General features: G+C 41.5%; 1 protein-coding gene and 1 long non-coding RNA gene across 5 annotated transcripts; both read left to right on the forward strand.

Moving 5' to 3' along the window:
* Window positions 1–9,573: 9,573 nt before the first annotated feature.
* On the forward strand, window positions 9,574–11,547 carry LOC147904882 (linamarin synthase 2-like). Its single transcript, XM_087396040.1, has 2 exons — window positions 9,574–10,069; window positions 10,387–11,547. Exons 1-2 carry the CDS (start codon window positions 9,583–9,585, stop codon window positions 11,046–11,048), a joined length of 1,149 nt encoding a protein of 382 aa, XP_087252166.1. The 5' UTR covers window positions 9,574–9,582; the 3' UTR covers window positions 11,049–11,547.
* Window positions 11,548–20,804: 9,257 nt separating this feature from the next.
* LOC147904883 (uncharacterized) lies at window positions 20,805–27,129 on the forward strand. 4 transcript variants are annotated; one of them, XR_015543625.1, is made up of 5 exons: window positions 20,805–20,944; window positions 21,036–21,115; window positions 21,213–21,299; window positions 22,500–22,674; window positions 26,530–27,129. It is a non-coding gene; the product is annotated as an uncharacterized LOC147904883 (long non-coding RNA). The 4 variants fall into 4 exon arrangements; XR_015543627.1 differs by lacking the exon at window positions 26,530–27,129 and adding an exon at window positions 22,771–22,886; XR_015543628.1 differs by having other exon boundaries at window positions 20,805–21,115.
* Window positions 27,130–72,089: the final 44,960 nt, after the last annotated feature.

Consider the following 72,089-nt stretch of genomic DNA (forward strand, 5'->3'; position numbering starts at 1 on the left):
GCATGACGAGTGGCATGGGTGCAAAACTCAAGACTAAACTTTTCAATTCAATATTGCAACATCCTTAGGTGCAATGCCTTTGTGACCTTTCATCAAGAGAAAAAGATGACATTCAAGCATGCCTCATTGAAAATGTTTGTAGTACGCTTGCCATTGTAAAGCAACCAGCTTCCAAAGATGAGTTGTTTTTTAAGAAAAGTGCATTGACTATGTTGATGAACACCAATCAATGCATCCCCTAGAAAATGTCTCAAGGGCACTTCAAGTCCCTAGGTGTAGCTTGCATGAGGAAATATCTACAGTCTATGCATGGGCGGATGATGGTAATGGGCTATTCTCATTGACTGCATGTTGGAAACAACACCACACTAGCCCAATCATTGATGAACCAAAGGATCTTGTACAATCATTTTGGGAGTCCAAGATGAGTATTTCCCCCAACAAGAAGGGTATGTGCCAAGAAAGAGTTGGCAAAAATATTTACATCAAGCATCCAGTGCACATTCTTGAGGAGCCTCAGGTACAACCTACAAAAGTGCATGATTGATAGCGCCTACTTTACAACTTACCACTGACATGATATTTGCAGTATGATATGTTGATTTCCATTGTCATGTGCTATTAACCAAAATCATGGGATGGTTTTCACTTACCTTTGGCGGCCATTGCCGTATGCTAGTTATAATTGTCATATTCTCATCAGCACTCTCTTCCACCAATGTTAGAGGCTACTTGGCACATACAATGCTTGCTAGCACCTGCAAAGCTTGTTGAGAACTATCAATCTTGGCTAGCACTTGCAATTAGCACTCTCATCTAGCATGACCATATGGTAGTTAGCACATGCAATTCTTTCTAGAAAGACTTGCAGTTGATAGCACTTGCAATCATTATTAGAAATGCTTATTAGCACTCTCATCTACCACTTCTAGATGCATGTTAGCACATACAATGCCTATAATTGTAGGTGCTTGTTAGCACATGCAATAACAGGCATGTGCTAACAAGAATTTCACGTGCTTGTTAGCATGTGCTGGTAAGAAATTCTTGTGCATGTTAGCACATGCCATTCTTGATAGCACCACCTGTAGTGGCTAGCACCTACAATGCTTGTTAGCACCTACAATCCTTGTTAGCACTTGCAATGCTTATTAGCACTCTCATCTACCACTTCTAGCATTAGGAAAAAAGGAAGCTCATTTTGGGGCCTTTTGGCCAAAATGAAAAATAGCTCTCAACCAATGGCCATAGAGCCAACGTAATGTGGGGAAATTATAAAAATTTTGAACTGTATCTGAATTATCAGAGCAAGAAAGAATATTTTATTCATGTACAACTATCAATAACAAATTAAAAATTTGGTCGAGCTACTAACAAGATTCTACTATCTGACAATGTCTCATTCAAAATACATCACCAACTGAAATGTGCTTTCCCCCCAAAACTACTCTCCCCTCCCAAATTACTCTTCCCACTCTCTCTCCCTCTCCCTTTCCCTCTCCCTCTCCCTCTCCCTCTCGCTCTCTCTCTCTCTCAGTTGCCTCCTTGTATACATTCCTTCAACCTATAGATTGGGTTTCTTTCTGTGAGTTTTGGGTGGCGATGGCAAACTAGAACTCAAAGTACCTCTAGGAGCAAGGTACAAGAGCGAGCTCTTTTCTTTGTCAATCTCTCTCTTTGAATCTAATCTATGCTTATGCAAAAGTGTGTGTCTATCAAAATGTTGCAGACTAGAATATAACTTTTGCAAGTTTTTCGTGGGTACAGTAAACCATTGACAGGACCTCACTCTTTGAGAAGCCTTCTTTATCAAAATATCGAGGAGCAAGGTACAACAGCGAGCTCTTTGTTTTTTCAATCTCTCTTTTTGAGATTTAAGATGTCAAAGTGTTAAGTTGGATAATATTCTTTGAGTTTTTGGTAAACATGAGTGTATTTATAAAGATACTGTAGGATGGAATATAACTTTTGAAATTTTTTCATGGGGACAACACAATGACTAGTCTTAGTTTTTCAGGAAGTTTTGTTGATCATAATATTGAAGTACAAGGTAGGACAACGATGTCATTGCTTTATCAATCTCTCTCTTTGATAATATTCTTAAAGTTTTGAATAAGAAGATCATGCTTATGCAAGACTAGAGTATAATGTGTGCTCTTTGATATGTCCATTGAGTTTTCAGGTGTTCGATTAAAAGTTTGGATACTAGTCTCAATGGCATGCATTGATAATCAGAACCGTTCTTGTGCCAAATGTCATGTTGATCAAACTGTTGAGAACGAAGCTATAGACATGAGCTCCCTCTCTCGTCGACCTCTTTCCTCTATATCTTCCATCGATGTTGCCAACAAGGTTACTGTGGATGGCTCCTAGCAAAAACTGACTGTATCAAAAGGAAGTTGGGTGCTCATGTAACCAAACAGAAGGAAGAAGCCAAGTTTAAGTTTGGCATCTTAGAAGGGTAGGGTGAAAGGTTTTAGAACCAAGGAGGGGATGAAATCAATAAAGGAAATATTTGTTCAACATGTGTACATGCATGATGAGCTTGTGTTGTGAGAAAATTATCCAACTTATCTTCTGCAACACAAGCCAAATTGTAAGTGACGTCATTGAAATTTTATATTTCATAATCAAAGAATTTCCTGAACCTCAATGTCTTTATTTTTATTTTCAAATATATATCCTTCATCTTATGAGCAGTGGTAGCCTACCAAATGCATTTTAGGATTCATGGATGTGTTACATGGGTCCATAGGAGAGTTGCAATATCAAGGTAGATTGGTAGTACAGTTAGCTCAGTAAGGAGTCTTTTTCTATGATCATTTTTACCAACTATTGGATAAAGCCAACCATGTGTTGAAGAAACTAGCTCTTCCAACATAAAATACCATTGATTGGCCAATTCCTCATGGTTCTGTAATAGAGTCATATAGAGCCAGGTTGTTTTTAAAAGTACAATGATCCTTATGGCCAGGTATTTCTAGTAGAATCAACAAAATAACTATTTGCATGCCAATAACAATCTTTGTAGATCTATTCAATAAAATTTCTATCAAGATTTGCAAGACGATGCTCACTTATAATGCAAATGGTACTGAAAGAATTCCTGACTTCTTGGATTATGGTTGGGACATGATAACATCCCAACCAAGTATACTGTGAGAAGGGAGCTTGGATGCATCAGCCCAGACATGCTAGAGTCTGTACCCTTTGTGACATGCAGACAGTTGAGATGGAGGCACATGTGGCTCTACAGTGCCCCCGATATGCATATATCAGGGAGGACTACCAGCAAATACTGGAGGACTCTGCTCAGCTGACATCAGTTCTCTACTGCCTCTTCGGTAGCATTGGGATCTTTTGTCACTCGTCTTTTTACCTGGCATCAAGAACTCATAGACTCTTGACCCCTCTCCTTGAGGAGACTCTATTTTACATTGTATTGAGACGAGTCCCATGGCTCCCCGAGGACATTACTAGACTCTACTTCTACTTCTACTTCTCTCTTTGGGTCAAATTTTTAGTGGGGAACCACTCACTAGAACATGCTAACACATATGATGTAAACATTGCACTTCATGGATGTTGTTGATCTCTCTCTCTCTCTCTCTCTCTCTCTCTCTCTCTCTCACACACACACACACACACACACACACACACACACACACATTCTAAGATACAAAAATGGACCTTAGTATGTGCATGCCCACAAACCTGAAGGTGGTGTCACTTGCTCAAGTACAACCTTTGGTATATGTGTGCTATTGCCTGAGGTTGCCTCTGATAAGGGTTGCATGGCATTCGAGTGCCAACACGCAATACTACCAAGCTCCTCTTTGACATGGGATGCACCCATGTTAGGGTGCGAAAGCTGTACATCAAAAGTTGTACAACAGACATCAACAGAAACTGATATCACCCCATTCCCTAACGATTGAAAGTGGCAAGAACCATTTGGATCAACTGAAATAATTTTCCCTTCTACCACCTTCAATCCATCCTTTCATAGAGCAACTTTGCAATTTGGTTCATATTGTGCCATGCCTATAAACGACAATACCCAAATCCATAGAATGGTTATTTTTAAAAAATCTCTCTCAACCTGCAAATCAGCATGTGTTGTTGGCTGATCATTGCTTGTTGGAGGTCCTACGGAGGCTCATGATGTTGGTCAAAGTCCCCCCCTGAGGGAAGAAGAGGTAACCAAGAGTCAAAGGCATCAAACATGTCAACTTCTAGCTTAGCTTTGCAGTCCACAAGAGGAGAAGCTGAATGTTCAGCAAAGATTACATCTCTACTGACAATAATCTTCCTAGTATTTGGTTGGTATAACTAATATCCTCTGCTCTCCTGGCTGTAACCAATAAATATGCATTTGATTGCCTTATCATCAAGCTTATGTCTCAGCTGAGATGTTACATGGACACATGCAAGGACCCAAAAACTCTCATGTGTGAAAGTGAAGGCTTGCTGGCTTTCCATGCTTCATAAGGTGTAACATTCCTCAATGCCCTTGTAGGTGATCTATTCAGCACATAGTTGGCACACATCACTGCATCATGCCAGAATTTATTGGGCAAGGACTTGGCCTTAAGCATGCATCTGGCCATGTCCATAGAGGACCTGTTCTTTCTTTCAGGAACAAGATTATGCTGAGGAGTGTAAGGAGTAGTGCATAAGTGAACAATGCCCCGTGAAGACAAAAATGCATCAAACTCCTTTGACATATACTCTCCCGCCCTATCTGTGTTGAGGGTGACAAGCTTGCATCCTAATCCATTCTCAACATATTCAGCCACCTCCGAAAGCATGAGAACACTTCAGATTTGGCTTTTAAAGCATATACCCAGCAATATCTTGTGAAGTCATCAATTAGAGTCATGAAATATTTGTACCCTCCAATGGCATTTGTCCTCATTGAGCCACAGACATCACTGTGCACTAGCTGCAATTTCCTTTGTGAGAGTTTTGGACAATCTTTTTGAAAAGGAAACCGATCCATCTTACCCAAAAGACAACCCTCACACACATGTTTGGAAACTGTGTGAGTTTGAGGTACATCATTTGCCATGCCCTATGAATGTAACTTGGCAAGAGCTCTATAATTTAGATGACCCATTCTCTCATGCCAAAGATGAGTTTCAGCAAGCTGTCAATCTAAAATAGCAAATGCTTCAATAGAAGGTGCAGCTGAGTGATAATCAAGGTGATAAAGCCCCTTTTGCAAAGTGCCAGTGAGAACTATGACATTGTCATCACGAAGATCATATACTAGGCATTTGTATCCATAAAAAATCACTCTGAAACCTGAAGTGGCAATTGCTGAAATTGAAATCAAGTTGACTTCAATTCCAGGTGCAAAAAGAACATTTGTCAAAGTGATGGGATGGCTTGAAATGGATGTGAGCTGCACATCTCCAATTCCTTTTATAGCATAGGAAGCATTATTAGCACATGTGATAGTCCCCCCTCAAGGTGCATTAGCCAAGGAATGAAACAACTATCTACAAGAGGTTACGTGCTTGGAAGCACCACTATCAAAATACCAATACTGAGCATCATTAGCAAAAGAGAATGCATCAACTTTGGAGGGATCAAAAGAGCAAAGGACAGCCCATGCCCAATCATCCTAGACAGCATGTGCATGTGAGGCATCTGCTAGCTCATGGGATTCAATTGCATGTGAGGCATTTACTGTCAATCCTGCTTTCTTCTTCTCCAAAGCAATGCACTTCCTGCATCTGAAATTTCATGCCCTGGCTTGTGACAATAGTTGCATCTTTTCTTCTTTGACTTATCTATTGTATTTTGAGATACATTGGAGGAATTGCCACCGTTAGGCACATATTTAGGCTTGCCCATAGGCTTAGAAGCCTTGCCTTTTCCTTTCTGCTGTGAAGCAAATGCATGATTAGGAATAGCTTGCCTATTAGCATGACTTTGCTCTTCCTACAAAAGCAAAGTGACTAGTTGATCAAATGAGTAGTGATCAGGATTCCCATTGGCTACAAGTCTAAGGGTTGTAGCAAACCCTTGATATGTGTTTGGCAGTCCATTCAATGTAGTGCTAACAAGCTGAGAATTAGGCACCACTTCATCAATATTTGCAAGTTGCTCCATGAGATCCTTGACCTTTGTTAAATATGTATCCATTGAGTCACTTTCCTGCATGCTGAGTTCCCGCAATTGTCTTCTCAAATATGCAACCCATGCCTCATTGTTGCGAACCTGATAAAGAGAAGCTAGCTTATCCCAAGCATCCTTTGTTGTCTTGCATAACCGGATGTGTGGAATAATGATTCTCTTGCATGATAAGGCAATACATGAATGTGCATTTGCATCTCTGGAGTCCCATCTGATCTGATCCTAAGTAGGAGGAGTAGTGACAAGAGTACTAGAGGAAGAAGAGTAAGGAAGTTTTTTTCATGGAGGAGTGCCAGTAGTAGGGGCAGCCACTTGAGCATTAGCTGGCCTTAAATCAATACCTGAAACAATATTCCAAAAGTTTCTTGCAACTAGAATATGCTTCATAAGGTAGGACCACATAGGATAGTTGGTGCCATCCAACTTATCATCTTCACGGAGAACACCAAACAAATCATTATTGTTGCCAGCCATTGTAGATAGCACAAGTAAAAGTGCACTAACCAAGTGATGCAAAAATAGCCTCAAGGCTTTCAACTACAAATGTGACCAAATGAGAGCTGAATCAAAGGAAGATCACTGCAAATAGAAGCTAAGGCAAAAGCCCCATAATCTGAAAGGGCAAAATGGTCAAAAAGAGGGCAAATGTGGAAAAGCCCCAAATTAAGCTGCAACTCTACAAATGTGACCAAATGTCCTGCAAATCTGCCAAAGGCCTTGTCCTTTGCAAAATTGAAGCCCAATATGAAAAGCTCCAATTTCTTAAAGGCAAATTACAACAAAAGAGGGCAAAATCATGGAAAGCCCCAAATTAAGTTGCAATTTGCAAATGTGACCAAATCTATGCAATTCCTTGCCAATGTCACCGAGAAACCCTCAAATTTCAAATCAAAGCACCCAAATGTCACTGTTATCAAGGCAAATGTGACAAAATAACTTGCAAATCTGAAAGTAGCCTACAATCTACCTGCAATAGATCCAAAGCCCCAATTTCAGAGATCCAAAAGAGCAAGTGTTGCAAATCTGAGCCAATGGGATGAACCAAGGTCAACCAAAGGCCCCAATTGTGTGACAAATGCAGCAATTTTGAATTATTCTGATGATTTGCAGCTAAAATGATCAATTGTATGATAGATTTGGGCAGAGTGTACAGACAACTTTTGAAAGTTGTACGGCAGGAAGTGTGAGCTTGACGATTCTGCTAGTGTGACAACTTGACAATTCTTGCTATTGTACGGCTAACGTAGCTAAGTGAAATAGGGACAGAAGGTACAGCAAATGATGTGCAATACGAATGATGCACCAACACTGATGCAATACATTGAGAAAGAAACCATACAATTGTACGACAATGTATTAGCAGGCATGAAGCAATATGTTGAGCAGTACATTTGAGCAAGCGCTGACTTTACATGTTGAATGAAAGATGAAGCTAGAAGGAAATTGAAGCAAATGCTCATAGAAATAGGATACAAAGTGCTCTGATACCACTGTAGGCTCAAGGAAGTGGAAGGAGATACAAACGTGGAGCAGAACGCTAAAAGCCATCACATCAACAACTATGAAATGAAAGTACAAAGTACAAAATAAAGGGGAACCCTAGGAGAGTGTCCTAGTGGTACCACTAGTACTAGGTGTCATAAGACACTAAAAGTACTAGGTGACCTATGTGCCAATAACTAAAGCTACATGGCACATACCAGGGCCCAGAGAGCATCAATACGATCGGGAGATGATGGCCTACACCAGTAAGTATGTTGCTCATGCACTTGACAAGGTTTACATTTGTAGCATGGCATGCATATATCTTTAAAACCCTACACTACCACATAGACACTTGTAAAACAATAGGGCACCCACAAGGAAATAGTGGAGGTTTAGTAATTGCAAACTATTTAATAATTATGAAATGGAAAAAATCAAAAGAGACGCAAGCAACCTGTGAAAGACCTCCAAGGAGGCTTTAGGAATGCCCTTACTCAATGAGTCAAGTACAAAATGGAAGGGAATCTTGGCAAGCTCCCTATCTAGTCCTTTCCAATCTTGGGATTATGTAAGATGACCAAACTCTAGTGTGTACAATAGTTTGAAGCAATTAACATTTGGAAAGATGAACAATTTATTTCATTTTTCACAAAACATTAAATTCTGAAAATCTAAATCTTTTACCTAATATCACTCAAACGTGTACAATTACTTATTACAGAGGGGGGGAAATGACATCCTGTACATAGACAAATCTTGCGGTTGCAAGTGTCTAGCTAGTTTTTTATCCGAGAATAAATACTCTCCATTTCTAGTTCTCTTGCTTGCGGCTGAATACCATAGAGGATTCTCAAAAAAGTATTCCTTGAAGACATTTAGAGGAAGCATGTACTCCAAAAACTTGGATTGAAGTAAGTATGACACATTAGTATAATACAAAAAGATAATAAAGCAAATCATGTATTTCCATAAGCTCAAAGAACGCGCAAATCTTACAAGAAGAACAGGTCCATATGTACTATTGTCATCTCCTCGCACATGACGTCATTTGCAACTACCTCATTGTAATCAAATGTTCTTTCTAGGCATGCTAATGAGTGTAAACAAACACTTCAGTAGTTGAAAAGCTATGTCATCACATGGTGGGGAGGACTGTCAAGGTCCTGGACCAGGACCTGAATATGACGAGCCCAACAGATGGCTGAGGGAGGATGGGGAGCCTAACCGAAAAGGCAGATTCAAGCATGTATGGAAAGCCTCACCCTATAGTAGAGTCAACTTCTTCCTCTGGAGGATAGTAGGGGGCCACTTCCCGATGGGAAGCCATGTTTCATGGTTGAATGTGGATGACAGGTGCAAATTCTGCAAGTTCGCTGCTGAAACTCTCACGCATTTGTTCTAGGGGTGTCCGTGGGTTCTAAATCTGTGGGGTATAGTCCATGCCTGGTGTGCTAAGACCCTGGGGTTTGACTTTATCTCCAAGGGAACTGCCATCTTTGGGGAAGACCTTGGTCTAGACAAATCCATACTATGGGATGTTATTAGGTATGCAACGCTTCATAGGATTTGGCTAGCCCGCTACGAGGCCTGGTGTTCTCGTTACTGTGTAAGAAGGCTATTTTGGACATTGCCTCCCAAACTAGATGGTTGGTTGTCAGCTGGCCCAATGAGGCTATTAAAGCTCGACTTGAGAGCATTTTGTATGAGCTGTCGTTTGCTAATTTCTGAGTAATTAATTTTTTTAAAAAAAAGTAGACCTCTTTCAAATTTAAAAAAAAAACAGCATAATTTATCGTGCCATACAGACACTAGATCCATAGGTAACGTTGACGTAAGACGATTTCAGTGAGGTCACAGGTGCGTCATACTACGATCACTAAGCTTGCAGGCTCCAGAGTACAAAACCCTCTCGGATTTCCCACTTTCGCTGTGCAGTCATCTTGATTCTCCACCATGGACACCCTATCTGCTCGCTTGCTCGCTTTTCCTTTGCCTACCATCGGCCATATCTCGCCCATGCTCCAACTCTGCAAGCTTATCGCCCACCAGGGCTTTGCCATCACCTTCGTCACTACCCAGCGAAACCTCTCTTCGGTGGTGCTTGATGACACTTGGACTGGCCTCCATATTCGTATTGTCTCCCTCCCTGACGAGCTTCCCCTCGACTTTCAACTCACCAGCGATAAGAATACGCATAGAAGGCTGCTTCGTGCCTTCGAAAATCTCAAGATTCCCTTCCAGCAGTTAATGGAGGAGCTCACTGCTGCTGTGAATCCTGCTTTCTCTGCCATCCTCTCGGACGTTCACCTAGCCTGGACACAAGATGTTGCGGATCATTTTGGACTTCCGAGACTGGCGTTATGGACCTCCAATATGGCTGAGCTTTGCACATACTTTCAAGTACCGGAGCTCTTGTCCCGGGGATACCTCCCATTGCAGTGTAAATATGCCAAATGCACCGAGAAGGCGTAGTCTAATTTGTATTGAGGTGGATTGTCACCGTTCTAGCCAGCAAATGCATGAATCGAAACGTATTGCAAGGAAATCGGATGAATACATTTTGCTATTCGTTTTTTTTCTCTCCTTCCTCTACATATTGTCATTTGTAGAGCCAATCATCGTAGTAACGCAAGAGCACTACCATTCTATTGACCTTCGTAGCTTTTTCCTGGGCCTCCCTTCCTGAGAGATTTCTGCTTGAAAATTTCAGCTTCTTGGCTCGTTTAGCCTTCTTCTCATCATGCTTAATGTTTGCAGCCAACCATCTAACAGATGGCTCCGACGGTGACTCAGCTTGCAATATAGAGATTCCAGGACTTCCCCCTTTACGAGCAACAGATCTGCCTGGCCTTCTCAGGTTCGAACCATCAGACACGTTGTTCCGCTACTTCGTGGACCAGTCGAGTCGTATTGCTGAGCCTAAGCGCGTCCTTGTCAATTCTTTCTACGAACTGGAAGCAGCAGCTTTCGATGCGATGCCCAAGTTAGGCGTTTCCAACATCCTACCTGTTGGGCCATTGGTGCTGCTTGAGGAAACCGATGTGCACAGTACAGGCGTGCGTGAGGAGGAGACGAAGTGCTTGCAGTGGTTGGATGAGCAAAGGACAGCATCGGTTGTATATGCCGCGTTTGGAACGCTACTCAGCATACCGAAGGACCAAATCTTGGAGATTGCGAGTGGGCTGGAGGCCTGCGGGCATCCCTTCTTATGGGCGATACGAACGGGTGCAGCGGGAGGAGAGGATGATGGGAATGCTGTCTCGGAAGCTTACTTGGAACGAATTGGAGGCCAATCGATGGTAGTATCATGGGCGCCACAGAGAAGGGTGTTGGAGCATAGAGCAGTGGGTTGTTTCCTGACTCACTGCGGATGGAATTCCACACTGGAAAGCATCAGTGCAGGGGTTCCGATGGCATAGGAGGAGATCAATTTTTGACGTGCAAGCTCATTGAAGATGAATGGAAGGTGGGACTGAGGACTAGGAAGAAGGCGGAAGAAGTGAAGAGGGTGGTGAATATGGTCATGAGGGATGGGGACGCTCTTAGAAGCAGATCATTGGAGTTGCAAGATGCTGCCAGGAGAGCCAAAGTCTCCTCGTTACAGAGTCTCCACTCTCTTTTACAAAGCCTAAACCGCAACATAAATGCTCCCTAAGGTTGTAGCTATCTGCATCTTCGACACGGCCTCTAGTCCCTCTTTCCTTTATCAGAGCTTTAGCTCTCTGACTCTCTTTTGTACAAATCCATGGGCAGCACTCTCGCCTGCATTCGCCTCAGTTTCTCCACTATTGCGTCTAGTCTTGAGCTTCTCTTTCCTACAATCCCCTCCCTTTACGTGCTCAATCTTCAGGCTTTCGTGTGCTGTGTATTTGTGGGCGTTGCTTTTGTAAACTCAGCTAAGTTTGGCAACCTTAATTCTACGATTGTTATTCTATTACAACGCAGCCACACAGTGCAACGTGCTTTCAAATTTTGTGGACGGCAGCATTTTCGAGTTTTTGGAGAGGTACATGTGATAGCTTGAGACACCATTTTCAACATGATCTTTGACGACGTCGTATTTCAAGTCATCATGTTTGCGCGATCACTCTGAACTGTGCTATTAGCCATTGCAATACATGACTGATTGTCGCAACAATGACGAACAAATGGAGACGTTTTGCGATAGCCCAACTCTGCTAAGAGACCAGAGAACCATATACAGCTAAGACCAGAGAACCATATGCCGTGACATGCTACGAGACCAGAGAACCATGGAGATACACAGTGGAGAAAGGCTACAATTACTTCCTTCTTGCTAGGGTTTCGAGATAGGGCTGCGAGGTAAGGGGATCGTTGATGCCAACCGTTGGGTGGAGAGTAAATAGCAGAACAACCTTTTTATTGCATTGCAATGAGCAATGCCTGGGTTTTGCATATGATGGGAAACTTGAGAAGCAGCATATGCTACGTCGGGTCGCTTGCAGGTGATCAAGTTCCGAACAGAACCCATACCTTGACGATAGAGGATTCCTTGCATTTCATGCTGAGCTGCAAGCATAGATTGACACATTGATTTGGTCAATTCCAGGTTTACCTTCAGCTAGTGGAATCGGTGAAGAATGTCTATCACGTAGGACGATGACACGTCATGTGTCTAGATGCTCCTCTTATAATATGTTTGAACAATGGTGGATAGATTACTTAATAGGTGCCCCTATTTGTCCCTAACATTCAAAAAATCATATTTACTAATTACTTGGGAGGGGGGGAGAGGGGAGTGGTATATGATCTATTTGTTAGTATGTCCTCTCACACATTGTAAACTAGGAATTCCCATTAATTAGTTGTTGGGAAGAGAAGAGGGGTGAAAAAGGAAGAGGGAAAGGGCATGATTAAACTAAGGGATAAAGGGAGGAGGGATAAGAGGGACCACTTAAAAAGGGGGCATTAAAGAAGAAGGCACTTGCTAAAGGGGGAGGGGGAATAGGGGACCATGTCATGGAACTATTTAAAAGCCTAGAATGTATTAGGCTAGGTTGATTGAAATGTATTAATTAGAAGGTAGGCTAGGTAGGTTTAAATGGCTAAATGTCATATTGATAATGTATTGGATATGTTAATTGATTACTCACACATGTAGAGGAATGGGTAGGAATGCATTGGGGTATGCATTAATAAATGGTAGGCATAAAGTGTCATAGGCTAAGGGTAGAATAATGGGGTATGTCCAAGGGATGGATCCCAAGAGGCATGAGAGGTTGTGACCTCTCGTATGCATGGAGTGTGTGCATGAGACATTAGGCATTCATATGTGGTATGTGGAATGGTTGGAGCATCTTAGTTGTCAATAGCAAAAGTACACACATGTGGGCACTCCTTCCACCCCATTTAGAGGGCCAATGCTTCTCAATTTATGCATCATTCTTCCACACATGCGCATCCTCCAACTGGTACATGACAAGTGGTATCAGAGCAGTGATCCTCTGACGGTGTGGACATGTCATGTGGAAGCTACCAAATATACTGACATCAGCGCGATATCAATGTACAAAGAAACTTACCAGGGGGCTCTTTAATCTCCCATTGTCTCTCCGTGGATTTTGTGATAAGAGAAGTATTAATGAAAGGAAGAAACAACGGCCAGTCTGTCCTCCCCCCTCGCGGCCAGTTGTTGATTCCCTCCCTCGAAAATCATGCCTCTTTCCCAAAATTTATGCCGTCCCCAAAAATTGTTGCCTACAATGCTTGCCCGCCTCGAAATTCGTGCTACCTCGGTATGAAGGTATTTGTGCTGGTCGATGCCGCCTTCGGAATCTACACAGACCTGTAGCCCATTGTCTCTGCGTCCCTGTCTGTCGTGTGGCGCCATGATCCGCGTTGCAAACTCTACGTGGTGCATTGTGATCCATGTCGCTATCGTGTAGACGCTTGCAACCACGACAACCCCATGCCATGTAGACGATCTGCCTCACTGCCTATGACCTCGCCAGTCCACAGATCACCAGTGTTTAGCCCCTCTGCCCCGTTGGCACTACCGCCAACTGCTGCCCCCTGTCACGTCGCCTCTGCTGCCGATAGCATTTAAAGCTCCCCTTGCATTTCAAAAAATCCCCCTGTCCCCTCCTCTCTTTCAATTCCTTTCCCCTATATCGGAATTTCAACAAAAAAAAACCCTTCTCTTGCAATTTAGAAAAAAAAAGAGAAAGATAAAAGATAAAAAGGGAGAAAATAAGAGGAAAAGTTAGAATATTAAAAAAAAAAGTTATATAAATCAAAATAAGTTCAAAAAGAAAAAAGAAAAGAAGGGGTTAGGCATATTCGAGCGATTGGACGAAGTGTGGTCGCTTCGCAAAAGAAAAGGGAGTGAAAAGGCAATATAATACTACTATATAATACACAATTGCATGGTGACAAGGGTCAAGCGATTGACCTACTTAAACTTAAGAAGAGCATTTAGGGCAAAGAATGAATTAATAATGCATTTGCATGTAGGATAATGAAGTAGTAGATGCATGTGCATGTAGGATCATACATTAGAAATAGAAAAAACTCAAGAATTGAGCACGTGCACAATTATTACCTTGCAAAACTACACAATGGTATCGTACAGAGACGTTGGGCAAATTGGATCCTTTGGAAGGCATCCATGGTGCCTAAGAGAACTAGATATGGCTAAGTTATTCTCTTAGGTTGGGTTAATGAGCCAAGGTAGTACTTGGGCTCTTCCCAAGCAAGAGGGTGCCAAAAGACATATTAGGAAAATTAGTAGATGGTAACTTCCTTGCTAAGAATAGCAAGTGGAAACCTTTACATGGCCATAGGTCTTACAACCTTAATTTAGACTAGGATAGTCGAGTAGTATCTAGGATATCGAAAATATTGATTCATTTGGAATGGTCAATGAAAGGGTCTATAGTCCTACGTAGGTGTTGGACTAGGTGGTGGATATGTAAGTGCTTAGTAAGGTCTAGTGACCTTAGGTCTGGTGACCTTAGAGAGATCTCAAGTAACTGGTGAGTCATAGATGCATGACTATGGGTGGATCCACAATTAGACCTGGTGGTCTAGAATGAGTACTCGTTAAGATCTGGTGATCTTGATCTTGTAAGTTTAGGCCTATCTTGTAAGTTTTGGGTAGATCAACCTAAAACTAATGGTTCCAAGCTGGTCACTTGGAACTTGGACCAATGCATGCATATGAGAGAGAGAGATTAGGAAATGGTATCCTATCGAAAAGGAAAAGTAGAATGGAAATGGATTCCTACTAACCCTAATGGATAGAGTCGAATTAGTCTTTATAGGAATGTCCAAAGCAAAGGAGTACATGGACAACACAACATGAAAGATAAGTACTATGTCTTTCTTATTGACTTATTTGGAAATTTGATTTAAAGGAACATACTAATGTTTGACTTGTTTGGTAGGAGTACCAAATATGAAGATGAAAGATTGAAGTTGTTGTATGGAAGTTTATGCAGGAACCTAATGAGTGCTAAAGACCATGAAGGCAAAGAAGAGTACCTAGTAGATGAGGACATCTATGTCCCAAGCAAGAGGGCATGTCACGGCACAATTTTATAGCCTAGAATGTATTAGGCTAGGTTGATTGAAATGTATTAATTAGAAGATAGGCTAGGTAAATTTAAATGGCTAAATGCCATATTGATAATGTATTGGATATGTTAATTGATTAATATAAATGGAGCACTCACACATGTAGGTCCTAGGTTAGGAATGGGTAGGAATGAATGCGTATGCATTAATAAATGGTAGGCATAAAGTGTCATAGGCTAAGGGTAGAATAATGGGGTATGCCCAAGGAATGGTTCCCAAGAGGCATGAGAGGTTGTGACCTCTCGTATGCATGGAAGTGTGACGCATGAGACATTAGGCATTCATATGTGGTATGTGGAATGGTTAGTTGTCAATAGCAAAAGTACACTCACGTGGGCACTTCTTCCACCCCATTTGGAGGGCCAATGCTTCTCAATTTATGCATCATTTTTTCACACATGTGCATCCTCCAACCGATACGTGACAGACCATTTGAAGGGGGCTTTAAAGAAAAAGGCACGTCTCCCTCGGCTCCCTGACTACCCTTACCAAGGTGGGACCTGTCTTCTTCTTTCTCTGTGAAATTCCAATCTCCCCCCCCAAATCCATCTATCTTCCCTCAGATTGTCTTCAATATCTATCCAGCACTCCTCTCTCAGTAGAACTATTCGGTGCATAGATATTGGCTACCCGAACTTATGTTCCTCTACCATAACCAATACTCCTTCCTACTTCTTTTCCACTCATGCCTCTCACAATAAGACCATTCACAAACATAGCCTAATTGACATAAGGAAAACTAAAACCTGTAATTGGCTCCATATTTCAACTCATGTAGCAATATGATCGGCGGTTTAATTTCCTCACCAGTGACATGCAACACCCTCTCACGTTCCATGACAAAACTGAGGGGGTTTCCATTTTCCGAGCAAAAACCCCCGAGCGACGAGCGGACAAAAGGTGGGAGGGGTCAAAATATATAGGCTCAAGTCATTTTTGGGGAGCAAAAATGAAACATTGATAAATAGATATAGATATAAATATACCTTTATATAATAAACATATATAATGTCCAAGTGGTGACTTATTTGATGACTTTCAAAAATCCTTTCTTTTCCTTTCACCATTGCTTGGATCATGAAATTTTGAGCAAATATCCTCTTTACGGTTTCTTGGGATGACCTAAGAAAAATAACTAGTACCTTTTTAATAGACCCTCTAAGTGTATTTTGCCAGAGGAATATGGTTTGAAGAGCTTGCCCCAACCCTATTCCGGTGGCGAAATACCCTTGGAGAGCCTATGCAGAAGGGGTCATAACTTTTGCTCCTTAGCTCAGATTGAGGAGTTGTAAAAAGGGAAAATGTTCAAATTTTAATTATCTATGCAATGATAGGCTTAAAATTATACTTTTTGTAGTTATAAAAGAGAAAAATTAAAAATTTCAAGTTGTATATGAGAGTTACAACTTCTCCCTAATTCATATTATGGTAGGAAGGAGTCCAGTAGAGACCACATTTCCTTAAAAGTACTTAGGTTAATGATCGATTATAATGGCTTCAAGTATGAGGTTTCCAATATCTTTTTCCTACTTATCCAAGGAATATGGTATACATTGTTATATGAGAGCTTCAAATATGGGATTGCTAAAGATTAGGGATAGTCGTTTAAATTGATTGAATTACCATGATACTCAAAAGACATTATGGTAGGGAGGTATTTATAGGAGTTTCTAAAGTGTTCACTATTTGTTCATATATAGATGATGTTCTCTAAAATGAGGGTTATAATGAAAAATAAGTAAGTATATGGTTCCATCAATGAGAAATTAAGAAAGAATTGTATATTCCTTTGAGAAATATATAAGCATGGTTGGTGACAAAAACTATCGCTCGGACTTTTGTGCTCGTAGGTTTTTGATCGGAAACTGTGCACATCCACAAATCTGAGACCTTGGACTTGGCCTCAACCCTTACCCCTCTATTGCTGAGACAGTGCCTTATACGCATCTTTGAAGAAATTGAAGCGATTCTCTTTACCTCCTCCTGCATGTGGTGCCACACCTTTCATTCTTTTCCTATGAGCCCACCTCTTTTGGTTGATGGCCTTCAAAACCCTTTGTATCATGCATGCTCTTCCTTCCCGTTACATCTGGCATTTTTTTGTCATCTCGTTGCGAGACATAGATTGTGCTAACCTGAAACCACAGACTCTAAGTGACTTTATAGATGCAAAGGAGAGGAATTTTGGGCAAGTAGACTAGATCGCTTCTATGTCTCAGATGAGGGGTGGTGGATGAGAGGACCTTTCAGAGGTGAGGTCGTAACCAGTTCAAGCCTTTCCACTCACCTCCCCATGCTCTGGAAATTCTACCTCCCTGAAAGTGTGTGAAACCTAGGGATATCCCTTTCATCTTCAATAAAAAGTTCTTAAGTCATCAAGGGCTTTGCCATGAAATCAGATAAGCATGGAGAGAGTCACATAGATCGGCGACCGATCCTTGCGTAGCTTGGGATGTAGTTATCCATAAAGTGATGGCCCTTGCTAGAGACTGTGGGACAGGACAAATAGACTGGAGAGAAAGCACCAAGAATCTTTGTTGGCGGCACAAAAAAGGAGGATCAGATTTTGAAATGATGAAGTGGGAGCTAGAGGAAGCAGAAGCAGATAGAGTAAAGGTGATTTCCCCTCAAAACTCTTCTTCCAATCTGTAAAAAGAAAACAAGCATGCAAACAAATAGAGAAGGTATAGGACGCAAAGGGTAATACAGTCACAAAATTTTGGCACATGGCAAATGGTTTTCGGTGGGAGTTAAGTTTGATCATGGGAGAGCTAGTAGTTCAAGTCGTTGATTAGGCAGACAACTTCAAGGAAATTACCAAAGGCCTCAACACCAGAATCTCAAAGAACCAGAGAAGGAGGCTAGACTACCCGTACTCTAAGGAGGAGTTAAAAGAGGCGGCTAAGGCCTTAGCCAAGGAGAAATCACCAAAGCTAGATGGATTAACAGCAGAATTCTATTGGGCCTTCTGGAACATAATGGGGTCAAACCTAACCAAGATGGCAAATGCTACGTCAAGACCAGGGTACCTTGTCCCCATACATTAATGCAAGGTTGTTGAAACTCTTTCCCAAGAGGCAGAACCATTAGCAAAAGGCGGAGCTCATTTTGGGGCCCTATAAGAAATTCATGATTTTCTAATTTTCTTGGCTCAAAATTAAGAATTTCTAGAGTAAGAATCATAAATTTATACGGTCGAGCATTTATTTGGAGATATAAATCGCAAAATAGATTTGAAAATTTCCACTCGAACATTTTTTAGTGTGCAATAAATGCTATATAAAAGGATCCAAATGGATTTCTACTATTTTAGTGCAAAATTTGGTGGTTTTGGCATCACAATCGTGTCCAGAGCATATGAAAACCCCTAAGCAACTTTTGAATCACTAAATTTGGCCTCCCAGAGGGGTAAGAATGACTAGAATACGCGCCTAACAGGAGTGTGCTTAAGAAAGCAAATGCCCAAATCAATTTTTTAAGCACATTCCTATCAAGTGCCTATTTTGGTCATTTTAACATCTCTGGGAAGACATTTATGACACACTAAAAAATGCTTGAGCGGGAAGTTCAAAATATAAGCTTATCTGTTTCGGGATTTGATTTGTTATAGCATTTATGACACACTAGAAAACAAGAGTGGGAACTTTAAAATGTCAGTGTGTCGAGCATCTCTAGAGAGATAAAGTTTATTTTTTTGAAAAAAGAAAATCATTTCCAATGTAAGTTGGCCTCTCTCTCATTGGAGGATCTCTATTTTTGTCTAACCTAAAAGGCCCCAAAATGAGCTCTGTTTTTTCCTAATGCGGCTAAGGGTAGCAGACTAGAGACCAATCCTGATGCTCAACACTTCGTACAAGCTCGTGCTACCCCCTATGTGGTAAAGCGGCAGAGATGACAAATCACTTATTGTTGCACTACGTAGTCTCCAGAGGCATATGGTTCAAAATTGAAAGGGCAATCCGTAATTCGGGCGTGATGAAGAGCTTTATGCTAGGGATGTAGTGGAGGGTAGCGCTACTAGGGGACACCTTGAAAATGCCTGCCACACTGGCGGCTTGCTGGCCCTATGTGAGAGCCACTGTCATGATGGCCATATGGGAAACCAGGAATCAAATTGTCTTTCTTCATAGACTTGCAATGGGATATTGTGAAATGGCCATTGTTTCTCTCACCAAGCATAATTTGAGGGAGGATTTATAATATTGTTATAAGGAAAGAGGCATATAATGTTACTTAATAGCCTAGTCATAGGACTCATGCTTAGGAAAAAGAAGGATTTGGGGTTGAATCAGTCTATGTATAAAATAAATTAAGCTATGGAGAGACATAAATCTTGGTTTTGGGTTCCTAAACGTTTGGAGAAGCCCCCCTTGGACATAGTCTATGCATAAAATAAATTAAGCAATGGAGAGTCATAGGTTAATTAATGCATGATGAAATTAAGCCATAGAAAAATATAGGTTAATTAAAGTATAATTAAATTAAGCCATAGATAAACATAGCTTAATTAAAGTATAATTAAATTAAGCCATAGATAAACATAGCTTAATTAAGCATCCATGCACCAAAACTAATTAATTAATTGAATTTGGTAGGAGAATCTTGGTTTTGGGCTCTTAAACATTTGGAGAAGCCCCCCTTGGACATAGTCTATACATAAAATAAATTAAGCTATGAAGAGACATAGGTTAATTAATGCATGAATAGATTAAGCCATAGAGAAACATAGGTTAATTAAAGTAAAATCAATTAAGCCATAGATAAACATAGCTTAATTAAGCTTCCATGAGGTGAATAGGAGATGTGAATTTGGTAGAAGGTGTGAATTAAGCCTCCATTCTTAATATGTTTGAACAAGAAAGAACAGTCGTATAAAACAATTGGAGGGATTGTATGGGGTTAATGATAGTAGCATCTCCATGTGTGGATGATGGTGTTGTTTGCGAGTTCCCTTGACTATCATTATTTTTGTTCTTCATCTTACTTCAAGGATATGAGAGGTGAATTTGGTAGGAGAGGTGAATAGGATAGGAGGGGTGAATAGGTAGGAGAGGTGAATAGGATAGGAGAGGTGAATTTGAGGTGAATTAAGCCTCCATTCTTAATATGTTTGAATACTTGAAAGAACGGTCGTGTAAAACAATTGGAGGGATGGCATGAGTCGATGGTAGCAGTATTTACATGTGTTGATGATGGTTTTTTTTGTGAGTTCCCTTCACTTTGATTGTTGTTGTTTTTCGTCTTGCATTGGAGGTAACGGCAAAGGACTGGACTTCCTTGTGAATTGAGACATCCACCTTTTTTTTGTTTTTCTTTTTTTTACCTTGCCATGAGGAAAGGCCTTAGCCAAGGCGTGACACCCTTCAAAGGAAAAAACATAGTTATTTGTATTAAATAAAAGAAATATTCCTATTGGTTGTTGTGAGCCTTCGTCTTCTTCATGGCTGTACTTTAATGCATGCATGTTGCATGAGCATTCATTCTGGGGAGTTTTCTTGGCCAGTTCGAAGGTGCTATAGGCGCAAGTTCGCATGCACTAGATTCGACCTGCTCCATGCTTCGCTCGTATGATGTGGTTCTCCTGCAAGTAGTACTCCCTATTCTTTGACTGGCGTCAGATTGGGTGATTTCCGGATACCAATTTTCTTGACCCCTTGTGCAATGGATTCAATGATGGTGGTGGTGGTGGAGTTTGCACTGAATTCAATTGCACATGCAGGTAGCTACTTACGTAGTCTGTATGTGCTCGGTGCTCCTTGGTATGTAACTTCCCTTAACTAGCTCATCAATTCGCGTCGTTTCTTTCACAGTTGTAGAAGGATTACAGCCATGGCGGAAGCTCAGATGTCAACCGATTCAATGGATACTGACTCTAGGAACTTCATGAGAGGTGTTGGTTTCCTTACTTCACTTTATCCTTCCATTCGAACTTCGTTCTCCTAATCTTCAAGTCGTTCTTTCGATTTACTCTCTTGTTTTCGTTTTAGCGCTGGAGAAGACATGTGACAAGAGTTCAATCCCTGCAAAGAGTGAAGAGCCCATGAGCAATGAAGAAACTCCTTCCATGCAACGAGGTATTCTTGCTTCAGCCCGCCAGTATTGCCATAATTCCGTCTCGGGTTTTTGCTTAAAGCTTTGCATGCGCAATCTTTCAGGTTGTTTTGCAATTGTTTGAGCTGTGTGTTGAAACTTTACCTGTTTGAGACAACATGATTCATTGTATTGGTAGCGATCTAGAAAATTTGTGAGGAGGGTTTGATATCTGGCTAGCTCTTGAAGAAGGGTGCAAGAAGGTGTGCGCAAATCTCCAACAAGCTGTGCAATCTGAATCTCGGGAAGGTGTCGAAGCGCTAACAATTTTTGCCTACTTCTCTTGTGATGTTTCTTCCCAGCGAAGTGCACCACCAACCTTTTCATTATTCATTATTTGCATCCCCAACTCCTGCTCAATTTCTTCTTCCCCACCATTGATCTCTCTCGCTTCATTGGAAATTCTGATGCTACGGGGCCTACTTTCTCTGGTAAGGATTGATTTTTTTGCCCAACCTAGGCTACGTGAATCTTTTGTTTCTCCTTTCCCTCTCTCCTTTTCCCTTTCCTTCCTGTAGATCCCTTCCTTGTCTCTACAACCCCTTTCTTCGCCTCTTACATTGTCTTTCCTCATCCCTCTGTTTGAGGCAATGTCCCTGGTCTCCTTTTGCATTACAAGCTTCCCTGTTTCTAGTAACTGGCGTCGTATCAATTCCGCTGCCAGTTCATGATGGCCAGGAACTGCAAGGGTGTGCACTCTCATTGAGGTGTTTTTGTGGAGCAATCTAGGGAGCTATAATGCTCCATGTCTCACCCAAATTGGTCTACCAACTAGATTAGCAACATACGACAGCCCTATATTGACCAAGATCATAAGCAGTAAGAAACCAAAACAGTAGTCTTGCCAAAACAGTAGTCTTGCGAGGTGCACTTCGATTCATGAGGTGCTTAATCTCTATGGCTCCACACGTCTACATCTGCTAAGGTAAATATTGGTAGCAAGTTTGCTTTTCTTGGTTTTGTGGAAGTTAAACAGATTACAGAGTTGCCTCCTGCATACACAGTTTCTTATTGCTATGCAGAGCACAAAGCCGCCTCTTCACACTCAGTTTTTAATCGCTATACCAAACAAAGCTGCCTGCTTTGACAAACGTTGAAGGGAAAATGATGTTCTATGTATTCTCTTATTTCGGGTGTCTCAAACTCCAGAGATGGATATTAAGTGAAGCACTTGGTGGTTGCAGGGGGGCCTATGAAAGCTGTGACAACGGGCTGTATTGATGAATGCCCAAGCCCACTGAGAATTGTGGGCGCATCGAGGCCAAGGAGAACCTAGCAAAAAAATCCCCCCTCAAGAAGATGTCACGCAAGTCATTGAGAAAGGCATTCGAGGGCGTGGCTGAGAAGCATAAGTGGAAGGTGAGGTAACTCGTCTTTTCAACATGTTTTAGGGTCGTCCAACCAAGCCTTTTCTTTTGCATTCCATTTTTGAACGTGCTACTATTGTCTATGTAGTGGTACAGGATATGCGGCACAAACCGCAACATGTTAGGTTCAAAAGTTCCATTTCAATTTACTTAGAGCATAAAAGAAAAGGGAGAACCCATAACCATGCAAAGAAAGATGTTGGATCTCGTGCAAGTAGTGTTGTGTCAACAACAATCTAGCTTATGTTCATTTTAAGTTTTAGGCAATGACTTTGCTTTTAAGATGACTTATGGGGCGCTTGATTCACTGTTGTGTAAAGTGGAAATTTTGTTTTTTACCATTACATTTTATCCATGAGATTAGCTTTTTATGATGTTTACATTCTATGAGTTTTGTATCTCTATTACTCAATGTCGCTCAATGAATTTATCCATTGAAACCATGAGATTAGTTTTTTACAATGTTTAAATTCTATGAGTTTTGTATCTCTATTACTCAATGTCGCGCAATGAATTTATCCATTGAAACCATGTGAATATGTGAAAACGCATGCACTACTAGTCTTCTTCTTTTACATTTACAACAAAATTTGTGCAAAGATTTCTAATATGACAAGGGATGTTGCGACACAGTGAGACGGTATTTTTCCCACTAGCATACATTCAACAATTCAAGGAGATCCTTTAGGTTGACTCATAAAATATGGTTGAGGGAGCGGCAGTAGTAAAGAGAGGCACTAGTGAGGTTGACTCATCGAACTAATTATCACATGATGTTAAGCATGGTCTCTCAACACCTTCCCTCAAGATGATGATTCTAGGAGGTATCCCTTTAATGGGGATGTCCTTCCTCTGAGTCAAACCAAAAGCTTGTTGGTGCTTCTTGAAAAGCTCTTTACAGTGGTTTGGTAAAGATATATGCAACATTTTATTTGCAATCACAATGCTACAGTGTGATGTCACCAAGTAACACTCTTTCTCTGATGAAGTGCTCTCTGACATCAATGTGCTTTGTTCTGGAGTGCTATATTGGATTCTTGGCCAATGCTTGAGTCAATTGATTATCACAGTATATTGTTGTTGGCTTTGATGCATCAAAGTAATCAATTTTTGACAATAGTCTTCTAAGCCATATAGCCTCACATGCACCTGTAGTGAGTGCCCTATTTTTTGCTTTAGTCGAAGACAAAGAAACAGTTGGCTGTTTGTTTGACAACCACGATATAGCACCTTGACAAAGGAAAAATGCATATCCTTGTGTCGATCTCCTGGTCTCATGATCTCCGGCATAGTCACTATCACAGTATCCATGCAACCTTGGATGAATTCCTTTGTATTCTATTCTAAACTGTATTGTACCTCTGATGTATCTCAAGACTCTTTTGGCTGCATTCTAGTGAGACTATTTTGGATTTGCCATAAACTGTGCTAGTGAACTTACTGCATAACAAATATCTGGCCGTGTGATAGTCATATATATAAGAGATCCGATGAGCTACCTATAGTACCTGTCATTGACTATAGGGTTTTCTGAATCTTTTGTAAGTTTCAAACTCTGTTCCATGGGAGTGGCTACAATCTTGCTATCTGCCATATGAAACTTTTTTAGGAGACTGGCAACATATTTTAGCTGACTCATGAAGGTGCTGTTTGAATCTCTCTCGAACTCAATTCCAAGAAAATAGGGCATAAGTCTCTCGAACTCAATTCCAAGAAAATAGGGCATAAGTCCAAGATCTTTCATGTCGAACTCTGCAGTAGATAAGTCTTGACTCTTGTTTCAACATTTTGATGAAGCTTTCATTGCTTCCGGTCACAATCAGATCATCTACGTACAAAAGTGCAATAGTGATGTCTTCCCCTTGAACTTTGTAGTAGAGAGTATGATTTGCATTGGACTTTATGTATCCCAAATTAGCAAAATACTTGTCAATTCTATTGTACCAACTTCTGGGTGCTTGCTTTAAGCCATAGAGAGTTTTGATGAGATGGCAAACTTGATGCTCTTTTCTCGATTCAACATAACATCTTGCCCATCTTGAGAGGACTCCTCTTCCATATCCCAATGTTCATTAGTGAGTGACATACTTGCTGAATTCTTTAAACACCCGAGTCACCCTCCAAAATCTCCCAAGCCCTCCCAAAAACCCTAAACCCTAAACCCCCAGAATCCCCTACTTCGTTGATATGGGTGTCGATATATAGGGTGAGCATACTCTCTCTTTGCTCTCTTATCTCTTCTCTCTTTAAATGTATGTTTCTCTCTAATCGCTCATGTACTCTCTCTTCACTACACTCACCTAGTACTAAGGCCATCTAGGTGAATAGGAACTCAGTTCCAAGTGCTAGGTCTAGGTGTGTCCATAAAGTTATAACATCTCTCTGCTAACATGTGGAAGTCCTAGGCGAAAATAGGCGGGCAGTCCTCTTCAGGTCCTCAGCACGGCACACTCAGCAAATTACAACTATAAGGACTCCTTGGTCAAGAGGAGCTACAAACACTAGGGAACATCAATACACCAATCAGGATCAACAACAAATCCCATCAGCAAAGCCAAAACAGAATAGGGCACTGACTTATGCCTAAGTCATCATGGTCTTAAATTTGAGTTCACACATGGAATGACAAGTGGTTCTCCACAAGCAGCTCTCAAGGATGCATTCAACTCCAGAGTGAAGGTGATTACACCAATATGGGTTTGGATGAGTTTCTTGTGACCCTTTAAAAAAAATTCACGTTCCTTTACTAACATCACCATTAATTATCTAACTTCTACTCATCCTCTTTTCTTTATTTTACTTTTCTTTCAGTTCTAGCTTACAATCCTTTCCTAGTATCCCTCTTCTATAAACCTCTACAGCCGTAGTCCTCATTTTAAGGGTTTGTATTATGTATTATCAGACTCCTCTCGATTTGATGACTCAGACAAATAAAGCTGATCAAATACTTCCAAGAAAATCCCTCAATGAAATATAATCCATAAAATGGATTTTAAAGGAACTTCAATGTATTTTCTCAATGAAATATAATCCATAAAATGGATTTTAAAGGAACTTCAATGTAGAGAAGCAAGACAAAATGCCATGCACAACTCCAGATGTTCAAACATGGCATGGCAAAGACAATGTCTGATGAGAATACATTAGAAGTCCCACTCAAATCAAATATGGGACTTAAGAGGAGCATGATAATGCACTTTACTTACTCTGCTAACACTAACACCACTAGGATCTTACATTAATCCCTTCCTAATAACTTACCCCTTATCTACTTTTCTGTTTCTTTTTCCTTCTTTGAATGGTCACAAGTCCTCAACTCGACCCACTCAAACCCTAAGGTGCTATCACCAAAAGAATCACTCATCCATACTTCCAGCAATCATTCCATAAAATAAAGCCACTACATCCCTCTGCTGCAATGGATCAAAAGAAGATTCAGCCCAGTGCACAAGAAACTACTTTGCATGATCTTCATTGACCCCGGGGTGTTTGGGGTTTAGAGGGGATTAAGGGTTCGGGGGGGTTCAGGGAATTCGAGCAGGTTTAAGGGGTTTAGGGAGGGGGCAGGGGTAAGGGGGTTTGAGGGAAATTGGGGAATTTGGGTGTTTGACTTGACTGGGGGGGATGGTTTTGGATGTGTTCAGGTGGAGGGGATGAGAAGTGACAACTCATCAGATAGGGGGCCACCTCCCGGGAGTTTGGAGTGGCTTCATAAAACCCATGTTTTAATTTTTGGCAACCACCAACCAGCAAGAAAAAAAAAGGACGAAAACGAATCGCGATTTCACACCTGCTTTCTTCGCTCCAACATGGCCGTATGTGTTTTCGCCATCTCCTTTGCAAGCAGGCTGCGCCTTTTGTCAGGCTTCCATCTTGCCTCTTTTGGATTGTTTTTCAGCATCTGGGTCTCTTTGGTTCATCACCATACCCGCCTGTGACCAGCAGCCCTTGCTGCCTACCTCTCATGAGACCAGCCTGGCTCTCGCTGATTTTCTCACGCCACTTTTGCCCATGAACAGCTGCTGTCCATTCATCAAACCATCCATAAGTCTAAGGTATAGAGAAAGGAAAACGTCATAGATCGTGACAATGTGGGTAGCACCATGGCTGCCATGTGGGCAGCACCTAGATCCACTAGCTGCAACTGGTACAGCAGCACGTCCAACATACTCCAGGAGTTCTTACAAGATCAGAGTCCCAGCAATCCAGAGCACATCTAGGTGCATACCTGCATATTGTAGGAGAACATAAGAAGGCACATAGGAGGGAGCTCTGTCATTAGTGAACTCGAGCGGAAAATTTGCAGGAGTGCTCAACCTGGAGCAGCTATTGGAGTCCATCAAGGACACACGGTGATCTAGGAGGGGTCTACAGCAGAAGGATCAGCAAACAGAACCTTTTCTTGGTAGCTTACCTCAGCGCTTGTTTGCTGAAGAAGCTGTCACAATTTCTGGCCATATTTTGTACTTTCTATGTATAAGATTTTGTATCGCTGTGTATTCTCTCCGTGTCTAAAGTGTTCTCTCTATAAGCACACAGAGTAAGTTATGTTCCACATTAAGTGTTTGAAGATCTCTTCCACTGCAGAGCAATGTTGGCCCTCCTACCTCTACGTTTGCTAACACTTGTCACTTCAGTATCGTTTTTCGTACATCTTACCCTCTTAAGCATGATCACACCATCTACAAAATGGTGATGAATATTCAGTACATATATCCTTTACACTAGAATATATCCAATCTTACACATTGAATCCAATGATAGAATGTTGAGGCTAGTGCATGGGGTGGACTTCACATCAACGAAATTACGAGTCGATTGGCTATTCCTTATCAGATAACCCTCCACCTGATATTAAATTAATGTATGAGACACATCCACAAGGATGTCTCAACACCCTTATTCTTCTTGACACCTTCACATTAGGTTTGGAGGCGAGCCTTGCTGTTTTGGGAAATGAAGCTTGGCTTCGCAACCTAAACCCACAAGCATAGTAATTAGCACCTTGACCACTCTCACATGCACATTAGATAGAGCAGATTGAGCTCTAACTGACAGTTTCAGTTTAGGCTAATTCTAAGTTGACTAGGTCAAGATATGAACCTAGCAAGCCCAAGATTATATTTCTTCTAGCTCTACAAGTGTAACTAATTGTGTGCATGGGTAGATAGGTCATGAGGAGACTTTTATACATTATTTAAAAGATTCTAGGTTAACTAAATATTAAAGCTAGTTCAGGGACTCCATCTTCTAGGCGATCTGAGTTTCACCCTACTCCCTCGTCGTGCAAGCTTCGTCAACCATGCTTCTTCTGTTGGGTGCGGAAGCAATGGAAACGGAGTGGAATGCAAGGGAGAAAACAAGAAGCTGAAGAAACAAGAAGTACTTGCAAGTGGATAATGAGAAAGTACAAAGGGGTGGTCTATATGGCCACGAAGTCAACCAGATGGTTGACCAATGAAGTCAACCTAAGGGTTGACCGAGTCCTAAGACTAGCCTACAAGGGCATACCAAGGCTAAGTGCTCACAGACCCCCCTCCATGGTATGGCTGAACCTAGATACTTTTCAGGTATACGTGGTAACAATATCATGGTTGCACATATTCGTCCAATATGGATATAGCAACCTATGATAGTACAAGGAGATCAAAATCACGTAACAAATGGTGCCAAGTGTAAGCCATGTGGAAAAGCCTCAAATTTGGGTTGTGGTAGAGCCTTCGTGAAGAGATCTGCTAAGTTGTTTTCCATGGGAACATAGGACACATGTATGTCTCCAGTTGACAATCGCTCTCGAACATAATAATAATGAACCTCAATGTGCTTTGTGCGCGCATGAAACACTGGGTTTCTCACAATAGCCAAAGCACTCTAGCTATTAGTATAGATGGTAGTAGAAGTTGGCTAGCTGATGTCAAGATCTGTGAGTAGCTTACGGAGCCAGACACTCTCTACTATAGCTGTGAAGGCTGCCCCGTTTTCAGCTTCACAACTGAAAGTAGCAACTGTGGCCCGTGGGCTGCTTCTTGCTGAACCATGAAATGCATGTGGGTCCAAGCATGAAACAATTGCCACTGTGGGATACTCTCGTGTCATAACAACCTGTCCGTGAAAGCATGCAAGACCAGTGGAGATCGTCACCATAGAACAGTCCCAAATTTTGTGGGGCCTTCAAGTAACGGAAGACCCCCTTCACTGCCTTCCAATGCTGTGTACTAGGCATGTGCATGTACCTTCTTAACTAAGAGACTGGCATACTGAAGATCAGGCCGGGTATGCAAGACCAGTGGAGACTCGTCACCATAGAACAGTCCCAAATTTTGTGTGGCCTTCAAATAACGGAAGACCAGCTTCACTGCCTTCCAATGGTGTGTACTAGGCATGTGCATGTACCTTCTCAACTAAGGAACTGGCATACTGAAGATCAGGCCAGGTATGACATAGATAAATAAGGCAATGCACAGCCTGCTACTCCCATTCTCGGAGGAGAAACGAAACCAAGCTCCAATGGTGTAGAAATTGGCTTGCAATCTTCAAATTGGAAATTATCTAAGAGCTGTTTAATGTACTTGGACTGACTCATCATTATACCCCCTTCAACATATGCAAACTGGATGCTCAAGTAATAGTGCAACCAGCCCATATCTGTCATGGCAAAAGATTTTTGCAAAGCTGCCTTGAAATCTGCAATTTTTCGCTAGTCTGGCCTAGTGATAAGCATGTCATCCACATATAGAATAAAAGTAAAAAATTCTGATTCACTCTTCCGGACGTAAAGAGTAGCCTCCCTAGGGCTGTCATGAAACCCAAGGCACAGCAAAAAAGAATGTATCTTGGCATACCATGCCCATGGTGCCTACTTCAAACCACAAAGAGCCTTTTTAAGCCAGGCATACCTTAGTTTCAGACCCTGGAAATTCAAATCCTAGAGGCTGAGTGACATAGACCTCTTCCACTAAATCCCCATGAATGAAGGCGGTCTTGATGTCTAACTGATGGACCTCCCAATGCCTGTGAGATGCAAGAGCAATGACACAGTAAATGGTCATGATGCGTGAAGTGGGAGCAAATGTCTCTTCAAAGTCAATACCATGTTGTTGGGCATAACCTTTCGCAACAAGGCGAGCTCTGTAGCGATCAACACTGCCATCAGCTTTGCGCTTCAATTTGTAAACCCACTTTGTGCGTGTCGATGGCACGCTTGCTTGCAGGCAAATCCACACAAGTCCCATGTGCCATTTGCTTGAATGGAATCAAGTTCACCAAGGGTCCCGTCCTCGGGAAATGGAATCCTAAGTATTTTGCCCAACAAGCAGCCGTCTCATACATGTTTTTTAAGTGCATGCATGGGTGGAAGATCTGCGACCATGTCATGTGAATGCATCTTCACCAAACTGTTGAAGTTGAGATATATCCCAATTTCTCATGCCACAGATGTGTACCAGAAATTAAAGATTCAGCCACAGTATTAACTTCTATAGCAGCGTGTTGTGCATATATGTCAAGATGATATAGTCCTCTATCAAGTGTTCCAATAAGTACAATATAGTTGTCATACCGATTATATTAAATGGCACAGTGATAACCATAAAAAAGAACTCTGAAGCCATGTGTGGAATCTGGAGATGGCTGAGATAGAAATCAGATTCTTTTTTTTTACCTAGAACATATAAAACTTCCACAAGTGGAATGGTATCACCTGACACTGTAGTGACAAGCAGTTGACCAATCCCTTTCACGGATATGCTGCATTATTTGCACAAGTGACAGTGCCCCCCCTTTGGAACACCACTCAATTTGTGAAAGAGATTTTTGCAGGAAGTCATGTGCTTGGAAGCACCACTATCAAAGTACCAGTCAGAGGTAGAATCTAAGGCTGCAAAAGCTGAATCATGCATAGTAGGATTATAATGACACTCCACAATAAATGCCCACTCATCCTGAGCAGGATTGGCTGCCTCTGTATTTGTGACATTAGCAGCTGGAGTATTTGTGACAACCAGACCTTGCTGTCCTGGCTGTCCCTGCTTCTTCTTCACGAGATTTTTGCAGGAAGTCATGTGCTTGGAAGCACCACTATCAAAGTACCAGTCAGAGGCAGAAACTGAGGCTGCAAAAGCTGAATCATGCATAGTAGGATTATAATGACACTCCACAATAAATGCCCACTCATCCTGAGCAAGATTAGCTGCCTCTGTATTTGTGACATTAGCAGCTGGAGTATTTGTGACAACCAGACCTTGTTGTCCTGGCAGGCTGGCTGTCCCTGCTGCTTCAGCAATACGTTTCCGGCAGTCATAGATGTCATGACCTGGTTTCCTGCAATAATTGCAGCATTGCTTCTTCTTCGCATCGGCAAGAGAGAAAGGGATGAGGTACCAGATGTAGGTATAGGCTTGCTGTAAATTTTCCCCCCTTTTTCTTTGCCACTGTGATCAGTAGCAAAGGCTTGATCTACATGAGTGGAAGCAGCCCTATTTTGGCAACTCTACTCCTCTTGCAGGAATAGGGAAACAAGCTGATCAAAAGAATAGTGGTTGGGGTTACCCATGGCCACTAGTCGAAGTGTTGTAGCAAATCCCTAATTACGAGTCAGAAAGCCCATCAAGTGTGGTAGACACAACCTGTGAGTCTAGTACAATCTCATCAACATTGATGACCTGGCCTCCATGCTGCTCCCTTCATTCATTTTAACATTGTCAAGCTGCCTGCGCAAATAAGCAACTCGGGCCTCATTGCGTATGTGATAAAGACTGGCCAAAGTGTCCCATGCAGCCTTGGCTGTTTTGCAAGACCAAATATGAGGTATAACAACTCTCTTGCAATTCGTGGCAATCAATGCATGTGCCTGTACATCTCGTTGATCCCAAGGAATCTGTTCTAGTGTTGGAGGGTTGACAGCAGGCACGGAGGGAGTAGTGGTAGAGGAACCAGAAGTGGCAGAAGTGGCTGCGGTGGCAGTAGGTGCCTGTGATGAACAGACAGCTCTAGTCTCTGATCCAGATACGATTCCCCAAAGTTCCTGGATACCAACAGGTGGCGCACCAAGTACGACCACATTGGATAATTGGTGCCATCAAGCTTGTCCTCAGCAGCAAGCATCCCAAAGATTCATGGTTTGCCATTACAAATGAAAATCCCCAAAAAACAAAAGAGCTCTGCACGTGTCACAGCCTCAAGGCTACAATGCATAGAGCTGGCTGCCCAAGTATCTGATTGCTGGCTGAAAATGTCAGACCAAAAATGACAACAAATGTCTAGGAGTGTCAATGCCAAGCTGGCTGCTCAAACATTGAGCAAAAAGCACAAGTGTCCCCAAAAACTGACCTACAAATCTGTCCAATGCAAATCTGAGCTGAATCTATCCCAAATGGTGGCTGAATGCCACAAATGTCAAAGGACAAATAGCCCAAATCGAAGGGCAAATGCAAATAGAACCCAAATTTGGTTGTGTCAAGCAAAGAATGCTGCAAATATCAGCAATATTGCAAAAGCCCCAAATTTGGAGAGGGCAATTATGCCAAAACGAGGGCAAATTGATAAAGGCCCCAAAATAAGCTGTAATTTTGGCTTTCTATTCATGGAGGGATTGCAGTGAACCTGTGGAGATCCAGGTTCGGGGCTGACCCTACTTGTCCTCATTGTCACATGGCAGTTGAGTCAGTACAACATTGCCTTTAGGAGCGCAAACAGGCGAGGACGATCTGGAAAGGTGTTGCTAGAATTTTCAGCATCTTTCATACAGCACCTTTCTATATGACCTGGGGTTCAGTGGCTTGGTTCTCTCTTACTGGCCCACAGGTGTTTTTCGAGGGACATGATCCAGATCCAGCTTTCATTGTACGGTGACATTCAGTGGAGTCTTGTTCCCTCCAAGATGTTCCCCTCACTTCTTTCAGAGCTGCTTAGTAGACACGTCTTGGGAGATTTCGACTAGCATTACATATTTGTAGAGCCAAGTGTACAAAGGCGATGGAGGGTATCGAGATTCACCCTTCCCAGACTATGGCTAGTATTTGGACTGACATAATACACACGTTGATGGCCATTTAGGCGAGCATGCAGGGATCCTCCAGAGCAGCCACTGCCAGGAGAGTTACTTTTTTCAGAGTTTGGAGGGGATCTCCTTTCTTCTCTGAGTTTCCTTCAGGGTTGAGATGGCATTTTCAGCCTCCACCTTGGTTCTTTATTAGCTCACTTTGAGCTGTTTTTCCCTCATGCATTGCATGATGTACTCCCGCATTTGAGCTTGCTCTTGCGGTTTTCATTCATACTTAATGAAGTAATTTTCTTTTTCTTTTTTTAAACCCCCAATTTCATATCAAAGCAGCCAATTGTCATTGCTATTTAGGCAAATGTGACAAAATAACCTGCAAATCTAAAAATATCTCGCAATTTGCCAGCAATAGATTCAAAATCCCCAACATCGGAGTTGAATTGGAGTCAAAATAGGGCAAATACTGCAAAAGCCCCAATATGTGACCAAAAGGAGTAAATATCACCGCCAAATCTGCAAATGTGACACAAAAGCCCCAATTCCTAGAGCAAAATCACCTCAATGTCACTCCAATGTGTGCAAATGTGACATAAACGAGGGTGAAAAGCTTCAAATCCAACTGTACGAGGTAGATCTCAGTCAAGAGGGAGCAAATCCCAACCAAACGGTGCTAGAGCAACAAAATTTCCTTGGTAACTAAAGAAAGATGGAGCCTATTCGAGGCTAACTCTTTAAATATGGCAACCAAATATGTCCCTTACTCCCGTACAGCCATGACCTTAGCATGACCTCTAGGCTCAGTGTTAAACTACTAAGCTAGTTTCACGGTGGCTGGGTCCAAAATGGAATTACTTTTAATAATGCCTTGGCAGTTATATAGGAGAAAGCTCCTTCATTCAAAGTTAGTGAAACTCCATGCCAAAGTTGACATCTACAATACTAGCATCGACTTGAGAAGGTAGTAGCAAACTCCACCAACACAATCTTGTGAGAGACTAAGACTTCCCCCATAGCAGTATCGATCGCTTAGATGCGAGATTGATTTGCAAGATGGCTACAACCTTAACCAAGGAGCAACTTTCCCTCTGCATCCTGAAAGTGCACTCATGTAGTTGACTTACGAGGTGCTCAAACTACTATCTTTTATTGGAGTTGTCAACGATCACACACACACACACACATGCGTGCGCACGCACCTGAGAACATGCCCAAACTCATCTTCTAAAAACACAACACAATGCAATTTCACTCCCATGACAGTCACAATGTTTCAAACCAAACACACACACCCCCGCGCGCGCGCATGCACGCACGCATCCAAGAACATGCCCAAACTCGTCTTCTAAAAGCAAGACACAATGCAATTTCACTCCCATGACAATCACAATATTTCAAACCATGAACTCCACCACACACAACAGGGACTAGCAATTACTTATAACAATGGCAAACGCTGCATTTAAATGTTACACTTAGCCTCAATACGATGTGACCCCTTTTTCTATGACTTTACCGATAGCTTATAATTCTGACAAAAGTTGCATCTAGATGCTACTACAAGCATCAAGAGAACAAGAAACCTGAACATTGAATGTCTTGGCATGGTCCACAGAAGATGAGAGTCAGTTAGCAAGTGGAATTGGAAGAACACATCAGAGCTATTGGAAGCTGCATCAACTCCAGCCAAGACCAGCAAACCCAGATCATCCCTCCTCTCTTAACTTTTCCGGGCAGAGCATGTTACCAAAGCACTACTGATCAGATCATTCGATCTGAACTTCTGTTTTCTTCCACTGAACAGTGGAGGTTTTGTCTTCAAACTAGATCTTCCTCCTAGAGGAGAGTATTTTGTTCAGCAGGGACATCGTTGTACAAATCATATGATTATAATATAATCAAATATTTCTTTTCCCAAAAAAAAGAAACCTGAACATCATTTGCATCTAGCCAAACAATGTCCATGGTCCATGTAAGATTATTCTACAAGGGAATGTGAACTTTGGGCTTAAAAGAGCATCAAGTATACTACTAACAACCCCTTCCTCCTCCTTAACCAAACAATTTAATAAATCCAAGCCTAACCACGTTGAAAAGTGGGCCTTCCCTACATTATTAAAAGGCTAGGCCATGGAAGGTTGCATACAAGCTCACACCCAAATTGGGAATGGCTGACCATAGGTAGCTACTTGTGCTCTTTAATCCATGAAGATATGTGAAAGCTTCCTATACTCAACCTCAAGGGGAATCATCGGTTCTTGGATGCTATCTTGATACATCACTTGCCTAGCAATCAGAAGAAGCGACTCCCCGTTCTGAAAAAATGACAGCATACGATACGAGTGAGACATAAAACAAGGGACTGCATAATGTTGACATACGAAAGGGAAAAAGCAACAAGTTAAATTTCCAATTTATTTATATAGGGTTTGGCAACTCATTTTTTCCCCAACTAAGATTTCCCCTTTGAATTGCAAGCAATTAACAAGAGGAAGCCAGAGAATCAGTAATTTTAATGCGAACAAAGGCAAGAGCTATGGCAACAAAGGAGGAACTAGAACCCTTGTTGTTGGTCCAGAGAGGGCACTTCCTCCCGTAATGGCCTTTCTAGCCACAGTGATTGCATGAGCACTTCGCCTTGAGTGCTTCCTTCTCTGCTTCTGTCCTCGTATCAAGGGTTTGATGACCTTGATTCTTTCCACCTGCGAGCTGCCAGAGCATCGGAGCCACTGCCATGGGAGGAACTCCGAAACCTCTCCTCCTGATCTAGCACCATGGGTTTCTTCCCAAGTCAAAGTGTTCATCCTACCACTAGTAATCAACAAGGCATAGAAGGCAGAGTACTAGGAAGAAGGGTAGGAGAGCAAGGTAATGGCCATATCCTCAGAGAAGATTTCCTTCCCGGCTTGAAGAACCTCTTGTTGAAGTTCGTGAAGCTTATTCATATGCTCCCGCATTGATGAAGACTTGGTAGGATCCAATACCTACAACTGAACTTCGAGAGAAACCCTCTTCACGGGGGGAAGTCTTGTTATACAAGGAGGCCAGTTGCTCCCAAATGCTTTTGGTTGCCGTCATGTGCTTTACATGATTTATAATCTGAGGAGTACAGTGCAAAAAAATGAAAGAACGTGCCCTTGCGTTGACTCTGTCCCAGAGCTTAGCCAAGTTCTCGGCCTCCTGCTGCTCTGGGATACCTAAGCTCTCATCAAGGGGATCTGGCCGTTTCACACCCACCAGAATGAAGTTTGCTAAGTCATAGGATTGCAAAACAGACTCCATCATGACACACGAAACACCATAGTTGTTCCCGTCCAGTTGACGATCTACAGGGAACGTGGGTAACATTGAAATCTTCACCTTATTTTCTGCCATTTCTGTCAGAGAAGCCACATGGACAGAAGTGGAAAGAATGGAGAAAGTCGGGGCGAGGGTAAGAGAAAGTGGTATGAAGGAAGAAACGGAGGGGGGGAAAGCTGACGACAAGGCAAAGAGGCTTGAAGAGACGTCTTCCTTCAACCTCCGTTGGTATGGCCTTTACACAAACCACCCTCTTATCTGAACTGTGATACCATGTCAAACGTTGCACATGTGGAAGCATGAAACAGGAGGCAGCCAGAGAGAGAGAGAGAGAGAGAGAGAGAGAGAGAGAGAACAATCAGAGATAAGGCAAGATGCACTCGTATATAGCATGGAAACTCTGCACAAACTTTGTGCATGCGTGCATGAGTGCGTGCATGTGTGCGTGTGTGTGTGGGTGTGTGGGGGGGGAAAGGATACCAACAATAACCCTATATACAGGGCAGCAAAGCAGCCGACCCAGGTCCACAGTCAATCGCGACCCAAGTCAGGTCAGTTTGGTCAGCTGACCAGGGTGACCCATCCAAGGTTACGTGACTAGGGTTTATGAATCCTGGCGGCCTGTTTCGTCAACGATTCCTGGCCCCATGCACTGGAAAAACAGCCCTAGATCTGGCCTAGAATCGCTCCTGACCAGGGCCAGCACACCCACAATTTCTAACACACCATCCCACCTGTGAGTCCCCAAATGCGGACTTCAGGGAGGATGACATTTAGCACATGATGGCATGAAGGAGGATGGATTAGGGCTGCCATGTGGGCAGCAATCTGGCTGCCACTTGGCCAGCACACAGATCTCCTTGTTCTATTTATTTTAGGGCAGCCACATGGCCACCCTTTTCAACATTTAGGGGTGACAGTCTGCCTTGTTTCAGGCCTGACACAAGGGCTGGATACAGCTCAGCCATGAACCCATGGAAGGGCCAAAGGGCTGGGGATGGGCCAGCGTAGGAGCTGGTAAGAAGCCAGAACTGGGGCCATTTATAGGCCCAGCAGACTGGTCGGCAGCAGCCGCAGACCATACTGACGCAGAAGCAGGAGTAGGGGCTCACATGGGGCTGGTGGCACCTGCAGATGCCAAACACTATGTTTCTTGTATTAATAGGAGGAAAATAAACGCAGGTACGTGCAAAAAAATAGTCTAATCAAATCAACCTAATCAAACTACTAGAAATCAACTTAATCAACCTACTAGAATTCAAAATAATTTCACTATTATTAAACAAACTAATTTCAACCATCGAGCATATTTATGACAAATACATAACTGGTGTTTAACTTGTACCAGCTTAGTGTTCTGACCACCAGGATGGTTTACGATAATAATACTACTAATTAAACTAATCACACTTCTAATTAAACTGGGCTGGTTTAGGATAATCACACTACTAATTAAACTAATCAAGCTACTAGAAAACAAAATAGTTAAATAACTAAATAACAATCACTTTAATCAATTGAATCAATCTTGAAATTAAACTAAGCTAATTTAGTTATTAGTAAAGTAAAGTAGTTTATTTACTAGGAAACACAGCAATTTCAACCACCTATCTGGTCATCAATTATTTCAGGAACATGTGTCATGCATGTAGGAGTTGCATGTAAGAATCGTACTATGTAGAACTTGTATGTAGAACATGCATGTAGGAGTTGCACATAGGACTTGCATATAGAACATGCATGTTAAGGATTCCTAAGAGGTTATTCCTAGCGTTATGCAAGTAGAAGCGGAGCTTTGTCGCTATTCTCCACACACATTCTGTGCTACTTAAGTCCATGTTGGTATAGAGACAACAATCCTATTTGGCCCACAACAATGCAACCTACTCCAGCATCCCAGATAGTGCTATCGGATGAGGTGATGCATATCTTATTGGACGTACTACGAAGGGGGGCCGCTCCATCCTCGACTGTACCCGTATTTCATGTAGGGAACACTCCCTCTATAGCCATCGCCAAGCTGATAACTAAATTCCTCGAAGAAGGAGATCCGGTATCCCAAGGTATTTGGTGCTCTTGGAGATCTAGAAATGGTTAATGCCTTTGGCCTTAGCCTGGATGGCAAGGTAGGCCAATGGTATAGGGCCCTCAGTCCTGACGAGAAAGTCAACTAGGAGACATTCCAAAAAGCATTCATTGTAGGGTTTGCTCCCAGTGGCCACAAGTGGAGCTCGATTAAGCAGTTATATGAGGTGAAATAGAATGAGAATGAGTCCCTTTGGGACTACCTCAATTTCTACTATGAACCACATGAGAGAATGAGCGATGAGTGACTATTGCCTCGCTTTCCCATCGGATTGGTGGATCCAAAGCTGCATGATTATTTAAGCATGATCTTTTTGAACCCAACCTCTTTCAATTTTTGTAGCAAGGTAGCAATCCGTATAAGTAACAACATGATGGAGAGGAACGCCAAGGAAAAATCTACAACCTTGTCCAAAGTATCACATGCAGTAAGGTTTTCTAGCACGGAGCCTACCAAGGAGGATAAAGGGGTCTAAGGGCTTAGATATGGGAGAGTTGGTCTCTAATCTACTAAATCAGTTAGGCCAACAGTGGAGGGTAGGAACATCCAAGGAAGCACGGAGTAACCCACACCTATTACCTAGAAAAGATAATGTTTGGTGAGAGGTATGCAACGGCAATCATCCCTCAAATGAGTGTCCTCACCTCATGGCAAGGCCAACACTCTATTGTGTGCACTTCATTAGATGGAAGAAGCACGAGACCTCCCCCCAGTGTCTGGTTTTCAAATGTGCCCCCCCAATCGGTCTACCAACCAATTGGTTGAAGTAATCCCACCTAGCCCGATGAATGCACAAGGAGCCTCTCTTTCCAATCAAGGACAATATAGGACACATCATGCTCCATTACCGCCACTTATACTAGGTTCATAACCACCGCCACCTTGATAGCGAAAGTGAGAGGGAGAGAGAGGAGTGCACACAAGATAGACTAAGTATATGTTAGATATTAATGCTCCACTCTCGTGTCACTACGTGGGAACCAGCTAACTCTACTTGTAAGCCCCCCATATGAGGAGAAGGCATTTGAGTAGCTCGGTTATCCGGTAGGTCCTGGTTTGGACACCAGATGGGGGCCATGTGTGGCCTAATGGCTGGACGGCTTCAGATAGAGTTGGCACACCACCAACTAGGCTACATGCAAGTGCGGGAAGGCATCCCTTGACTGACCGCACTGAGGGTAGACAGAGCATTTTTCGAGGTAGCCCACTCTCGGGTTGCGGGGCCCGTTTGGAGCCTTAGATGATCCCGGATGGCTCTCGGCCGAACGGGAGCCGTGGGTCAGTTGCTCTGTTTTGCGCACCGGTTCCATCGTATGGTCGGTGGCCTATTTCGGGACCGATCCCCAGTTGACCGTTTTGGCGGACTGGGTCGGTCATCCAATTGAGCCTAACCGACTACAACTGGTGGCTCTATAAGAGCAAGCCCGTGAAGCCCATTTCATCACTGGCTACAGCAACCCTGATTCCTTAGCATATAGCCTTTGTCTTCTACTGTTTCCAGCACGCCATCGAAGCTTTTTTCACAGGAGCGCACGGTTGGGAGCAGCGCCATCTATTGTATCAGTTATACAGTAATCAAATTTTTGATTCTCCATACTATCTTGTTTTCTCTCTTGCGTACGAGATCCTGTTATCTGTTGAGCACAGACGTCGTATTATTTTCTTACATGGTATCAGAGCCTGAACTCTAGCAAGAAGATTTGGTAGTGTGTTTTCTGTTTGCAAGCAGATTGTGAGATGGGCCAGCCCGCAAGACTGCGAATCCCACCGTTCGGCGAAAGCGAAAAGTTGGACGGCTCTAACTATCCACTCTGGAAGTTCAAGATGAAGACCATCCTAAGCGCATACGAGCTTTGGGACACTGCTACTGGGGTGGACGTGAGGTCCGTTACGAGATCGGATCCAGCCAATGCAGGACAACAGATACTAACTGCAAATGAGATTCTCGCGTGGACGAGAAGAAATATAGATGCGTTGTGTTCTATTGTCTGCAGTGTTAGTGATTTCGTCATGGCGTTAATTCAACATATCACCACAGCGGAGGAGGCATGGATGGTCTTGAAAAATCAGTATGAGACCACGAATCAGACGCGGATTCAGAATCTGGAGACTTAACTCGCGAACGAGAAGTTGTCTGAGTCTAAAGTGGCAGAGAAGTTCATCACCAGGTAAAGAATCTGCACGATTAGATGACTACAATTAGCATCACCATCACCAGCGAGAATCTAGCACGAAGGTGCATACGAATTCTCCCACCAAAGTATGACGATCTTGTTACGGCGCTGAATACGCAAAGTAGAAATCCGTCCCTCAACTTTGAGGATTTCAGCGCGATGCTTCTGGAGGAGATGCGTCGAAAGACGAGGACTGGAGAAGATTCGGCTTTTTGGACCGGATCAAAGAAAGGTAAGGGTAAGGACTCTAGTAACCCATCTTCTTCTGATGATAAAAAGAGAAAGAAGAAGATCAAGTGCTTCTATTGCAATAAGGCAGGGCACAAGCAGAATGAGTGCCGAAAGAAGATTGCAGATGAGAACAGAGTAAAGAAAGAGTCTAGCAACAGCGCGTAGGCAGTACCAGTAGAGCTGTTCGTCGCAATTGAGGAGATTTGCACGGAGGCAGTTCATGTACCTGCGGATGAACCGTGGATCATTGACAGTGGTGCATCGCGCCATATGATCAGTTGGAAGGATTGGTATACCTCTCTACAGCCAGTAGGGAATGACATCCTGGTAGCAGTCGGCAATGATGCAAAATGTCCAGCAAAAGGAAAAGGTACGATTGCTCTCAAGTCAGATGGAGTTATAAAACATTTGTCTGATGTTCTTTATGTGCTAGATATCAATAGAAACTTGTTGTCCGTTTTCGCGATTACGGATCGGGACCTCAAAGTTCAATTCGATAAGAATGGTGCACAGATTCTGGATCTTCAAGGGAAGGTCATTGGTAAAGGTACACGGCATAATAACATTTACAAACTCTCAACTTTCAGTACTCGAGCGGATGTGAAGAACACTAAGCTGTGGCATGAGAGGTTTGGTCATCTAAACCTTAGTTCTTTGAAGGAGATGCATAAAAGTGGAATGATTGCAGACCTACCAAAAATTTCAGATCTGCCTGATATATGTGAAGCTTGCATGATAGACAAGCAGCATCGGCATCCCTTTCCTAAAGAGGCCAGCAGGGCAAAGGCTCCTCTAGAGCTCGTTCACACGGACCTCTGCGGAAAGATGGAGACGGAAGCTTTGGGTGGTTCTTACTACTTCATGACGCTGATCGACGACTACAATAGAAGGATATGGATATACTTCCTGAAGACTAAAGACGAGGCTTTTAGTAGGTTGAAGGAATAGCATGTAATGGTCGAGAAAGAAATGGGGAGGAAGGTGAAGAAGTTGAGATCAGATAGAGGTGGAGAGTTCACATCAACTGAATTCGAAAGTTACTGCAAAAGTCACGGAATCAAGAGGCTGAAACCCCCACCACATACATCACAGCAAAATGTAGTAGCAGAACGCAAGATGCGCATCATCTGCGAAATGAGCCGGAGTATGATGAAAGGAAAAGATTTGCCAAAGACTTTCTGGGCTGAAGCATGTAACACTGCAGTTTACATCATGAATCGTAGCTACACGAAGGCTGTGAACAGGATGACTCCACTGCAAGCCTTTTCTGGTAAGAAACCTTCAGCTGCACATTTCATAGTTTTTGGATGTGACTGTTTTATGCATGTCCATGATGCTACCAGGACCAAATGGGAACCAAAGAGCCGGAAGTGTATTTTCTTGGGCTACAGTGAAGAGGCGAAGGGTTACCGTCTCTATAACCCTGTTACCAAGAAGGTAGTTGTAAGTCTCGATGTGGTCTTCTCAAAGCATCTGCATCAATTGGAGGAGGATGCTTCCTTCCCAGACAACCAGGACCAGGATATCCATCCAATACCGCCACCAGTAGCAGACCGAACTCCCCCAACGGTGCTTGGGAGGATTCAAGACAAAGAAGATGAAGAAGAGCCTGTAGAACCACAACGGCAACGGTCATTCCCGAAGTGGGTAAAGCAGCTTTTGGACGGCAGAGAACCTCTAGCCATTGAGGAGGAACCATCCGAACACTGCCGGTCCAAGAGATTAGAGGAGCAAAGAAGGGCGCAGGAACACTTGGTCAACTATGCTTTGATGACAGAAGTGATCCGTGCTGATGAACCCCAGTGTCTTGAAGAGGCACAAGGCGAAGATAGGTAGATGGAGGCTATGTAGTCAGAGTATGGCTCCATAATGAAGAACAACACTTGGGACCTTATGGATCGACCACCAAAACGCAAGGTAATCAAAACCAAGTGGGTGTACAAGACCAAGTACAAGTCTGACGGCACGTTGGATAAGTACAAGGCTCGGCTCGTGGCAAAAGGATTTGCACATGTACATGGTTTCGATTATTAAGATCCTTTTGCTCCCACAGCTCAATTAATCACAATTCGCAGTGTTTTGGCTTTAGCTGCCAGGGAAGTTGGCCCATGTTTCAGATGGATATGAAATCCACCTTTCTAAATGGAGATCTCAAGGAAGAGGTATACGTGGAACAACCACCAGGTTTTGAGATCCCCGGTTTAGAAGGTAAAGTCTGCAAACTGAAGAAGACACTTTACGTGTTGAAATAGGCCCCACGAGCGTGGTACCAGCGAATTGATGCCTACTTTCTGCAAAACGGGTTCAGGAGGAGCCCATCTGATGCAAATTTGTATATCTTCAGAGAAGGAGGCATGTGTATGATCGTGGTCCTTTATGTGGACGACCTTGTTATAACAGGGAACCATGAAGAGAAGATCTCGCAGACGAAGCATTTGCTAGGAAGAGTTTGAAATGACAGACCTCGGACTGATGCATTTCTGTTTGGGGATTGAAGTTTGGCAGGAGCCGAAACAGATCTTCATTTCACAGTTAAAGTATGCTGGAGAGATACTGAAGGCATTTGGCATGGCTGAGTGAAAGACAGTTGGTACCTCTATGGAGGTTGACGCGAAGCTCTTAAACGAGGATTCATCACCACTGGTGGATGAAGCGAAGTACAGAAGGCTTATGGGCAGCTTGATTTACTTGTGTAACACACGGTCGGACATCAGTTTTGCGACTGGTGTACTAAGCAGGTTTTCCAATAAGCCCCAGGAGAACCATTGGAGGGCAAGGATGCAGGTGCTGAAATACATCAAAGGCACACTTGATTATGGCATCACCTATACCAAGGGCAACATGTTGACCGGATTTTGTGACTCGGATTGGGCACGAGACGTGGATAGCAGGAGATCAGTAACAGGGTACTGTTTTCTCACTTGGATCTAGAGTTGTCATGGGTCAGCAAGAAGCAACCCACAGTTGCTCTTTCTTCTACTGAGGTCGAGTACAAATCTGCATGGTTTACTTCTTGCGAGGTAGTGTGGTTGAGGAGGATTTGAGGGGACATGGGTGTAGTGCAGAACAAGCCTACGCAGTTATCATGTGACAATCAGAGTTGCATGGCGATTGCAAAGAGCCCGGTGTTCCATGCTCGCACAAAACACATTGAGATTCAATATCACTTTGTACGCGAGCTCATCATGGATGGAGAGATCGACTTGGTTTACTGTCCAACTATAGAGAATGCTGCGGACATCTTTACGAAGGCTCTTGGAAGAGACTTGTTGGAGAGGCATCTTCATTGACTTGGCATGGGGCCGAAAAAGTAAGTTCACTTGCAGGCAGACATTAAGGGGGGGTGTTAGATATCAATGCTTCACTTTCGTGTAACTACGCAGGAACCAGCTAACTCTACTTGTAAGCCCCCCATATGAGGAGAAGGCATTTGAGTAGCTCGGTTATCCGGTAGGTCCTGGTTTGGACACCAGATGGAGGCCATGTGTGGGCTGATGGCTGGATGGCTTCAGATAGAGTTGGCACACTGCCAACTAGGCTACATACAAGTGCGGGAAGGCCTCCCTTGATTGACTGCACTGAGGGTAGATGGAGCATTTCCCAGGGCAGCCCACTCTCGAGTTGCAGGGCATGTTTGGAGCCTCAGATGATCTCGGATGGCTCTGGGCCGAACGGAAACTGTAGGTCGATTGCTCTGTTTTTTTTTTTTTGCGCATCGGTTCTATCGTATGGTCAGTGGCCTGTTTCGGGACTGACCCCCAGTCGACCGTTTTGGGCAGATTGGATCGGTCACCCAATTGAGCCTAACCGACTACGACTGGTGGCTATATAAGAGCAAGCCCATGAAGCCCATTTCATTACTAGCTACAGCAACCCTGATTCCTTAGCATCCAGCCTCCGTCTTCTTCCAGCACGCCATCGAAGCTTCTTTCATAGGAGCGCACGGTTGAGAGGCATTGCCATCTATTGTATCAGTTCTATAGTAATCAAAATTTTGATTCTCTATACTATCTTGTTTTCTCTCTTGCGTACGAGATCCTGTTATCTGTTGAGCACAAACGTATTATTATTTTCTGTATTCCATGAAAATTGAGAATATATACATGGACTCCTTAGGGCTAGGTTTAGGGTTTGTCCCATAACCCTTATGGTACAATCTATACATCATTCTCAACATCCCGTCTTAAATTGCACTGCATAAGGGTGCTTTACAAAACAATTTTTGGATTTTCTAAATGTTGCATGATGACAATAGAAATAAAGATAAAAAAAGATGCACAAGAGTGCAAAAAGAGCACAGTAGAAAAAGTATGTATGAGGTGTACAACTTAACTTGTGGAGGTAATGGGCACTCCTCAGGTACCAAAGTTCTCTGAGTTAGATCATAATATCTCCCAATTGATGGCAGAGTTTGCTGATTTGAAATTGCATTTGGTTAATGCACAACCTAGAGCACCAAAGAGTGAGGATAGGCCTCGAGATAAGAGTGGGATCACTTGCTATGAATGTAATGAAAAAGGTCACTATCGCCCCGAGTGTCCTAGATTTAGAAAGAAAGAAGAAAAACAAGTATCCTTGTTAGAAGCTTCTTCAGGGAATGAGGAAAGAGAGGTAATGATGGCTAAACAGGGGAGAGAATGGAATCTTGGTAGATGATCAAGATATGTTTCAAGGGTGAGATACGGCCTTTGGAAGCATGTGCATAATGCAATTAAAGATGATATGGTAGATGGGGAATCTTGGTAGACGATCAACATATGTTTCAAGGGTGAGATACAACCTTTGGAAGCATGTGCGTAATGAAGTTAAAGATGATATGGCAGATGGTGTTGCTTAAAAAGTTAAAGCAGATGTATGGAAATCCTTAGACAAGCTTGTCGGCCAACTTTGTGACAAAAATACATGGACCAAGATCGATCATCGTGCGTCAGAAGAGGAGATTAAAACTTTTGGAGAAACAATCCTCGCACAAGCGGACAGTGGCAGTAGTCCAACATGTGGAATTTTTCAGAAGCCCCCCTCATAGGAAAGGGCTTAAGCCTTTTTAGGGTCTAGTAGTGTTTAGACAGGGGGCTCATTCAGGCCGACCCTTCTTGCAAAGGAGGAGTTTAAGAGGCAGCCACTCATATGGCACCCAAAGGCTCAAGACTTGGAGGGGGGTATTCTAGGACAGTGGACGCTCATTGGATGGGGGTAGTGGGACAATAGCCCAACCACATCTTTTCGGGGTTGGAGACAACTCCCTAGGGATGCAGAGGCTAGGGCACAGACTGTCTTGCATCTGAGGGGGTAGGCACCTAGATGGCGGATATTGATGCAATGATCCTGGGGCTATGCAGTTAGTGGATCGCTCATAGTATTAGCTAGTCTGGGCAATTCTTTTGGACAAGGGTGCCTCTTAGTATTCAGCTTTTTCGAGAGTCCCTTGGAATCTTTTGTCCACAAGTTTTATAGGGTGGGGCCAAGAGTCCTATTGTAGGCTAAGACATAGATGAACGGCAAGGATGAGGTGGCCCTGGATGGTTTGGAGTGGCTGTGGATCAAGATAATGAGCCGCTTGGGCAAGGTTTACCACATTGATCCAGACATAGTCTTATCGATCGAGAGGGAGCAGTTTAGCATCTTTGGCTCTGGGAGGACTGGCCTCTCAATGGTATTTAGTGGAATCCAAGGGAGTTGTTTTGGCCAGCTTGAGCAAAGCACTCAGACAAGGTAGAGTAGGTGCCCTTCTTCTCGTACATGACTCGCATTGATCGATGCCTTCAGCTCGAGGTAGCAACTTGGACACCCTCGAGGGAGCGCCATTTTGTTGAGCGGGATATCCCTTGGGAGGTTGTCTCCCACTTTTGGCCTTGAGACCAGCTTGAGACCATGGAAGATCTCATATTTCTTATGGCTCCTTGGTCATGGGGGATTGCCCCCATCAGCCCTTGGTTAAAGCAGATGCAGGTAGAAATGCTTCTGTTGTGTAGAGGGAGTTCTAGAGATGATGTCCCACTACCTATGGAGTTGTCCTACAGCTCAGAGGATTTGGCTATTAGCCTTCAAGATAGTGGCTTACACACAATAGATGCAATGGGACTTCACAATGGAGATGGTTGCATGGCTCATTCTCCAGAGGACGATGTTTGGGAGACGGTGTTCAACTTTACTGCTTGGAACATCTGGGTCGCTCGGTGTTCAACATTACTACTTGGAACATCTGGGTCGCTCGGTGTTCAACATTACTGCTTGGAACATCTGGTCCGCTCAGTGTAGTCAAGTGATGGGTGCCAGCAGGTCCCTCCGATGGCTACCATGGTTGCCATCTAGTAGGACATCATCTTGACTCTACGTACCATCTGAGAGTGCCATATTCCAAGATCATCGAAAGCGACTATCGTTGAAAGGCATGAGAATTTCTGCAAGGCTTGGCTGCAGGAGTCTTTTACACCTTTTTCGTGGTAGATATTCAATGGATGTATAGACCACCTCCACAAAACAATGCCAATAACAGCCAAATGCCTCAAGCATAAACATCATCCCAATGGCATATGGATCATAATGTCTCATCCAAGAGAGCATAGCACTATGAGTGCATCAATGTGTTGAAGTTGTCCCTCAGCATAAAATAGCATCTGCATGCTAAACGCCCATTAATAAAGCATCCCATAAGGAAATCTGGCCTATCAGCACATCCAACAAAAATCATAATTTATCCAATGGCCTGTAAATCATCCACTTAAACCCAATGCAAATCACGAATGAGCACACATAGCTTAGACTGCAATAGAGTGATCTGCATAAGGTATATCCAAGAAATCACGGTCCTATGGCAATGATCGCTACTCAAAATAGAACTTGAGATGCCTCAAAACATGGATGTCACTGCATAATCAAACTCAAAAAGACAAATTGCAAATATCTATCTTCAACCAGAACTCCAAAATCCCAACTGATGAATGGAAAACGGGGAGCCAACCCTTGCAATTGACCTGTAATTAAAAAAAAGGTTTGAACCTTTGAATGGATTTTGAAAGAGAAACAGATAGTTTGACGTCTCAAAGAGATCAAACTTCTCCAAATCTCCATAAAATCACATAAGAGCTGATAGATAGGGGTTTTCAGGCCTCTAGAATGCAATGGAACAAACGGTTTCAAAAATTGGGTCCCAATCAGTAGGTCCAATACACGGACCAAAAAAGGTTTTTGCAAACTATTTGCAATGACCACCAGAGTGTGAATGATGAGCAACACAGAAGGTTAGAGGACCTCCTGTGTCCATCGGAACTGACAGATCTGCAAATGGTTGCTTCAAACTTGAGTTCCAACACACTGGCAGAAAAACGTTTAAGTAGAGAGAGTTAATCAAAAATCCAATCAAATGACCCCAAATTCAAGAATGAAGGGGTTTTCAAACTCTTGAAGTGCAATGGATGCCAAAAGCAAGAAATTTTTGCCACTGTAAGTCACTCTCAGTCACATCGAAAGGAAAAGGGGAATCATAGAAAAGGTCTTTTTTCTCCAAAACCACCTGCAGGCTTGCAAAAAACTACCCAGAGAACTTTCCAAAGGTCTCTACACACTAGGATGCAAGTAAAGTCACCCAATGGAGCTTCTCGTTGTTAAGAGACCATGCTCAACATCATGTGATTACATGTGCATAGCACTAACACATATAGAGTGCTATAAAGGAAAGGGTTTGATGCCCTAACTCTAACCCTAAATGGGTTTGTATATATTCTACATTTTTGACTAAATCTAATGTACAGTTAGTCATTTGTGGTATGCTCTCTAGTTGTGCCCTTGCTCCTCATCTCCACTCAACACTATATTGGAATTTTCAAATAGTTTGGGAATTCCCAATATGGTTAAGATTTGGCCACATGGTCAAATTTGGACCCATTACTTGAAAGTGGAATACATCCTAAATGCCATATTAGGGAATCCTCCCAAGTCCCACTTTCAAAGAAGGGTTCAAGTTTTGGCCACATGGTGAAATATTAACACCTTACTTGAAAGTGGGACTTGGGAGATTCCCAAATTCTCTAATATAGTGTTACTCTTCTCCTTGATAAACAAAAATTCAAAAGACAAAGTGCTCAAAAAGCATAGTCTTTATCTTCTACCACCAAGTTTGATTCTTCATTTGCTGATGGAGTTCTTCCTTCAACTAGATTTGCTTTGTTGTTGAAGTAGCCCTTCTTCACAAGAAATGCTTCATTCTCTTTGGAGTTGTTGTTCTTCATGGAATAACATACTCTCTTTTTCAATTGTAGCCAAAGGAACTTAATAAGCAAGATATATTTGAAGCATTTCCCTTGTGCACCAAATACTCTGTGAAGATGATCCCCAGCTTCATGTGAAGTTTCAAAGCCATCAATGTGGTGAATGTATGAGTCACTTAATCCCAAAGCAATGATAGCAAGAGCCTTCTTGTCTTTGATCAACCAAATAGCTTCTTCTTTTGTAGGCTTCTTTTCCTTTCCATTCACAACATTCCATATCCCCTTTTTCATAAGCACAAACTTAGCTTTTGTTTGCCAAGTATGGAAATTAGTTCCATCAAACTTCTCTACTTGCTCGGGCTTAGTCATGTTTACAATTCAAGTACTCATCAATCATGGTCAAAGAGAATCACATAGTCATCATTCTAAATGCAAAGTATAAGGACACTCATGAGCTCCATGATTGAGTTCTACTACTCAAGTATAATCAAAACAATGAAAATTTGCAGTAAATAATAGAAGCCCCAAACTTATGGTGATTGCTCAATACCCTTTGACCAGAATATGAAGAATTCTGCCAGCAGAGACCAAGGTAGATCGGAGGCCACAATTCGCATAGCTCGTAGCTCTATTCAAGGGGATTTTTATGTAGAAATAAAGGCCTTATACCAGAGAAGGTCCTCAACCAAGGAAGCACGCAATGTTGTGCTAGGTCGCCATAGCCAAGCTTAGTAAATTTGACTGGTTTTTCATCTGTTTCTCCTCCAATACTTAACCAAACGGGCTCAAAGTTCACCAGCAGCTTTCTTGTAGCATCGCCAAACTCATGCCTAGAGGAATTTGGAAATGAGTGAACACAGAGGCAAAATTACATGATACATCAGTAGACTATTTTCTTGTTGGCATAGGCGATGGAGGCACAATTTTACGACAAGCTTTGAGCTGAAGGTGCGCCCTATAGAGATTGTTCTACAACACAAAGGGCTTGGAGAATGGTGAAACGACGAGGGAGAACAAGCTCTCACAAATTTGGGGAAGAAATGGTAGAGATGGTAGAAGCTTGAAAAAGTCTAAGAATTCCTACTAGGGAGCATCTAATGCTAGGCTAAGCTAGATCCAGAACCTAAAGCTCTAATACCAAATGTAGAAACACATGAGATAGAATAGATGCATCTTGGAAGAGGAGTGAGAGCACAAGATGTAACCAAAAATGTTGTTCACTATTGATGGTGAGAGAGATGACTCTCTCTTATAGAAATGGGGAGAAGGTGGCCTAGATTAAAGGCACCTTCCCTACATCAGTGGCAATCAGCCCCTACATCAGTGGGACTGGCCTAAATCAAAGGAACCTCCCATGTGGGGGCCTTTGGTTTACATCATCACTTAGGTCACACACTAGACACATCATAGCACTTGATGTGCCTCTATAACACACACACACACATACATGTGACTCCCCTAGATGCACACATGCACCATAGAGCAAGCCCTTGATCACATTTATCCCAACACTCCTCTCCCCTCTTCATATTTTGTCGTGGTATTAGAGCTTAGGAACATAGAGTACATCTTTCACCAATCCTTTCATACCAGTGAAATTGTTCATAGGGATAATGCATGTCCCTTGAACTGGATTCGGCGTATTATCTGCTATGTAGATGACATTCTTTTGACCTTCTAATGGTTTCACCATTCTTGATGATTTGTCATATGAGATGATGCACCACTGTCGATGTATCAAGGATCCTGATCTATTGGGTTGACTTAATAGTTGAAATCTTCTTTTGAAATGCAATCAGTGTCTAGATACACTATACCAGTCTTCTACATTTTCTCATTTGCAAGAAACATATTCCCATGTACATTTGCATAATGACTGTGACTAGAATGTCCACCATGATGATTTTCTCTTCCATGGAAATTCCCTCAATTGCTACTGGATTGACCACCTTGGTCGTACTGCTTCTTGCAACGGCAATCTTTTTCATAGTGTCCAAACTTATGATAGTAGTTGCACTAGATGTTTGACACATTGGTGAATGCATTCCCTCGTCCTTGGGATCTTCCTTAATTGGAATGATTTCCTCTTTCTTGACTTTGATATTGCTAAGGATGATGCTGATGCTGATGTTGATTCTCACTTTGTGTTGATTTTGTTGATGATGACCACTTATCTCGAATGATTTACCTCTACCGTTGCTTCTATCTAAAGCTGTAAATGCCTGATCATTAGAAGGACCTTTGCGTGCATGAATGGCCTGAGTCCTGAGTTCTTCACCAAGTGAAAATGACTGAAGTTCTTCTAGTGTCGGAAATTTACCAATGGATGGCAATACTATGGACTAGATTCTCGTATCCCTCTCCTAGTCCATTCATGATGACTTGAACCATTTTTGCTAGATTCATGATCTCTCCTACTGCTACGAGTTGATTGTTGTAGTCTTTGATCTTGTGTATGTAGGCATGACCGATTTCACTACTGTTGCAAAAACTCTGGTTCATTTGGTTTCTCAATGTGAGAATCCTAGAAGTGTTTTTGTACTTGCAGAGAGCTACAAACATATCCCATGCTTCTTTCGATGTCTTGACGGTGTTGAGCTATCCTAGCATGACATCTTGCACATTCTGCTTGATGAGATGATATGCATAATTGCCTTTCTTATTCCAGGTGGAGTAGAGCTATTGCTAGCTTGATTGTCCAATGGTCTAGGTGTAGATCCATCAACATACTCCCATTTGTCCTGAAGTACAAGAATGGTCTCCATTCGGTATTTCCATGTGCCAAAATGGGAGTTGTCTAGCTTAGTAGATGCTTCCAAATTGAGGTTGCCAGACATAGACATGGTGCAAGAAATGTACTCAAAGTGTCGTAAAAATCACTATCTAAATCAACTACAAAACATTGACTGTGGCAAGTGAAATTTGCATTGTCTCGGTGAAGGTAGAACTGCAATATATAATCCGATCTGAATTACAAGGCTTGTGGCAAATGATGCCGGGATTAGCTAAGAGGCTTTATAAGGCTTGAAATGATGTGCACAATGCCGTGAAATAGCCAAACAAGCTTTACAATGATGGCATGTGTGTGTGAAATCAAATCATGTGCTATCTGCCTACCACTGATCAATCGATCAATGCCTCTGAACACTCTTAAGTTTGCTCACTGAACTGATGACCGTCATGTTTTAGGTAATGTGATGATGTGAAACTATATGTGAGCATAGGGACACTCCGAGTAGGAACTAGTCGTCGAGAATTTTGGGCATGTCTTAGATTGGCAACTTGGAGAAATTCAACTCGTCTCCTCTATGGCGATCTAGTCTACTCTAATCTAGATCTATACCAATCGTTCATCGATGAAAAGAATAGCAAATAAATTCTTTTTCTTTGGTTCTTTTTATGTGCTGGGTTAGACGTGCCAATGTAGAGGCTGATGTGCATGTAAGAAGTGGATTTGTCGGCAGTGAGGCTCAAAAGTGAGTGATACTTATGCTGAAGTGTGTGTGTGATATAACGAGCATGTAGAGCATATAAGGATAGTTACAAAGATTCATAGCAAACATGATATTCAGTATCCTGAAGTTGAGTGATTTTTTAAAGTGTCGGAAGGAAGTTGAGGTATCCATGGTTTAGCCAAATACCGATGCTTTAGTAATCACAAAAGCAGGAGCTAAGGCTCAAGTTCAAACAAAAAACCCATTGGATTTTGATCCTAAACAATTGTAGATTGGGAGGAATAGCAATAAGTCAAGGACGCAGACTTGAAGGCTATATACAAAGCAAATGAAGTGAAGAGAGATAAAAAAGAGAACTTGAGTAAAGGAAACAGTGATCCGACTCACTTCCAACCATTAATGGAGAACCGTCAGCATAGTACAGCCCGACAGTAGTCAGAAGTAGGTTGAATGAAGGAGGATAATGATATCGCTAAGAGTCAAGCTAGAATAGAAGAGATCAAGCAAACAAAACAACAACAAGTATAGTCTCAGGAAGATTTTGCTCAGAATGACACAATAAAAAAGGAGATTTTGACAGACAGTCGGGCAAGATTGGCAGGATCCTGAAAATAGTCGAAAGAAGTAAAGAGAAATCTGAAGGTAAGGAAGAAGAAAATGAAGCACCTAAAAGGGAGTAGAGTTTGCTTATCAAAGATGAAGCACAAGAACCTGAAGTGAAGCCTAAAAGTAAAGGAGGACAAGAGGAGTTTTTTAGAGAATTGTTGCACTCAAAGATCCACATAACACTTGACCAATTTCTTAACTTGGTATCTACTTTTAAAGAATAGTTGTGCTAGAATTTTCATAAGGAGCAACCCTCTATAGTAGCTAAAGTGCAAGTAAGAATGAAAGATGAAGAGGATGTGAAAACCTATACCTTTATGGTGGAGGATGTTGATTATAAAGTGCCTACAGTAGACGTGGAGTTCAAAAGACAAATAATTCCAGAAGTACTTATTGATGGGGGATCTGGTGTTAACACACTTTCAAAAGAGTTGTATAAGCACTTTTGTGAGAATGAATTGGTTCCAGCACCTTTTTTTGTCAGAATGGCTGATCGGAGGAGAATCCACCAACCACCATTGGGTATAGTAAGAGGTCAACAAATCAGTATATGGGGACTCACATTTACAATAAGTTTTGTGGTACTGAGAATGAAGAAGAAAGCTCTTACTCTATGCTACTATGTAGACCTTGGCTTCGTGCTACAAAAGCTAAGTAGGATTGGGGAGTTGAAAAAATTACTATTAGGAAGGGAAAGAAAAAGTATAATATAAGTCTAACCCCGTGGAGAACTCTTCCTAGACATATGCAACCCATAGAGGCAGAGGGAGTTAATATGGTGGCAGAGTTGGATGAGGATTATTTTCTAAGAAGAAATCCTTCATTGGTACCATAGTTTGAAGTAGATGTGGTAGTCATTCTACAAAAGTAGACAAATAATAAGAATATTGAGTCTGACATAGTTCCAGATATGTAGCCCAAAAACCCAAACAGTTTCAACCAGAAAGAGAATGTGGCTCAAAAGAAGTCAGATGACTTTGATGCTGATGAAGAAACAGTGGAGGGAGGTATAAAAACTCATATTCAAGTAGTAATCCAAGCAGAGAAGGCCTTTGAAGAACATATGAGCAAGAGTGCTAGGGTGAAAGAAGATGAACTTGAAGACATGAATCTTGGTGACAAGGAAGATCCAAAGATGGTTTGTGTTAGCATTGAATTTAAGGAACCTTTCAAAGGGAAATTGAGGGAACTATTGTTGGAGTTCAAGAACATTTTTGCATGGCATTATACAGATATAAAGGGAGTCGATCCTTCTTTTTGCCTACATAGAATAAATCTTTAAAAAGCTATAGTTCCAATTGTTTAGAAAAGATATAGAATGAATCCCAATTATGAAAGTTAAAGAGGAGTTTGATAAGCTTCTGAAAGTTGGGTTCATATATCATTTGGATAGAGTCACTTGGTTGTCACCTATTGTCATAGTTCCAAAAAAGAATGGCAAGCTAAGAGTATGTGTGCTGAATGCAACAACTATTATTGATCCATTCCCTTTACCTTCTTGTGATACCATGTTGGATGTTGTGGCAAGCCACGAGTTTTATAGATTTTTGGATGGATTCAGTGGTTACAATCAAATAAGGATGGCTCAAGAGGACAAAGACAAAATTGCATTTGTCACTGAATGGGGAGTATCTGCAAATGATGTAATGACTTTTGGTTTGAAGAATGCTCCACCATTTTCAAAAGTGGATACAAGAGGTGTTTACAGAGTACCTTACCTCCTTCATGAGAGTATTCTTGGATGACTTCATAGTATTTGGTAAGAGATCAGACCATTTAGATCATCTCAGATTATGCTTTGAGAAATGTCGGATTGCTTGATTGAGCTTGAATCCTAGCAAATGTGCTTTTGCTGTGGAAAGAGGTGTGTTATTGGGGCACATTATATCTGAAGATGGAATGGCTATTGATCCAAGCAGGGTATCTGTCATACAGAAAGCTTTTTTTCCCAAGAATGTAAAAGCATTGTCTAGGTTTATTGGCCAGATCAAATGGCATAGTAGATTTGTGAGGTATCTCTCACCTATGTGTATGCCACTCACTAAATTGATAAGAGAGGGAGTAAAATATGTATGGGGATTGGAGCAAAAGCAAGCATTTGATGTTTTAAAGAAGATGTTGGTAGTAGCTCCTATCCTACAACCTCTAGATTGGGAATTTTCATGTGTTTGTGGATGCTTTAGATGTGGCAGTTGGAGTAGTCTTGATGTAAAACAAGCATAAAAAATGGTCCCGACCCGTGTATTATGCCAGTAGAGTGTTGAAAAAGGCCGAAAAGAATTATGAAGTCACTGAAAGAGAAGCTTTGGGAATGGTATATGCTTTACATAAGTTCAAACATTACCTGCTTGGTAATAAGGTTGTATTCCATGTTGACCAACAGGCTTTGATCTACTTGGTAACTAAACCACAACTAACTGGAAGACTTGCAAGGTGGATGTTGTTGTTGCAGGAATTTGATTATTAGATAATTCATACACCAAGAAGACAAATGCAATTGCTGATTACTTGAGTAGACTTATCACATGAGAATATCCTATTGGAGTTCCAGATCAACTACCAGATGTAGACTTGTTCGTGATCCGAATGGATGATCCAAGAGTTTGGTATGATCGGATGATGTTTTTCCTTACTAATGGGCTGATTCTTGATTCTTTGTCAAGGGATAAGAAAAAGAAAATGGTGCTACAAAGTAATCCTTATTTGGTTAGCTGATATACCTTATAAGAGAGGCATTGATCAAGGGAGCAGGAGGCAGTGTTGATAGAGGCACATGCTGGAGGACATTTCTCAGGGGAGGTCACAGGAAGAAGTCTGCATGATGTTGCATAAGAAGTCTACAACATATTATCCACAGGGTAATGGATAGGCTAAAAGCTCCAATAAAATAATTATGAAGATTTTTAGAAGGACAATTGAGGATAATCCCAAGGACTAGGATCAAAAGTTAGATTCAGTTTTGTGGGCTTTTATAACAACTTTCAAGAAGGTAACCATAGGAATGACTCCTTTTAGATTGGTGTATAGCACATAGGCAGTTGTCCCAATGGAATTTATTGTGGGGAGCTTGAGAATTGCTACGGAACATATATTATCTCCTGAAGAATCCATAAATCTCAAAATTCCACAACTACCAAAGTTGGATGAGGATTGGATTATCAGTTCAAGTATTTTTGAGATCATTCAAAGAAGAAGACAGGCTTTGATTAATAGGAATATAAAATTCAAATTGTTCAAAAGAGGTGATTTGATGTTGATGTACAATTCCAAGCTTGGACCTCATCCAGGAAAATTGAGATTGAGATATGATGGACCGTATAGAATTGTGGAAGTGCTTAGTCAGGGAACATTTCTAGTGAGTGATTTGCATGGTAATACTTTCCCTAAGCCATTCAATGGTTTTAGGCTTAAACCATATTTTGGTAAAGATTCGACTCAACCAAAGCAGAAGGTGGTTGGAGCCAGAGTATGTGGAAACACAAGCATGGGGGCAGTATTGATTTGCATTTGTCAAGTTGAAAATATGAATGATGAAGATGAGACTACAATTGGGGGTGATGCATATAATACAACTCTAGAAAGTTTCTCAAATCTGATAGTCTGACTCAATTATTTGTCAACATGGAAGAATCTCAAAATGGTTTTATTCATACATAAGCACATTGTGGCAATGTTACTGGAGAATTAAGAAAATGATTGCAGGCTATATAGGGGATGGTACAGTCTAACTAGAGTTTGACTAGGCGAAAGGCTGACTTTGTTCCGACCAGTTTGGGTTCTGACCAACTGATTTCTAACACACAGCTGATTCGACTTTGGTCCAACACAAAGCTGGTTCACGACATTTGTCTGACACAAAGCTGGTTTGCAACCTACAAATGATCTGACGAGGGTTTGAGTCGAATCCAATTTTGAAGGAGTTCCAACTCATTTCTGACGCATGTCCGAGTAATGTCATAACAAGCATTGTATGACTGCAGGTGGAGGTGATATTTGGTGCGAGTGAAGGAAGTGTCCATAAGGTAGGCTCATCTAGAGATGATGTTTTTCAAAGATTAAGGAGCTGATAAGGGAGCACAATCATGCCACGAAGTGATCACCGACTATAGCATCATGATATAGTACAATGGCGCATGCATTCTGAGACGTGTGGGGGAGAGCTCTGAGTTCACTCGACTTGTCAAAGTGCAACAGCTCATGGTAATCAGGAGTTTTGTGAGTTGTGCCAGTTGTATGGGCAGTAGTTTGGTTCCGTTCTCACAGGCACATATCCCTCATGTAGATCTTTGATTGCTGTCAGAGGTCACTGGAGTAGAAGACGCTGATCTACACTTGCTGAGACTGAAGAGAACATGGGAAAGAAGCGTGCACTGTAGCCAACATGCATGAGTCCATGAGTCACGAAGGTGGATGAACCAGATCTAGAGGTGGAGATGATTACTGAAGAGGAAGAAGATAATTCCATCAAAGAAATTGCTTCTCCGCCAATGAAGAAACCTTTTGGACAAGGTGCATTAAAAATTTTTCAAGTTTTGTTGGACTTGAAGCGGCGTTCGAATTGGTTGGGGGAGGTCGGCCTGATGGAGTATGCCAGTCTACCTTGGAATATCTAAAAGGCGCAGCCTGAGGTGATAACTCAATATGAGCAATTTTAGAGGACGGGAAGACTCATAGCTCCAAGTATGGTGGCAAACCTAGGAATTATATCTCATGTATTTTGTGTACCATTGATTCAATAGAAGATATCTTATGATAAAGATGTCAAAGCAGACATGCTTTGGGGCAGCAGAGCTGGGGTGGTACCTAGAGAGGGTCCAATTGCTTATCAAGGCCAATACAATGTCAAGGGAAAGCTATTCAGTATTGAGAGCAGCTGAGAAGGGCTACAACATTTCATGGGCCTACATAATTTACAACAGGATGATGATGGAGGTTGGTAAGAAAACTTTAAAAGGTACCAATTATCATTCCAAAGTTGGTCCATTTATTACAACATTATTTGAATATGAGAAGATATCTTCAATTATTATAAGGGAGATGCCAAATACTAATGAAGGAACTAGAACTGAAGCAAGAAGAGATCTGCATATGTAAAGGCATCCATAGATGAGGAGAAGTGGAAAGTAGTTGAGGATTTGAAAGAGGCCAAGTACACCACCACTGAAGAAGTGCACAGGATGGTTTTTGGGAAAAGCTTGGTGCAAAGTCTGTGGGATGTACCAATTAGAGGCAGTGATATTTTGAAGAATATGCAAGAGACCCATAAAGAAATGAAAATTAAGCTCCATGTCAAAAAGGAACTGGCAACCAATCTTAAGGAGCAGTATGATAGCAGTTTACCTATGTTGTCTTAACTAGGGATACAACAAAGCATGACACAAACCTCAGCCTTTAAAGTAGGGTTGTTGGGGAAAGTATCTGTGAAAGAGGTGGATTATGCCATGAGGGTGTTGAAATCTTTCCATGAACAACAAAGTGAAATGCAAACAAATTAGTCAGTTTGAATTCAAGCTTTACAAAAGGATAAGCAAGAATTACAGAGAAAGATTGATGTCAATCAGCAGCAGAGGAAAGAAACCGGATCAAGGAGTTAAAGCAACAATTGTTGAGTTAGCAAAAAGAGTTTGAAAAGTATAAAATTCAGAAAGAGGAGGAAATCTAGTAGCTTACTAAACCATTGAGAATGCAGAAGGAGTGTTTACCAATAGTGTAGAAGTGACTTAGTGAAATGAAAGATGCATTTTTTACTCAATTGCAAAGACTATCTAAAGATTATGTGGAGTTATAGGTTGATACAGTGATTACTAAAGAAATAATTGAAGCATTGTAGGGTGTAGAGATCCAACTCAAAGCTATGATGAATGAAGTGGATGGAGTGTTTATGACAAGCGCAAAAATTGGTCAACTAAAGATTCAGCTGATAGAAACATCACAAGCCATGTGGACCAGTGTGAAGAGCAGATTGATGGTAGTGGCTCAAAGGTCATATGGGGCTTATGGTAGGATTTGGTCATCTTTGTGCTCTTCATAAATGTTGACAAATCTCTTGTATCAAGTTCTATTAGATCATGGTTTTGTTCAAGTAAAATCTCCACACAATTTACCAAGCATCTCAAGACATGCATCATTGACCTACTACTAGTAGCTATTACATTTACGAGTAGCCAATTGGGCCGCGCATGTTTTAATTTATTCCAAGGTATTTGCTTTTGCACACTATGATTATGGACATGGAGGTTTATGAGATAATATTACCTGGATCTCGTCTATCATACACTTGTTATAAAATTGGTAAAAAGTGGTACTAAGTGCTAAAAAGTGCAAAAAAGAGGTAGAAATTCTTCTTACAACTTAGTGTTAGGTCCTAAAAGTGCTACAAAGTGCTAAAAATTTATAAACATTGGTATGTAAGGCAATGAAAACAATAAAATTATTTCTTTAAAGTTCTCAAAAGTGTTTAAAAATGGTGGAAAGTGCCAAAAATTGCTAAGAAGTATTTAAAAATGGTGGAAAATGACAATGGAAAATAATAGTACTAGCACTTAAAAGTGACCAAAAGTGATAAAAAGCGGTGATCAAGTATTAAAACTAATCCTAAGAAGTGGCATGAAAGGCAATGGGAAACAATAAAAGTAGTTCTTTGTTCAGGTTGGTTATACCCAAAGCACTTCTACATCAAAAGTCAGACAAACACTTCCCAATCAAGGATTCAGACACAGAGTCAGAACTACATCAGATAGAAGTCAGAATAGATGATAACTCAATAGCACATTGAAAATAATAGATACATATTAGAAAATGTCTCCTTGTATTCATCATTATCAGATCATAGCAAAAAGATAAGAATAGAACTGATAAACATAGCATCATTGCAATCCGATCCATCTCTGAATCACGTCTGACTACTTAGACTCATAAACATGAGTATAGTAGCTACATGCATATAACTAAATAACTGTTTTAGTATGTTGACAATGACAACTACACCTAAGAGTACTATTTAGGACTAGAGCTAGTTATAGGTGCCTAGTTAACCCCTTACACTTGGCACTTCCGGTGGATAGGGTTTTCGATTTGTCAAAAAACCATAAACACAAACCCTTTACATCAGATATTCTTTGTAAAAGTTCATACCAATCCCAAGGCTATCCTTTCTAGTGATGAGCTCAAAACCTTCACCACCTTTGTCTTTAATAGCTTGATCAGGAACATCAGTCTCAAAACATTCTTCTACTTTTTTTAAGGTACTTCAAGTCCAATCACTGTATTATGATGTAGGATATTGAAGTGTTGAACTTCAGGTTCTTTCTTTCCTTCTACTGCCATTAGCATGTCTGCATCAGGTTCCTATATAGTAGTCTTTGCATCTCTGTAAGTAGCATCTCTGATAACTGCATCTGCATCTTCAGTCTCCACTTCTTTATCTGCTCTTCTACTTGTGTCCTGCACATCAAACAAAGAAATTTGAAAATCAAGGTTAGTTTGAGGATTTACTACCTCCTTGGCTTTTCCTGAGTGTACTTCCTTTGCCTCACTTAACTAAGCTTTGAGTTTTTCATTCTCTACCATAATCACTAGTTGAGTAAAGCTCTTTACGTTGAGAGGATGCTATACTCTAGAGATTTGAGAACAAATATTGAATGTCATTTTGGCCCTTGCCCTCCTCTAAAAATGCATGTAGATGCACAAAGGCTATCAAGCAAGCTTTTTGTTATAAATGTAATATGCTTTTGCATGCAACCTATGATATGAGATTGCTAGTGCTTTTGCCTCATTACATTGATGTATTCTTGTTTTTGTCCCTACGCTCCTATGAGTTTACAAAACAAAAGTACAATAGGCATTTCTTTGTTATAGTATTGTGTCTAACCATGTTTTGGTGATGCTATTATGTGTAACCTCTTGATCTATCCATATCATTATGTATGAGATCTTCTTGATTGACTATTTAATTTTGAAATTGGCTAGACACTATGTTTAGATTTTATTCACATAAAAAATGGAATCTCATCCCCCTTAGTATTTGGAGAATATAAAAAGGCTCTAGTTTAAGAGTTTATAACAATTTCATGGACTTAAAGGTTTAGGTTTCATGTAGGGAATATTACATAATGTGTGTTTTTTTACACCTGAAGGTGTAGTACCAATTGAAAGAGGTGGGCAAAAGAATGTGGCAACTAAATTTTGGAACATATTAGATATTGGGACTCTGTACACTTCCTAGCGAGGTATATTGTAGTTTAAGTGTGTGTTATGATTTGTATCAAGTTGTTGATTTGTTTTATGTAGATTGCAACACAATTTTAGGAATGGTGGGCTCCTTCCATTGAATCCTACAAGAATAATGTTGAATGGATAGGAGTTTGTGAGCTTAAGGTTTTAGAGGAGGATGTTGAAAAGGTTGTTTTTTTAGTAAGAGGATACCACAATGATGTAACGAAAGCCTTATAGAACTTTGGAGGCCTCTTTGGCCCTCTCATACCTTAGTAAGACAATGCTAAACAAGTGAAACGATGTCAAAATGTAGATAGGTAATATGGTGCATGAATGTAAGTGTAGAAGCAAGAAAGTTGTTCTTTTTTCACGCCAAGATATTTGAGTTCACTAATGTAGCTCCACTTGTTTGAAGTCTTGTAGCAAAAGAGATACTAAAAAAGAAGAAGAGCCCAAAAGATCTGAAATAAGACCTCATCCTAGCTAGCAAACTAGAGTACAATATCATTTGGCACTCATGCATCCATGCTAAAGCCTAAGCCACATGTCTAATCTAGATTTTGGCATGCCACTAAAAATGAAAGCTAATGTTTTGATGTATATTTCTCTATTCCTACAAGTGCTTTCCCTTTTAAACCAAATAAAGTGCTTTACTATTAAATTTTCAACTCAAACACACATAACGCAGAGCAAAACTACCCAACGGTTCATATGTTTGGTTAACAGAGAATATGTGGCATACAAGCTATAAAGCTTTCACCCTTGAACCTGCTATAAATATACAAAGTGAAGTACTTTTATTGGTTAGTCAATAGTACATATATAGTGCAATGGTTCACAATTCCAATAGCTATTTTAGAAAATGTAGATAATTGTTTTATGCAAGGGTGCCCAAAAGTCTGATATGGATCCTATTATGAAAATCGGTGTGGAGCCTATTGATATGGAACCTATGGAGATGGCTACTATGGAGCCTACTGCTAGAGAGCTTATATGGGCCTATTGCTATGGAGCTTGGTGAGGAGATTGTAACTATGAAGCCTTTAGAGCTTACTACTATGGAGCTTGTTATAGAACATGCTACTATGGATCCTTTGTGGAGCCTGTTGTGAAGCTTATGGATCCTCTTATGAAGCCCGTTGATATGGAGCCTATGGATCCTATTGTGAAGCTTGTTTCTATGGAGCCTAGTGGGAGCCTACTGACATGAAGCCTATGAAGCTTGCTAAAATGTAGCATGTTGTGGAGCCTAATATGGAGGGCCTAATACTACACATGATAGGAGTTTCAACATGGAGTTGGCTAGCATGGAGGGAAATGAAATGCCAATTTTGCTCATCCCATTTCCTTGTGCACATGAAAAAATTACTTTAAGCAAGTGTCATTGGCTAACAGCTAGAGTTAGAGATTGTAGGAGGGCAAGGATAGGGGCCAAAATCATCTAAAACTAGAACAAGCTTCAAAAATACCATAAATTGCAAGGATATGCACCAAGCATCTAAATTAGAACAAGCTTAGAAGTGGTAGAACCAATTTTGACTTATGGCTCCAAAGAAAAAAAAAGGTTACTAGTGCTTGATATGCATGGAACCTTGTTGAGGACATATAATAGCCAACATGGCAAGTTTTATTATGGGGAGTAGCACAATATTTGCATAATGATTCAACTTGACAATAGAAGAATAGTACATAGGTTAGGACTAATGCTAAATATTTTCTGTATTGGTGCCTTGAAAATTCTATGGTGGTACTCTAGAGTGTAGCAAGGATTAAAAGAAAATGTGAGACATTTTGGTGCTACTTTCTTAATCATCAATTAAGCTAGTTTGTAGTTGTCCTCCCACAGGCTAACTAGACACTTGGTGCCACTTTTAAGAAAAGAAATGGCCAAGCTTAGGGAGCACTAGCTTGTGACTATGACATAAACTCTACAATTTTCACTCATAAAAAACCATATAAGTTCACCAAGCATGGTCGATATTGTGGATACTGTGATGCCAAAAATTGATATGTTTTATTGGGCATTGGTATTTCTTTTCTCTATGTTTGATAAGAGTGTGAGTATCAAGTGATAGCCTAGTCGCTCTCACTTATTTCTATTTTCTAAAATATTGTATGGGATTGAGAGGATTAGTGGAATGGATCATTGTAAATACCATGTGTATGAATGATAAATACCTTGGTATGGGGTGAGAGTAATTTGTGTATGGGATATTATGGGATTTTTTAGAAAATAGGAAGAGTGAGTCATGTAAAGGGTGGGTCTCATATCCATGTGTTCTAATAATGTAAGAGAGATCACATGCCAAGCATGTGGAAGGCATGTGGAGGAATGTGGAAGAGTGTGGAGTCAAGAGGAATTCTTCTAGAATTCCTATGTGAATTAAGGAGGATGTGGACATATGGAAAAGAGAGGGTCCCTATGGGCTCCATGTGGGGAGACTCTTGAGTTTCTTAATATTTTAAGAGTCTTGAGAATCTTTTGATGGGACACATGGCAAGAGTAGCCAAAAAGGACTTATATCAACATGAAGCCCATTTCAAGTGCATCCTCACATATGTTTTAATCTTTGATATCAAATATTTGCTAAAAGTTATAGGGCTCTATGTGTGTGATGATAGTTCATAGAGTGTTTTGAGCTACGTGTAGAGGTATCTATGAAGGAGGTGCAATGTTTCCCCAGAACCTACCCATTTGACCCAATCAGCCCCTTCAAACTCCTTGATATATATCAGTTCATGTCATGTTGAACCACAAGATCTTCTTTCAACAATGTATCGCTCTTCTCTTTGGTGCAGACTGGCTCGCTGCGATTATGGCCTCCACTGATCCTTTCCTTCTCCCTATGCTAGAGTACATCACTTGGGATGTTACCATCTTCATTCTCATCTAAGGGAGGAAAGTATGGTGTGGTCTCTTGGCATGAAAGATTTGTTTTATTTTACCTTTCCTAGTGATAAAGATATCTGTCACTCAGTTTGAAAGTAGTAGGAAGCGAAGAGGTGCGTGAAGTTTATTACCCCCAACTTCATGTCACAATACCATCAAGAGCCATTTGGCTTGATAATGCTAACAACCAGCAAGATGTCTTTAATCCCTCTTTTATCTTATAAGTGATCTCTCTCTTTTGTTGTTAAATTGGAATATGCACCCATGGCCATGATGGTCTATAGATCTCAATGAAATGCTATATGCTCACAAGTAGTTGATCAATATTTTCAATACCATTTTTACTTTGAAAGACCTTGCAATGCAAAGGACTACTAAATAAACATACTTCTTTCACTAAATGTGAATTGCTTGTATTTTGTGCTTGCATACATAGTTCCCCATCATGTGATTCATTCCCTATAACATGAACTATTACATTAGTATGCATACTCTATCCATACCAAATAGTGGAGAATCAAATTGTGAGGGAACAACACATGGATCTATTGTTTCCTCATAATCTTCGAGAAAAACAAAATTTCCCAAAGAGGGTGATCCTTTGTTTTAGAGAAACTTCTAAAAACACTATGAATAGGCCAGTATAAACTTTAATCCACATGTGCAAATAGGAAGATAGAAGTAGCAACAAAGCTTGAGCTCAAATAGATTAAATAAGGGTACAAGATTCAATTGATATAGATTGAGAAAGAGGATAGATTAAGAAAGAGGATTCAGGATGAACATATACATGGAAAAAATCATGCAAAAAAAAGCCCGAACATGCTTCATAAAGGACAAAGGACAAATGCATCGAGGGTGAAGTGGTGCAATTGATACTCAAGGTGAGAATGAGGGTGAAGAGGTGATGGTGAAAAATGACAATGATAATTGCAGTGAGGATGAAGGGTGAGTTTGAAAAGGGGATGAGGTTCATAATGAAAGTGAAGAGGATGACGTTAAGGGTGAGGAAGAAAGGGTGAGGGTGAGGGAGAGGGGGATATGAAGAGGTGCTTATAAACAAGGCATCAATGAAACATAGGCATGATATAGCATCTGCCATTTAGCATTTAGCATTACATAAGACATTAGGTGGAGGCTAATGAACTCCACCTCCACTACCTTAACTTGTTACAAAGAATTTGAGGCATCTCTAAAATGGTGAAGCTCAAATGCACTAGGAATGGAGATTTGTCTTTTAACTCTTGAACCGAGCAAAGTATTTTATTTTGTATTTTGAATTTGGACATACATAACATAGAGTAACCACCCAATGATCCATATGTTTGTATACAAACTCTTAAGTTTTAACTCTTAAACATGGCACATCATTTTCTAATAGTTTAGCACAGATGAATCAAGTTTGGAGAAAAGTCAGATTGTTGGCATACAAGGTAGCCAACAAAAAGTTCCATAATGCAAAGAAAAGTTGCACAACCATCCAAATGTTTGCTTAACATAGAACTCCACACTAGTTTACTTGGCATAAAAGATAGCCAACAAACATATGACAATGAAGGTTTCACATTAAAGGGCATGATATTGTGGATTGCTATGTGTATCTCTTGTAAAAGACAAAATAGTTTCTAAACACCTTCGATAAATTCCATGGAAACTCAATTGCTCTAACTAGATGATGACAAAACATGTGTGCCTCAGGATCTATGGAGCGCTCTAAGGTGGATGGAACCTATGTGGAAACATGATGAAGAGAGTGCTCATGACATGTACCTCAAGTCAATTAGGTTCCAAGATAGATTAGCTTGGACTCATAAAGAGAATCTTGAGATAGTGCAAAGTGCTTCATTTACATTACTTCAAATGAACCTCCCTTTTATAGGTGAGGGTACTTACATCCGTTTGCTTGCTCACATGTGGGTTATCTCCTCCATGCCATGTGGCAGCTTGCCCTTTACTCATACCTTTGCTCTACATGTGCTCATGGCACCACAACTCTCAACACCTCCCCTTGGTGCCATGATCCTTTGGCTACTGCAAGGTGGTCAGATGTGAGTTACATTCCATCACCTCCCCTTAGTGCATACCTTGCTACTTAAGGTGGTCAAGTGTGGATTTTACATGTCAATACCTTCCCTAAGTGCTTTCATAGCTACTCTCAGGTGGTCAGGCTTGATTTACAAAACATAGGCAAGGTTGGCAAGGGTTTTCGTTTGCAATACATGTTATTCCTGTCATTCTGCTCATGGCTTGATGATGACCTTGTTGTCTTCTTCGCTTGATGCATGATGCTTTGTTCTTCCATTTGCCTTAATGCTTTATGTATGGATGCCATGTTTCGGGCTATGGTCATCTCATACACTTGTGCTTTCGGCTTGCTTTTTACATCGATGTTTGCATTCATGCTTTGCTTTTCCAATGGTTGCAAAGGTCTTACCAATTGATTTCTTTCAATATTGGTAGTGTCTAATTGCATACAATGATTTTTGATTTGACAGGCACGTAGAGCTTGGAAAAACAATCACTTTTCCTTTTTGGAACGTGTCCGAATTCTTTCTGGATTGCAAGTTACGCCCTGTTGAAGGTTTTGTGAAGAAGAAGGCCTTTGATGATGTGGCACAGGGATTCACATGCTGAATTCCATACTGTGCTTAACAAGAGGCTGTGTGCTTAGAAGGCACTTGAGTGATGTGGCACAATTTTGACCAAATTGAAACTTAACCAACCTGTAACTGAACCAAACCCTATGTAACCTAACCAAAGTCTATAACTCAAGGTTAGCTAAACTCAACCATTGTGTTAACCAAGGTTAGACTCTATCTTCCACATGGCAAGAAACTGACCAAGCCTATGAACCATGGGTTAACATCACCTAACCTTGGTTAGAACCTACCACGTGGCCTAATGCTAGAACCTTAGGAGAAATTGAAGGTTTGCTGTGCAGGAACGTCGACGACGGACGAGCGACGGAGAGAGCTCGAGGAGCTGCGAGCTAAGCTGACGGAGTGAGCCACTGTAGAGAAGCCCAGTATGGGCTTGAGAAGCTTGGGAGCTGCGAGAGATGGAGGAGCTCAGGAGCTATGAGCTATGGCACAATGGCACGTTTCGCCTGTCATAGGAGCCGTTGGAGATGCTTTGCTAATCGTTTGCTGCTTTTGCTGGCCTTGGGCTGCTGTGGTCGTCACTTGATGTAGTTGCACTGGAGGAGGTTTGTCGTTGATGGAGGCAGAAGAAGAAGGAACCACCTGTGCACTAGAGGCTGTAGTTGTGCTGCTGAAGATGCAGGTGTAGAGCAGCCGCTTGCTATTGTTGGAGAGAGCCTCCATGAGCGGTGGAACGTCACCTCCCATCCTGTCTTGCAATAAAGACTCGAGCATGGAGGCTCACTCTATGCATCTTGCTTGCCGAAGGCAACTACTTTGTTATGCACCCACAGAGCTAGGCTTGTGTTGCTGTTCTACAGAGGAGGAGCAGGAGGTCGGTTGAAGATACAGGAGGAGTCTTTGCATGCTGACAGATACAGGCTGATCGCAATGGCGCTTCTACATGCTGATGCCCTCCACGATGACCTTGACTCTGCAAAATGCAAAACTCCACAAGCTATTGGGAGCAGTAACCAGAATCGGGGCTGTTGAGGAAGACAAGGGTTGTGCTAGCTTTTGGAGGTGTAGGAGCTGGTATTGCCTTGGAGCTCGTTTGTTGTAGAGGCTTGTTGATAGAGTCGGCAGCCACACTCAGAGAAGGGAGAGACAAGCTCTCTGATAACTCACAATACTCACAACAGAATGCTCATGAACTACTCACATTCTCTCATACTCCACCAAAATTGAACAAGGATAATCTCTCTCTCTCTCTCAAACACCCAATGGACGGAATTCTTTCACAAGAAGAATGAATCTAGATCTCTCTCACAACTCAAGAAACACTCTAAAGAACTCTCTAGATCTAAAACTAATCTAACATTCTGAAACTAATCTAGGAATGGGAGCAATCCTAGTGAACTACTAATGAGCTAAACTAGGAGAGCTAAACCTATGCTCTGATACCATGACAAAACATGTGTGCCTCAGGATCTATGGAGCGCTCTAAGGTGGATGGAACCTATGTGGAAACATGATGAAGAGAGTGCTCATGACATGTACCTCAAGTCAATTAGGTTCCAAGATAGATTAGCTTGGACTCATAAAGAGAATCTTGAGATAGTGCAAAGTGCTTCATTTACATTACTTCAAATGAACCTCCCTTTTATAGGTGAGGGTACTTACATCCATTTGCTTGCTCACATGTGGGTTATCTCCTGCATGCCATGTGGCAGCTTGCCCTTTACTCATACCTTTGCTCTACATGTGCTCATGGCACCACAACTCTCAACAGATGAGTACATGAAAACATTTAGTTTATGATCAGGAGTGTGTGCTTGTCTTCCTCTACTTTAGCATAATAGTATCCCTGATAGTTGCCCCATTCATATTTTTGTGGTTTTGTTGATATGACCTCTTGCCTCAACAATATTATATCATAAGAGAAATTTACCACATCACAATAAAGGCTAAAACTAAAAGAGATTAAGTGCTCCTAATATCAACTGCCAAAACAGGTTTTGCATTAAATCTCATGTTTATAGTTTTGAATTATCATGTATATAAGTGTTCTGCATATAACTTTTTTTAATTGGTATTACTCATTCATGATTAGAGGCACTCTAGAAGTATAATTTTAAGCGTATGAAGGTTCTTATGATATCCTTTAACCCTTCTATCTTGAATTTTTAGAGATAATTTTGTGGTCATCCTGAAGAATAATAATGAAGAATATATAGAATTTTCCCTTCTCAAATAGTACTGTGTCTTAATCTTTTATGAAGACAGTGTGTTTGTTTTCGAATTTCGCGGAGTGTCATTACTGTGATGCATGCACTTTCCATTATTACTATGATGAACATACTGCTCGTGATTTTGAATTTCGTGGAGTGTCATTACTGTGATGCACACACAATCCGTTATTTAAGATTCTATAATCAGTTTGAAAATATTTATTTTAGCTTCTATCTGTAGTGTAGGGTCAATGTTTGCTTGGGTGTAGCCAATCACGAAACTATTTCCAGGGTCATTTTGAGGCCACGATGCGACGCATTGGTGGGTGAGATTTTGAATTTTGCACAGACTTGCGCTCTCGTCAGAAGCTTTTCTAGCATCATGATTGGCCCACTTGCGTAATAATGAGTTACAATATTATCATGCTCAATAACGCAGAGCTCGACACATGCCACTATATGCATCTACTCATAAGCAGAGAGACTGTTGCTCTACCTTTGGCCTAACTACATCACACAACCTTTGCCTTGCCATGGTTGGTTGTGGAGCTTCACCATTTGTCACTGTGTAACACAATATTTTGTTGCATTGACCACCGTGCTAGTTCGAGCACAACCACGTTGGCCTGACTATAGCACAAAACTTTTGCCTTGCCACCTGTCATTGTGCAGCTTCGTCATCTATTGCTGCGCAACACAATCTTTTGTTGCGCTGATGACCATGATGGTTCAAGCAATGATGTTGGCATGGAGACATCACCACATTGGCATGAAGATCACCATGGCATGTTAATCTCTAAAAGGGATCCCTCAACGTCCATATCTGCAACCATCGCACTAGATGTTGGAGCTATTTTAGTTCTAAACCAAAGAAAAGAGTGTTATTTAGAGATATTTTAGTCGTATTACTCCTTGTGCAATAATTTCTCAACCATTGCACACATTTCTTGGAGCTCTCTTGGTTCCAAGCTAAGGAAAATGTAGACATTCGTAATTTAGTATAGCTTCCTTACAACCACCGTGCTAGTTATTAGAGTTATTATAGTTTTAAACCATCGCAATGGTTATTGGAATCATTTTCACTACAATAACAATAGTTTTTTCAACAATTTCTTGTGCAACGATCCCTATGGTTGCTGTAAAATATAAATGAGGGCAGAAATATGCCATTTGTTCTTCTTTAGAGCCACTTTCACTACTAAAGTAACAACAACAATAGTTTTGGCGATAATGATACTACATTAAAATTGAAACAAAAGAAATTACATCCGATAGTTTTTGCGATAATAGTATTACATCAAAATTGAAACAAAATAAATTACATCCGAAGTAAACATTTAACAAAACATATTACATACAAAGATGCTAGCACTTTGTCTTTGTGATAATTCTCCAAACACTTTTAGCACTTGTCAACACCAACATTGTGGCAGAACTTAGTGTCACTTTTTGCCCTTGTTAGCACTTTCTTACACTTTTGACTTGGTGCCTTGTATGCAGGGGACAATACGAGCACCTCGTATTACTTTCATAGGTAGGACTTTCTTAAAATTTTGACCCGGAACTCCTCGTATGCAGGGGACAATATGAGCATCTCATAATTGAAATAACCTTTTTCATAGCAACTTCTTTTAAGACACTAGAAGAGGGAACTCATCTTGGAGGTGAGCTCAATCGAGCACAACATTCGATAGCGGACAGGGAACTCAATATGGTGTGAGCTCCAGCACACTGACACATGCTCTCACTGTGTTAGAGTTGATCACCAAGTTGAGTTCCTTCCCCAGTGCCAAAGGTTGTGCGCAATTATGAGAGGCTCATCTCCAAGTTGAATTCTCTCCCTATGCTTGATGAATCAATGATGACCTGTTTCCCTTGTCTCCCTATCCTACAACATGGTTGGTCATGAGGTTTTCTTTCAAGTCTCTCAAGGAATTTCTTTCTTCATAGCAACTTCTTTCAAGGCACTGGAAGAGGGAACTCAACTTGGTGGTGAGCTCAATCGAACACAACATTCGATAGTGGATAGGGAACTCAATCTGGTGGTGACCTTCAGTACATTGACGCATGCTCTCAGTGTGTTACAACTTATCACCAAGTTGAGTTCTCCTTTCCCAGTGCCAAAGGTTGTGCTCAATTATGAGTCTCATCACCAAGTTGAGTTCTCTGCTAGTGCCTAACAGAACGGCAATGACCCGTTTCCCTTGGCTACTATCCTACAACTCCCTTGGTCATGGCTATGGCTAGTGGAGTGTTGCAAGATGGAGAGCCAAGGAAAACAATGGATCCCATGACTTGGGTAGGAATATGAAGTGGCATCGAGGTTGCAGTAGAAGATTCATCATAGGGATAGAAGGGGGCTTGGAGAGAGCGTGGAAGAGGGTAGGAGAGAAATTTTTCTGGGTGCGGTGAATTTTTCTCTGCCCATAAGTCCTTTATATATCTAGACTTACTACCCTCCCACTCTTTTCCCCTTTGTTTCTTATGTCAGTTTGTGTGACTCTAGGTGCCTATCACTACTAAGAGCACACAATCCACCCGTTGGATTTTGCTGGTAGCACAACCTAGTGTAGGCAGTCATCTACATCATCGTCTAGCCATGACATGCGATTAGATGGTTGCCATGCTATAATTTCTTAGTCATCGGAGCCAAGATCATGATAATTCAATGGGATGAGGGGGGAGGAGTTGTGGCACATGCACCCAGCTTACTGGTAGCCTAGGTTAGCCTAGCGGTCATTTCATCGTCTAGCCATGATGAGCGATTAAATGGTTTCCATGGGAGAATTTCTCGGTCATCGAAGCCAAGATCATAATAATTCAATGGGATGAGGGGGGAGGAGTGGTGGCACATGCACCCAACTTTGCTAGTAGCCCAGCCTAGCATAGGCGGTCATATATAACATCATCTAGCCATGATGTGTGATTAGATGGTTGCTCATGACATGCAATTAGATGGTTTCTTGGTCAATAGAAAATTCTAAAAGTCGAATATGTTCTTACAGCCTATCTCCAGCTTAATGCTAATCTGAGTGTATGAATTAGATGGTCCCTCATGAAAAGTCATTGTTATTACAGTCTAATTCCAACTCAATGCTAATCTGGGCCTGTGAACTAGATGGCCCCTCATCCAAAGTCATTGTTATTACAGTCAACTAAAGAAAGGCAAGATCAAAACAAGACATCAGATTAGGATTGAGTTCATCAGGCTGTAATAATAATAGTTCTCATTCTAAACTATTGTTATTAGAACTTGATAAATCGACTGAATGCTAATCTAAGCTTGTAAACTAGATGCAAAGTCATTGTTATTAAAGTCTGATTCTAGCTCAATGCTAATCTAAGCCTGTGAATTAGATGGCCCCTTATGCACAATCATTGTTACGGCTTGATTCCAATTGAATGCTAATCTGAACCTATGAATTAGATGGTACAGGCAT

This window comes from Dipteris shenzhenensis, chromosome 2, assembly GCF_047967505.1.
Source record: "Dipteris shenzhenensis isolate YYH24624 ecotype China chromosome 2, Dip_SZ_1.0, whole genome shotgun sequence".
In the NCBI taxonomy this organism is placed as follows: domain Eukaryota; kingdom Viridiplantae; phylum Streptophyta; class Polypodiopsida; order Gleicheniales; family Dipteridaceae; genus Dipteris; species Dipteris shenzhenensis.

What these genes read in the sequence shown, in the direction of transcription:
- LOC147904882 (XM_087396040.1), top strand. Translation starts at nt 9,583, where the DNA reads ATGGACACCCTATCTGCTCGCTTGCTCGCTTTTCCTTTGCCTACCATC. An exon ending in GGGATACCTCCCATTGCAGT is followed by an intron (nt 10,070 to 10,386) that starts GTAAATATGCCA and finishes TAATGTTTGCAG; the next exon opens with CCAACCATCTAACAGATGGC.